Source organism: Spea bombifrons, chromosome 1 (assembly GCF_027358695.1).
Source record: "Spea bombifrons isolate aSpeBom1 chromosome 1, aSpeBom1.2.pri, whole genome shotgun sequence".
Taxonomy (NCBI): domain Eukaryota; kingdom Metazoa; phylum Chordata; class Amphibia; order Anura; family Pelobatidae; genus Spea; species Spea bombifrons.
In genome coordinates, this window is record NC_071087.1 from 108709145 (window position 1) to 108781233 (window position 72089).

At 40.2% G+C, this 72089-nt stretch overlaps 4 protein-coding genes and 2 long non-coding RNA genes across 6 annotated transcripts; 4 read left to right on the forward strand and 2 right to left on the reverse strand.

The window, feature by feature from the left end:
* Window positions 1-3364: 3364 nt before the first annotated feature.
* LOC128474491 (uncharacterized) lies at window positions 3365-4981 on the forward strand. Its single transcript, XR_008346352.1, has 3 exons — window positions 3365-3405; window positions 4622-4679; window positions 4749-4981. It is a non-coding gene; the product is annotated as an uncharacterized LOC128474491 (long non-coding RNA).
* Window positions 4982-6071: 1090 nt separating this feature from the next.
* LOC128475601 (uncharacterized) lies at window positions 6072-6854 on the forward strand. The gene is made up of 3 exons (XR_008346659.1): window positions 6072-6157; window positions 6249-6328; window positions 6717-6854. It is a non-coding gene; the product is annotated as an uncharacterized LOC128475601 (long non-coding RNA).
* A 2774-nt stretch (window positions 6855-9628) lies between these two features.
* On the reverse strand, window positions 9629-44418 carry ACIN1 (apoptotic chromatin condensation inducer 1). The gene is made up of 19 exons (XM_053468467.1): window positions 44137-44418; window positions 37990-38055; window positions 34632-34743; window positions 33266-33382; window positions 33024-33112; window positions 29259-32939; window positions 28154-28366; window positions 25259-25371; window positions 17347-17467; window positions 14042-14087; window positions 13748-13899; window positions 13422-13571; window positions 13159-13333; window positions 12523-12671; window positions 11563-11670; window positions 11215-11322; window positions 10788-11082; window positions 10564-10664; window positions 9629-10466 (listed from the first exon to the last, which is right to left on the reverse strand). The coding sequence occupies exons 1-19, from the start codon at window positions 44272-44274 to the stop codon at window positions 10188-10190; spliced, it is 6213 nt and encodes a 2070-aa protein (XP_053324442.1). The 5' UTR covers window positions 44275-44418; the 3' UTR covers window positions 9629-10187.
* C1H14orf119 (chromosome 1 C14orf119 homolog) lies at window positions 44284-45664 on the forward strand. Its single transcript, XM_053468468.1, has 2 exons — window positions 44284-44614; window positions 45123-45664. The coding sequence occupies exon 2, from the start codon at window positions 45123-45125 to the stop codon at window positions 45471-45473; it is 351 nt and encodes a 116-aa protein (XP_053324443.1). The 5' UTR covers window positions 44284-44614; the 3' UTR covers window positions 45474-45664.
* A 2236-nt stretch (window positions 45665-47900) lies between these two features.
* CIROP (ciliated left-right organizer metallopeptidase) lies at window positions 47901-54402 on the reverse strand. The gene is made up of 13 exons (XM_053474349.1): window positions 54114-54402; window positions 53829-53922; window positions 53697-53748; window positions 53475-53621; window positions 50383-50508; window positions 50208-50292; window positions 49920-50056; window positions 49506-49686; window positions 49095-49164; window positions 48928-49024; window positions 48642-48731; window positions 48389-48511; window positions 47901-48165 (listed from the first exon to the last, which is right to left on the reverse strand). Exons 1-13 carry the CDS (start codon window positions 54400-54402, stop codon window positions 47902-47904), a joined length of 1755 nt encoding a protein of 584 aa, XP_053330324.1. The 3' UTR covers window position 47901.
* A 10057-nt stretch (window positions 54403-64459) lies between these two features.
* Window positions 64460-70184, forward strand: LOC128474497 (transcription factor Maf-like). Its single transcript, XM_053456850.1, has 3 exons — window positions 64460-64588; window positions 67330-67764; window positions 69557-70184. Exons 2-3 carry the CDS (start codon window positions 67330-67332, stop codon window positions 69932-69934), a joined length of 813 nt encoding a protein of 270 aa, XP_053312825.1. The 5' UTR covers window positions 64460-64588; the 3' UTR covers window positions 69935-70184.
* Window positions 70185-72089: the final 1905 nt, after the last annotated feature.

A 72089-nucleotide genomic window follows, 5' to 3' on the forward strand; every position in this document is an offset into this window, starting at 1 on the left:
CAGTCAGATATACAGTGCGGTCCTGACTGGCATACATGCAGTGGGAGTAATACGTGTGGCTGTTTTGCTCCTGCAGTTTCATTGGTGATAGCGGCAACACGTATAATTAGACCAGGGAAGGCGGAAATTTCCCATTATACCGGTAGACCGGTATACTAATAGCTGAATGAGCCAGGTTGTGAATATAGGAGTTGTTTTGCGAGTGGGGGTGTGAAAGGATGTGGCAAACTTCAGTTGAGTCTGAAAATTTAACTCAGAGACAAATTTACCATTGGGCACTGCCCTAGGCCTGACTGTGTGGCTGCTGTCCTTGCTGCACACCGCAAAGATGGCTCTAACTCTTAAAACTATGGAGCTGCATACTATGTGAGGCTGTGTCTCCTTGTCACAGTCCTCCATAGGGGGCTTGATTGCCCAATAGCCCTGTTGTCTTAAGTGGAGGTGGTCTGAGCTAGAATATGCAGCAGACTTACTTACTACTACACTTCTTTGCGATTAGACCCAAATAAAAAAATAAGCAAGGAAACAACCAACTGAGCACGTCCCAACTAAACAGACACAGGCAGGTCTTAATGTATGTATAAGTCACTTATAGGTAATGGACGGTTGAAAAGAAAACAGTGGCTAGTCTTGTCTCCCTCTGCCTTCTCTAATCAATTGGAAGGAGAGCAGGGTGAGCAGGTTGTCTATGTATCTCTATTGGTAACTCCTCTTGCACAAAGCAGGTCTTGGTCTCAGAGTTTTACTGGCCCAGGCGACAAAAGGGCTATTGTCCCCTGGACTGCTCCAAAATTATTAATGTGGCAAAAATACTGTTGCTTGCACAGTGCACTGAAGAACTCTCCTTGAGGGTCAGGGGTTAAGGGGAGGGATGCAGGCAGGTAGGCAAGAAATGAAAGAGAGAGATGATAAGGGAGTTAGGGAGGGGGTTAGTGTGTATGTATGTATGTTAGAGTGTATGTGTGTGTTAGCATGAGTTTGTATAGGGCCACTTGGCTTTACATGCCCTCCAGGCCAGCAGGTAGCAGTCCTCCTCTGTTTGGTCTGCTCCAAGTAAATAATACATTGCCATGAAAAAAAGGAAGCTTCCAGAAGGTTCCTGAGCAACAGCAAAGTGAATATCCCTGCAGTTAAAAAAAAAGTAACCTTCTTTTAGACTCCAGCATCACTCACAGTGTCAAACCTAACAACTTCTGGCAGTTTCCCATCAATTTGCATAGACATACAGAGGGCAATCCAGATGGGCGCAGCTGTAGTAGTTGGAGCAGCAGCAGTGGAAGTAATATTAAGACAACCAGATTTAACTGTACGAGAGAATCAGAATGTGTCGGACTAGTATGAGATATAGGCCTCCTGTAGGTTATGTAAGCAGTTCTTTTCTTTAGCATCTGAATTTTTCTGTATATCATCCTTTTCTCTGGAAAGTGATGGGAGTTTCTGTAATAACCAGATTATATGGATCATTTTTTCTATACTGGATCCCTGGATGGCAAGATTTCCTAGACCTCAGTAAAAAGAACAACTATGTAGACATTAGTCTTTATAACGGAGCAAGGTCCCTGGTGGCCTGTGGGCTCCTCAATGTTTTTTATTCCCTAATGGTCAAGACAGCTGACTAATGGGACACAGGGCCCACCGCTAGGACTATTCTGAACATCTCTGGACAAGTGGGAACTATGCTTTTTCCTTTACAAAAGCCAAGAACCAATGCTGAAGAATATAGTGTTATCATATCATGTGTAAAACAGAAAGAATGCCACAGAAAGTAACTATAGCTCTGTGACATGCACTTGTTTTTATTAATTCATTTTTAGTGTTGGGTAGACTTTTATTTTGGTTGCTTTTGTTTGAGGAATAACCAGCAAAGAAATATGATGCACCAATATGGAGCCGGAATGAGCTCTGCCTACATGTTCGCCACCTGATATCAAGTACCTAAGGCTAATTTATGGAACAAGGTTAATGCTGGAGACAAAGCAATGCTTAAGTCACAGTATAAGTAATTACATGATGGCTCTCACATGTTTTGTGAACTGTTGTTTCTGGATTTAATGAACATGAGTTTCATATGACTTCACGCAGAGAGAGAAGACTGCATTCTTAATAAGTGGTTGATTATTTTGCAACGTCATTGGCAAAACAGGCCTCATCTAGCCTTCAAGCCTTAAGTTGCCAATCCCCAGAGGCAGAACTGTGATCTAAACGGCTGCCTAGGGACCCTAAGGGTCCCTTCTTCAGAGAAGAGGGGAGCACGGATTCCTCATAAAGTTATTTTATTGCAATGTATGTTTCTTTACAATTCAGTGATGATAATAAGTTTACTGTCGTACCTAAATCTTAAATACATTTTAGTTGTAAGCAATGCCCCTTTCATTCCCTGATTAAGGATAGGTCATATGACATTAATTGTTAAATGCTGTTTGCTCAGGTTTTGTTCTCATTTGTGCAGTTACGAGAGCAAAAGATGTCAGATGTACCTTTTTGTGGTGTTCTAATTGTATTTTCATAAGAGTGGGAACCCTAACGGCAGTTACTTACTCCAGGTAGGGAGTAGCCCCCAAAGCAGAGTATGAACTACTGGGTGGTCTGTGGATGGGGCTTCTCCCCATCTCTTTTTTCAGATAGTGAAGACAGCGATGATGATGATGATGATGATGATGATGATTCCCCAGCTCCAGAAGATGCAAGAGAAGCAAAGGAGTGCAAGGGGACCTCCCTTGAGAGATTTCATATTTCACAGGTATGAGCTAGAAATTCCAGTACTCGTATTGCATAATTTACTGCTTGATGTCTCTACAGGAGCTAACCATCTGCTTTCTCAGATTTGTAAATTGGGATTTAATTAATCATTACTAAGATTATAGAAACACATACCAGACAGTATTAAATCTGACTTTTTTTCAGACATCCAATATGTAGTATATTTCTAAATTTCATTATTTATTATTCATTGTATTTCTTTTTTATAGATAAATTCTAAATCTATTACTGACATTGACGTTTGGAAAGTTGGCTGTGTTAGGATTTAAATTAGCATTACTTAACATACACAGTACATTATTTTGTTTATACATTTAGGGGCACTTATGTTCACCGACTTACATAGCATTATTTTATAGCAGTGTATACTGGCTATATGTTGAGGGAAGGTTCTACATTCTTAGAATAATATAGCCTAACATGAGCATGGAATTATTATTGAAAATATTACCAAAGCAGTGAACTATATCAATTGATCGGGAAAATTACATAAAAAGTGACCAATCATTTTGATATTGATATACCATTTGATTCCCTTCCTAATGGCATTCATTTCAAACTGCAATTTCTTCTACATTACTTGCAAGGAGGTCTTCGGTCTTGTAGGCAATTTGAGGAGACCAGGTGTATCCAGCCTGCATAGAGGTATTGACTGGTTGTGTTTTTAATATGGCGTGCACGGCACTGATGTTTTTATGGAAGGTGCTGTCCTAGGTCACCCCTCTCCCCCCCAAAAAATGTGTACCACCTGACTTTAGTCTGCAGTAGTCTAGCATGATCAGAGTGGATTTGTGCCTCTTCTGGTACATCTCAAGAGCTAAGTGTAGCTGTACCATCAGGCTGTAACTAGAAACTGTGTAAAAATTGCCCTGGGGCCCCCAAACTTCACCAAGCAACATGTCTCACAGTCTTACCTTTGCCCCAAATGGCTTGTGAGTGTCAAATTTGTCCCAAGCAGCTTATCAGTGTCCCCAAACAGCCTGTCTGTGCCATCTTTGCTCCAGGTTGTCAGTGCCCCCAATTTATCTGTGCCATCTTTGCCCCAAACAGCTTGTATGTGCCATCATTGTCCCTTGCCCCCCTCCAGCATACATTATGGCACACATATACCAACACACTTACACAAAGTTACACATGCTCACGCACACTTACTCATTCCCACACACAAACACCCGCATTCCCTCTCACACTACCCATGCTAACATACTCCATCTCACACCACTTACACACACATGCTCACACACACCTACACATTCACATCCACTTTCACACATACTTATACATCCACATGTGTTTCCAAAGTTTTCCAACCTAGTCTTCCAACTGAACCAAGAAAATCAACATAAGCATGTTTGTTTACATGTTTAAATATGACTACATTTAATTAAAGGCTTTTGCTATTATTGAAATGGTCTTTGACCCCATTCCTACAGCAGGTAAATTAGGCAAGAGCACTTGTGGGCATACAAAAACCCCAAGGTAGAGATTATATTTAAGTATTCACTACTACATGACCCTTCTAGAGAAGCTCATGTTGGGTCCTTACTAGCTCAAGCACCATTTGAAACTCATGAAACTCTTGAAATAAAACTCTCTTTTGGATTCTTCATTTTTCTCCAACTTGCATTGTTTGTCATTAAAATCGATGGTGACTGTAATTGCATTGACTTGTGGAAGCCTGGCGTTATTGCCAAATGGTAAATTCCCCAGGCGCTATCATTCGCAAGATCCTGAACATGTATCTAGAGACTTTGCACAGGTAAATTCTGGCATTCTGAATTGGTCCTAGAGAAGTGTCATTGACCCTCATGAAAACTTATACACATTTTTGATGTATATAAAGAATATTTTTTTTTTCTAGCAGCCAAATGAAACTTTAGCATCCACCCAGGATGTGGATAATCAAATGCTTCACAATGGTAAGGAATACGTTCTTTAGAGAAATTACAGAAGTTTTGTTCTTAAACTAAACTACGTTTCCGGGACAGATGAAAGATTCTATTCGCCTGAACAGAAGTTAGATGAGGAGCCAGAATATACCTATACCTCTCCCCACCCACTTTTGGAGATCAGTAGCTCCTCATCCAGCTGTAAGTAGCTTAAGAATATTCTACTTTCCAATCTTCCAACCACTACGTTCTTCTCCCTTCACACACTTTATCAGTTATAACCTCCCACATTATTCTTTGCAGACTGTAGTACTTTGCGGCCAACATTATATAGGAAGGAGATGTGAGATTGTCATGTTCCTTACTAAATAGCCATCCTTTACTGTGGAGGATTAGAAAGTCTGTGTGGGAGTCCAAAGTCACTGTCCTCTTTTGTAAGTGCTGGGATGACATCATATCCAGCACTCTGCCTCACAAGAACATGCAACAATAGGCCTAGTCTGCCCCAGCCATTATACCCCACTGGCAACAGTTATAAGGATGTCTTTAATTCAAATAATTTCTGAGGTAATGTTACCTGCTTTGTATTCCCAGGCAGTATATTCCCATTCAAATGATTAGTTCTTTTGAAGTTACTTTTGTCTTGAACTCCCCTCCTTTCTCCTTACTCTCCTTAACATGGCTGATCGTTCCACAGAGCAAAAGGGAGAAATGTATGGCTTTAGTGACCACAGCTTCTTTTTTTCACTTGTGGACACGCTCTGAGCTGAATGTAGATTTGTCAGATAAAATTATGAAAACTCAAAACAGCTTTCACCAATTGGTAGAAAGTACCTGTGGAGATTCAGTAAGTAGTTAAATGGCTACTCGTATTGCTTTCTGATTTACACACCGGATATTTTGCTTTGTGAGCACAATTTAACGGATTGTAAACTATTGTTGGAACACAGATTTTGGGAAACGTTAGTCACATGGGCTCAGCCAGTGGAACTTAAACATGACACATGTTAAGTGTTAGCGTTGCTTTGCACTGTAAGGTTTACATATCTGTTTTGGACCAGTATCTGTACTGAAAAAATATACACTGTTTATTTAAACATGCCACTGAACTGTATGTTTAATACCTTATTGGTGATATGAAATATTTCATGTTAAATACATTTCACCCTTTTGTACATGAAGACCTATCATGGAAACTTGCCCTTGTATGATACATATAATCATTAGCAAACATGGTACATTTTAGTTAAATGGCGCCTGCTGTGCTTTCTGCTGGAGTGTTTCCATATGCTTTGTTGCAGTTTACCCCCTTAGAGTACCCTTATTTTGCCTTAGCTGGCAGCACCCTTGAATGTGCTCAGAAAGTATACTTGGATATGCTGTCCAGCGAGGAAAGCTCCTCTTATCCAACGGCAGAAAAGATGCAAAGTAGTAGAAGGGAACCTTTAACAACAGAAGATCAAGCCCGGAACGTTACTTCCTCCATCGATATTCTCTCCAAACCACATGTAAGCAAAAGTCTTAAGTTGTTAAGATAAATGTGTTTAAAAACGGTTTCATGTCTGCAAGTCACCTTTGTTTGTGTTCTTCCTTTCTCAGGTGCACATAGATGGCTCAAGGTTCAGGTATATATACCCAAGTCCAAGCAGGCAGATGGTAAAAGATGTGCATAATGTCAGGTAAATACCTTTCATAGAAACACAGAATTTGACAGATTACGTGGCTCCTGTGTGCCCGTTTGTTTTTGTGTTTTGTCCTGTTTTAACCCTTTAACGACAAAGCCCGTACATGTACGGGCTCAAAATGCAGTTTTCAACGGCTTTAGGGACGGCCCATTGTCCTTAAGTGGTTAAGGACTCAAACCGTAACTCAGTCCTTAGTCTCAACATATATTAAAGGAAAGACACATGCCTAGCTCATGTCTAGTGCCACTTACATTATTAACCTCTGCTACCTTCAGTTAATCTCTTCTCCACAGAGGATCAATAATCCACTGCATTTCTAGGAAGCCTATGTATATCCTTACCAGGCCATTATGTTAGTTGTTTATCATTTCTTACCCCACAGATTCACAGCTGATACAACCAAATGGGCAATGGAGTATCTCGGCTTGTAAAATTAACATTTTTCTGTCATAAAGACCATGCACGGCTTCTTTGCTGTATTCAAGAAGAAAGTCTACAAAAGTATGTGAAGTTCTTACAGAAATCTTGACAAACACCTTCTGTACAGAAGAATGGGGGTATCGTCACTCAAAGGCATAAGGACCGACCTTCCGTACAGCTGCAGCTATTAGTCGATGATACATTTTATTGAAGGAAAAAAAAACCTGCAATATTTTCTATTATTTCACTTCTTTCTCAGCTTAAGCCCAATACAAGTTATGCATTTCCACTAAAAACTTCTCTGCATTTGTTTTCATACAAATGCTTTTTTTGTGCCAAATATTGATGTTTCACCAAATGCAACACTGGACGAAAGAAACAGAAAATTAATGTCGCCACCATTTTAGCTACACTAAAACGAGGAGAATATCGCCATTTTAATTCAACTGCTACACGTTTATTTCTTGTTTTCATGGCAACCCGGACAGACCAATGGGATTTCCGAAAACGGTGGATGAATTGTCGAATATGAAGAATTTCAAACAAAATTTTTGCTGGACTCCAATTTTTATATTTCGTATATTGGGCTAAATTATTTTTTTCTCACAAGGGCAGAGCACAGATTCATATAGAGTGTTGCTGTATGTTGTAATGTTCAGATGCCAATGGAACTAAAGGATCTGGCCTTGACCATTATTCCACCTACACCAAGCTCAACAAAATTGTAATTGTAATTTAGACTAAAATGATCAGTAAAGTTCAGCTCTTGTTGATCCAGAAAGCAAAAAAAAAACAAACACATTAGCGATTTCCAGTTGCAGCCCGAAGAGTCTTGACCTCACAAGTGGCTGAGCTCTTGCTCCTTGACCTCTTCTTCACAATAACAGTACTTACAATTGAGTGGAAAGGCTAGCAGGACAGACATTTCTTGAATGCATTTGTTGGAAAAGAGGGTATGCCAAATGGATAAACAATTGAAAGTCAATGTGCTGTAATGTATGAACCACTGTACTGCCATGTTTGTCCATGGGTGATTTGCATGTCATTTATATGTCAAACATGTAACTGAAACTGCCAAATACACCAACTAGAGATCACAGGGAATAAATCCAATATTAAGAATAGTTTAGACATTTAAGACGTGTGCAGCTTCGGGATCAACTCTAATTTGTGGCAGTTTCTATCTAAGCAGATCAGCAGTTAACACTTTAAGACGACCAACCATAATGTACTCAGAACGAACCTATTTTGTCTTCTAACATTTTACCAGCCAGTAAAAATAGCCCCACTGTACAAATATTTTACTCCTTTCAGTAGAAAACACCAGAAATAAATCAATAATCAATAAAAAGGTCACTTTTACAAATTAAATATTTGCCAATAGGGATTAAGAAGTCACATTATGTTTTGGGTCATCATTACAAAAATAGTTTTACATACTACGACTCCATCCTTCACTTTGACTGCTGCTAATGCATAATGAGTTCTAATTAAGAAACAACTCACTTCTGGTGTCACATGCCCATAGACAGACTCGTCTTCAAAAGGCCCATGTTCGAGTAATTGTCACAAAGTATTTTAATAGCCATTTTAGGCAGTAGCGAAGATATGGACAGACAGCTCAAAACCTTGACTCGCTAACTGAAGCACGTAGGAAATTTTTAACCATTTAAAGAATAGCTATACACATGGCCTAAGCTGATATTTTGTGTTTAAATCTATCCCATCTCAAAACTTGTTAACCCCTTAAGGACAATGGGCGGTCCCTAAACCCATTGAAAACAATGCATTTTGAGCCCATACATGTACGGGCTGTCATTAAGGGGTTAAAGATAGACATAGCTCCAAGTACAAAAGACAGCATTTGTAAGCACAAGAGTATCTTTGATTTAAATTCTTGTTCACTAGAACACACAGAATTACATTTTTCCTGTTTAATCATTGGTGTTTTTTTTGGCTCAAAAGTTTGGGTGTCAGTTTTCATGGAAAACAGGGAAACCTGTAGCAATTGTAAAAAGCTTTTCTTATAATCATTTAGCCTTTTTGAATTTAAACTTGGATTAGACAACACGTCATTGGAACACAGGAGTGACGGTTACTGATAAATCACCTCTGTACACCTAGGAAGATACTTCATTAAAACTCTGTTGTTTCCAGCTACAATAGTCATTTACAATATTAATTTGATATATTTCATATTTTTTTTAATGGACAAAGTTTGCTTTTCCTTTCAAAAATGAGGGCATTTCTAAGTGAACCCAAACTTTTGATTGGTAGTGTAGCGTATAGACACAATCATTTATCTGTATATGCATTCGCTGTAAGGACTGCCACTCATTTTAAAAACCCAAATGTATCTTCTCTCAGAGAAATAGTGTAATGCGTGTCTGTATAAGCCTTACAACAGTTATGAAATGTTTTCTGCCACGGGTATCTGCATGAGTGTTGTGGAAGCATTTTGTACTAACGTCATTTAAAACCCGAGAAGGGCCATACACAATAATGTGTGTATGGTTCTTTCTAGTTTCCAGGCAGCACTTAAGTGGGGGGAAAACTACATTGCAACTACACAAAATACTGACATCAAGCCAGGCCTTCAGATGTGTAAACAAGAATATTTGTGGTCTCTGAAATTTGAAGCAAATGGCAGACTTGAAACTTATAGGGTACTTAAGCATTGCCTGGCAGACTACACATAAGAACCTATAAGCCATTATATTCTTCTGGGAATGTTGGACATTCAAGATAACTAGGAACAGTGTTGGTAATCTTGCCTTTAGTATACATACAACTTCATTCTCAATTAGGGCAAAGCATGCCCACTTAAACACTGAATACCTGCACATTGGTCTCTAAATATCACAGACACAGCAATAAAACTAACGCAGAATTTTATTCTTTTCTGATAATCCACTTCATTTATAATAAAAAAAAAAAAATTAAAAACGGGGGGGAAAAAAAAAAATAGGATTTATTGGGAAGGTGCCACTTGTGGCAAAAAGGAGGAATAGTAACCCCATTCCTGCCAGCTTAGCAATGGTTTCCTAGCTATTTGGCAGGGGGTAAACAGAGAGGGACCCTCATTGCACAAACTGTTCAGAAGCATTATTGAGCATAGGATCACATTCTGTAAATCTACACCCATAAAGCTTGGAAATAGGAGAGATCAGGAGGGCAGGAAATAGCTTTACATAGCCAGAGATGCCAACGGGATCTGGAAGCATAATACAGGCTTCCAGATGCCTTTGGGAGGAGCTTAAAATCCCCTGCATTTAAACCTTTTCCACATGGAAGAGTCATTGTGCTCCACTAACAACTTTGCCGCTGTACATGTTTGCAGAACTTTGAGCCATTAATTCTGCCTCTCCAGGACATGCCCAAAGCATTCAGGAGGTCTGCAGGGTGATGGGCGTACGGGTAGAATACTACCCGCTCAGCGCCGTCCCCCCCTATCTCTAACTGGTGTGCTCCTGCTTCGGCTTCTGCTGTGTCTCTTGGGATCCCGTCGTTCTCTCTCACGGGGACGCTCTCTGCTGTGCTCTCGTCTCTTTTCTCTCTCAGCTTCACGTGCTCGGTCTCTGTTACGCTCAGCTTCCTTCTCCCTTTCCTTTGCTCGCTCTTTTCTTTCCTCCTCTTCCTGCTCCTCTTGCTCCTTACGGCGTTTTTCACGCTCCTTTGCGCGTTCTGCCCGATCCGCAACCTTTTTTAAAACCTATATATATATAAAAAATAAAAAAAATGGTAGTTTTACTTCATCTTACACATCTTTGCATAAGTTATAAGGACATGTATTTACAAACACTTTGTACCTGCTCTTCTGTTAGCGGCAGCCAGTATATACACGGAGCAGCTTTGGTTTTGTGGAACAAGTCATCCAGAAGTTTTGCTGGGGGTTCCTCCTGTACTTTTTCTGCAAATATGGTTAATAAAGTAGAAAACAATTGTAAAAAAAAAAGTTAATTAATGCTGAGGGGGTATGTGTGGGGGGAAATAATCAATCCAAAGGAAAAAGCACACACACACACACACACACCTTTCTTTTCATTCTTCTTCTCTTTTGATTTAGCATGTTCTTTGCGCCTTCGGTCTCTGGATCGTGATCTAGGGCCTTCTCGGACCTTGTCTCTGTCCCACTCCCTTTCTGATCGAGTGCGCTCCCTCCTCTCCATCTCTCGTTCTCGCTCTGCCCACTGCTCTCTTACACCTCGTTCATGTTCTTTATGTTCGCCCCGTGGGGTGGGAATATGCGGATGGGGATGTGAGTGAGGTGGCTCCTCAGGTTTGGGGTCCTGGGGCCTTTCAGGAAGTAGCCCCCTGTGGAAATCCAGCTTCAAAGCAGGAAATTACAACGATTACATGGGAATAGGAGGTGTGTATTTTCTCATACTGAGTAAAAAAAAAAACCTGAACAAGCTGATAATGTGAAAGTTAGGCATCATTCTCTTAGACAGGATGCTTACCTCATCTTGCTCAGCAAAGTCCACAGATAAGAATTTCGGGTTAGACTGTGGCCACTTAACTCCGTGCAGGGAGTTTCTGGTAGCAACGGCTTCTTCTACAGTGGAGTACTACAGAAGTAAATCAAAATATGTAGAGTAATTAAATACGGAAGTGATAACTGCATGCTGCTGAGAAAAGTATAGACAATGCTGGAACACGTCTCAGACAAAAATTAAACACTTAATTACATGAAGGCTGGTGCAATACAGTCATACGCAACTACAACCAAATTTAGAACACAATGGGTGGAAACAAAAAAAAACATATCAAACATGTTACTCAACAAGTAGACTGTTACATTTGCTCACCGTTGCATAACAATGAGATTTGATCTTATCAATCCAAAAGCTCTCTTCCACTAAAGTACCGGTGCGTGATAGCAACTCCTTCAGCTGCCCCAAAGTGAAAGGCCGGACCTGTTAAAGGATGTATAAAAATGGTTAAATAGTGTTATATTTAGTGCCATCATATTCCACAGCACTATACAATAGACCCAGACATTATGGAAAAGTTTGTGGACCAGTAGCATGTCAAAGCATTTTCGTTCCAAGCTTTCACGAATCAGTGCTCAATAGAAAAAAAAAATCTCATGTTACTTTACCTTAACTATAAAACGCATTAGCTATTTAAAGTGGCATAATTGTAATATTACTCCAGTCTTCTTAAAAAAATACACCCCCTCCCCCAGGAGACTGACTTCTTGTTAAAGGCATAAATGTACAGAAATTTGCAGTTGTGTTGGTAATCTGATAGCTTCGCTTTGTACACCTTAAGTTTTTTTCTAATAGTCAATGTGTTACAGAAGAAATGTGGGTCAGAATGAAACAGGGTCAAACATCTCATCTTTTCAGGACATTAGCCTTTCACAGGAAAAATAGGATTAAGTGATGCCATGCGATTCATCACTTAACCAGTGACGCAAATGGAAATTAGAGGTTCTTCCTATATATGGAAAGTGCCACCAGTAATACCTCAAGATGTAAAAACACTAGATTTCCCCAAATTTCTTTCAGACGATTACATACCCTGGTCATTTAGGTTTAAAAAAAGGTAAATTTTCTGTGGGGAAATAAACGTTACTTCCACTGCCAAATGACGCGAGACAAAGGGATTTAAAGCCTGTCTTGGTTACTGTTATCTTTTGCTCCTCCACAAACAAGTATCATCCTGACATCTAGCTGTCCTCATTTAAACCTTAACCTCTTATAAGTGCCTGATTAGAGAAGCAGATTTTTTTTTACTATCTGGGATCAGATAACTAGACTCACCAAGTTACAGATATGTACAATACAGCTTATTTTATGTCGAGGTGGAGATGGAAGTTGACACGCGGTACGGACAGGGTCATCTATAGTGATGGAGACTCCGGTCTTTTGTTGACTGATCGATCTCCTCAGAAGGGTATCGCCCAATGTGACTATCACATAGAAAATAAGAAATCAAACTCAGATAATGCAAGAATAAAAGCTAAACAAGTGTATATCAGATATCTCTGCAAAAGTACTAAAGGAAAAGCTCATGGAAAAAAACATTGTAGCATTAAATAAAGCCTAGCTTAATTTTGTTGCAATAAACTGCAGACCTTGTAGCTACCATCGTAGGCAATCGTGCCATATTTTGGGTGACCTTACAACACTACAACGAACGGGTCCTTTATGGCACTGTCAAAGAAGCCAATATTGCCCCATAAGAGCCTTTCCTCCATAGACTAACTAGCGAGTCAAGGTCTGGTAATTCGGACCGAGACATTCTATTGTTTACCACAAGGCAGTATGATAAGGTGTTTTGTCTAGTAGATTGGGCTAGAATGTCTACAACATTTACAATACACCACTTGCATTTATACAACTAATTGTTAATGCAATACTAGTAAAACTGTTTTGTTGGGTATAGTATTTCCTTACCTCTGACTTCTGCTTGACTTGGGCTCTCTGGAAGAGGCTTTTTCACTTCCTGCTCGATAATGGGAGCAACAACTTCTGTCTCCATGGGAACAGACTCTGGCTCTGTAATAGCAGCTTCTTCTGGCTCTCTATCTTCCGGTTCCTGACCATTTTCCTGGACTTCTGCTGGCACAACCTATGACAAAAAGTAGATATGTGACGATATAGTGGAACCCGAAGGATACTACTGGTCTTTGTTAACAGTGTGATGGAAGACGGCATACCTGTGTGACTGTCCGGCATATTTTAAGGCCTTTATCATGGGAGCCATCATCTCCATTCCTCTCAACCTCATCTTCTGAAATGTGTGTGTCTTCTGCATGAAGATCCACTACCGCCTCCTGTTTGATTTCTTTAATCTCTGGCATAAGACTCTTAAAAAAACAAAATAGTTATTCAAGATTTGTCAGTAAAATGTTAGGCTTAAAGAGAAAAAAAGCTCACAGCAGGGAGCATGATGGCAGAAAGAGTAAGTAAAGGTAGAGACAAAACAGCAACAAGGTATCACTTGTTGACAAATGGATTCCCTACAGCAGAATGAGCTTCATACCTTCAAAGACTCCGTTGAAATACTTATAGAAGGCTTTTTCTGAGTGGTGGCGGTGCTGGCACCCCAGCGCCTGCGTCTAGCAGGATGAGCTCCTTCACTATCGCTGTTTGCGGACGATGCTGCTGGAGGCTGACTGGAACTTTTAGTAGCAGCTGTCAGAAGAAACAAGGTCAAGGACCAATACGGCAATAACAGTTACATCCATTTCCACAGCCCTGTAACCTCCTGGAAATCTTAACCTGAACTAAATGGACTTTTTGAACAGCCACAGCAAAATATGGAAAGTTAACTTACATAGAACAGAGATCTTCCTCTTGAAAGTTCTTGGTGTAGTTGTACTCTAAAAGGGAAAAATAGGTAGACAAAAAGGAGGGAAGGGTGGTAGTGGTGACAGCACCCCAGGGGAAAAGGACAGTTATTATACCATTTATAAATTAGAAAAATATAATATATAAAGAGAAATAAAAAGTAGGAGGGGACAATATAAAAACCCTTTACTTTTGGTGAAAGCAGCTTATAGAACATAGGATGTTGGTTGTATGTTAGCTATAATCTTCCTACAAGACATTTGAGCACACATAAAAATCACTGTAGATTTTCATGTGAAAGCTCTTATGCTGGAACAAATATATGGACCTGACCACATAACTCGCTAAACTATATTAACAATCATGGAATAAAAATAAAAAAAACACTGAACATTCTTTAAGAATCCAGGAAAAGAAGTCCAGAAAGATCAAAGATTATAACGGGTTATAAGCTTGCAAGGACAGGGACCCTGGCTATATTGTCAATTTTAATGTTTCTATAAATAAAAAGTAATGTAATGTTCCTCCAATACATATTAAAGTGCAAACAGTTTATAAAAGCATATACACATTTAACATCCCTCACTCTGCTTACGAAGACTGACTTAACAGGCAGTGTTATATATACATATACACACACACATATACCCTAAACATAACTGGTGAAATGAAGATAGGGGTAGAATACAGCTATGTTCTATAAGCAGCTTCTCCTAAAATGACATACCTCATTTTTAAAAAACAAGAGCTTTATCCTTTGAGTCATTTAACGTAATGCCTGTCTGCTGATAGAAGCTTCCATACTCTGGAACAGCTGCCTCAGATGAGGTAGCTATTGACATTGCGTAGCTAGCTATGTCTAATGAGCAGTTTGCTTTACTGATTGATCTTTCAAGTAAGAGAAGAGGCTTCACTAAAGAAACGCTGCTTGCCTATTTTCTTTCCCTGTGGCTGCTTCCTGTCACTTTGAACATGCGGCAGAGGCAGTGGAAGCTCGGCACACATCCCCAGTGACCCATTTCAGGACAGACCCTTGCCATTGGCTCACAAATCTGATGGAAAGGCTAGTGTGCCAGACCATAAAAGGTTTAGGGCACAAGGCTCAGTGGAGATTTCAATCTGCACTAGAAACTCACGCAAAAGCAAATAATTCCAAGGTTCTTCGCTTAAAAACAATACATGTATTTTAGGTGTGACTTCAAATGTGGCAGCTGCTCTCAGGTATGGAGCTCAACAGCAAAGAGTACTTTAGGAAAAGGTTTCCTAAAGCAAGCTCTGTTAAGGCACTTTAGGTGTGTGTGTGGAATAAAATAAAAACAGGGACACTTCCTTTAAACTAAATTTTAGAACTAATGGGGGAACTTAAATGGGAACAAGGTGAAGGCAGAAGTATAAATAAAAACAAACAGACTAAGGAAAGAAATCGAAATAGATAAAAAGAAACCAACGATTAATCAGAGGAGTGAAGTGTCCTGGTACCCTGTGTCTCTCTCCTGCGTGGCTCAGGAGTGGCCAGCCGATGCCCCTCCGCCTATTTTGGAATTAGTTTTGTCGTATATTTTTTGGAAGGTGAGATGGGAAGAGGTGAGCCGTGAGTAGGGTGAGGGAGACCACCTCATTAATTCCATGAGTCAGATGAATAAAGTCTGTATAAGTGAAAGTTCAGATAGAAGCTTGAACCGCTACAATGCACCTCTAACTCAGAGGGTTTCCCAAAACAAGACCCTGTAGCCGGGGCCGTGCAAATGCAATGTTATTCAAAACACACAAACCTCAGTTTTGGAATGAGGATGAGTAATGAAGAACTGCTGTGCCACAAGAGTCTTTTAGTCATAGACCATGGGATTCTGTAACCAAAACGTCTTTTCTGTCCAGTCCCAGAGTTGAGGGCAACCTAGTACTTTTTTTTCCCCCTTCGCTGTAGTTTGTTCCACCATAATTTTTGATCGACCAAATTTAAAGTTCTTGGCAGAAAACGTGTATCAAGTTTTGGGGCTTTCATAAAATTTCCACAATTGTCCAACAGGAAACCCCTGCACCATACCAACAGTCTCAAACATGGCAGCACATTTAGTGTTTCTTGAAATTGTGGCAGTAACGGGCTGGAATATTATGTTGCCCTGTACATGAAGCGCTTGTAAAGAACTCTCACAATCAGTGTCACAGCATGAGGTATGTAAACCATTTTGAATGAACTTGAGTCCTTACTCTGGAAGATATAGCAGGATGAAAGACAAAACATTTTTCCAATTACAGAGGCAATGGGGGTGCCCAAGTGCATTCTCTTCATTCATGAATTTTAAAGCTTCAGCATGTCAAAACCCCATTCTGTCATCACTTCAAAGCAGAGTGTTCTTCAAAATGTACGTTTTTTATTTCCATAAAAAGATAGAGTTGGACAGTCACTGGTTCCAGATGCAAAGGCAGTCTGCCTATGTGACATCAGTAAAATACCAGATCAGTTGGAAGTAGATGAGAGGGATATGATGCCCACTCAACCATCTTTGCTTTCTGCTCAAGACAGCGTCTGTTCGGCACTCTCGGGGCTGCCCCAGTAATGCTGGGCTCTGACTGGCTGTTGCTGCGTCTGGTAGTCCAGTAGGGTTTTGGTAGAAGTGCTGGGGCGATGGGATAGGAGTCTTTACAGAGGAAGGAACGGCACACACACTTATACAGGCTTCGCTGGTGGACAAGGGAGGTGGGAGAGAGCAGGGAGCACCTTATAACACCATCTCCCCCCTCCCACTGAAACCCACAAACCATGGGATCTTACCCCATCTGCTCACCCCTTCATGAAGAGAGCAACATTACTTTAATAGTCCACAACATAGTGTCTGGCTGATTTTAATTTAGTGCTAGTATACGTTTGGTGTGTGGAATAATTCTCAAAGACAAACAATGTTTTACCAGACACACCTCTTCCTTTCATGGATTTGCATTTCATGTCTAGAAACCCCGCAGTGCCAGTAGTTTTAGCATATATAGTTTGGCTAAAATAACTGAACTCAAAAAGGCAACAGCACACCCTGATTGGTTCTATGGGGAACCTAGCATGAAATAACGACCAGCTAAATCAGAGAATACCATCAGGAGTGTCCAGTTACTAGATTTTGAATGGATTTTTGCAGGACATCCCCCAAAGCAAGTGAAAAAAAAATCTAAAAGCATTTGCTTGGATTTGGACAAGATGTGAGATCTGATACAAGTAATGCTACCCCTTTCATGCCTAACCTGTCTTATTCAGCTTCTGCCCCATATAAACCAACACAGCGCGGCACGTGGTCCACTTACCTCTTTTTTGTCATCCACGTCGCAAGACTCCTCTAAAGGTTGAGAAGACGCAGGTTCCTGGAGCTCCCCTTCTGTCTGATTGTCAGATGCCTCCATCACAGAGTCTTCCGTCTCTGGTGCACTACAAGTTAAAAGATGCATTGAACAGGTTTCCAAGGGTCCAATAGATTACAAATATAGAATGGGCTCACCAACACTGAAGTATTAGATCAAAGTTGTTCAGACTACACACGATATCAGAGTTAGACGAATACACACAGACAGTCTCAGCAGAAAAAAACCCCACTGCACTTGAATAAAGTCACTTGTAAATGGAAGTAACCTCACTTAATAGGAAATCCCACAAGCCAATTTACTGCATGAAATACACTTCAATCCACAATTTTTGAGTATGCCTACAAGCTCCAGGTAGATACCATCACATCCCCAAGCAGGGGGGCTCCATTTCGTTCTATTATAGCTTTGCACTTTTCTGGTAAAGACCCCCCCCCCGTGAATAGTTTATCTCGGCACACACACATTACAGGCTACACGGCGCACTTCCACAAGGCCGATATAAAATAATTAGCGGGCCGGCACGCCACCGCGCATTGTAGCCTCCGAGCGGCAGCTGCGCCCACATAGCAGGCTGGAGCTGCCCTGAGACACACACGCACACACTGCGGCAGCACCACATCCAACCCCCTCCTGCTCATCACATGGCTGCCGAACAAAAGCCACCTCTCCCCGCTTCTGTCACCAAACGAAGAGAAGGCGTACGGCACAGGCCTGCCCAACCATGACCAGAACCCAAACGGAATGTCCTTACCAGTCTTTGTTTTCTGATAACATTTCCCTGGTAGCCGGCTGAAAGGAAAAAGGGAGGGGAGAGATAGGAGGAGGGAGAGAGGGGAGCCTTTGGAGGTCGAATATTGAAGGGGGTTTGTTGGGAATGAAAGGGTACCCGGGAATGCCGAAGGGGGAGGTCGGGGGAAAAAGACGCCGAGCTGCCCGTGGACTATGAATAAGAGGAGTTGCGGTGCTCTGGCCTGGTCTCCTTCGCCGATAACGCCAGTGCTTGTTCACTCTCCGGCAGGGGAGCCACACTTAAACATGCTCAACCGCCATCTTGCTAACTACCCAGAAGGCCTCGGTGCAGGGAGGAGAGAGAGGCGGGGGAGGAAGGCTCCCTGAGGCACAGCGGTAGGGGGAAGGGATCAGGAAAGGCAAGACGGCCTGCTCACGTTACAATTACTGTACAGAGACCTAGCGTTAACCCCTAACCTGCCAAGAATGTACCCACGGCACACCGGAAACAGACGAGCAGCATCAACGCAAGTGTAGGCCCACTCGGCCCAGCGCTCGATTTACGGCCTACATTAGCATGAACCTGGGAGCGGATGCATAAACAATCCAGCAGCGATATATAGTGTGTAGTGTGTTTCTTAAGCAGCTGTTACACTTTAGACAGAATAAGGGTAAGTGGTTTAGCCCTCAACAATTTGACACACTTCAACACGGTTAGTCCCAGAAGATTAGTCCTAACGCCGTCTAGGTCAATAATTGTTTCCCTTGGTTTTACTGCCGTACGAGGGTGTGGGTAAGTGTCCCTACGCCGCCGTGTACGAATGCAACACAGACTAAATGTGCATTAAAACACCACACTTGCACATGCAAATGGTTTTGTTCTTGCATTTAACACACTCCGCTTTACATGAATTTCAATATAACGAGAAGGCTTCGTGAAACCAAGTGTCCCTGGTTACGGAGGTGAATGTTCCTGCACGCAACCCAACGAGAAACACCCCACCCCCGCATACTAAATGAACGGAGGACGTAAGAAAAGCCGGGCATGTGGAACTACTTAGCATGTTTAAGCTTCCAAGTACCATTCTCCAGTATACTGCAAGCGAAAAGCTATTGATAGTATGGTTATGTGGAAACTGCTTGCAAAACATAGCAGCTGCTATGATAACATAAGGGCCTTTTAGTTACAGAAATACCAGACGTCCATCCCATTGTTATGTAGAGTATCAGGCCTTGGGGACTTTAGCAAACAACAAACAGCTCCAAGCACCTTTGCTTCAGATACCACGTACATGGGATTGCGGCCTTTCGTTGCTAGGTCTGCGGGAGTAGTTAGTCTAAAACGTTAAATTACAGTTTAACACCCACAACGTTTGACACAACTATCTTATACAAAGCAGGCCCACATAGTAAGCCCAGAAAAAAAAGTAATTTTATAAACAGTATAAAAGCGGTTACCTCTAATAACTCCAAATAGTCATGTTTACTATATTGTTTATACTGTCAATCTGGCAACAATATCTTTCAAGTGCATAAGGGTCGGCTGGTGATAAATCCTGAATTCACGTTTTAAGATTGTAAGCATTTTCGGGTAGGAACCTCCTTGTCATAATACACTCATGCTCAATCAAAATGTCTGTATGAATATTATGTGTACAACTGGACCTAATTGGAGTGTGTTTTTCAATAAGTGCACACATATAATGCACTGATTACTTGCTGCTGGTCGAACAGTGGCTTTCAACACGGACTTGCAGGGTGCTAACAGACCACAATCCTTGGTTATGTCTGCTTCAACACAGGCACCTCAACAAAAACTTACTTCCATACCTGGACGTATATATGCTCCCATCCCTAACCTAATTTGTAACCCTTTGTATGCTACAATAGCTAATAGCTATACTATTTGATGGGACCTAAAAAAAAAAGTGTAAAGGATACAAAGTTGCACGGTGATTTTTTTAAATTATATATATATATATATATATACACGATTCATCCTTTTCTTGCACTATTGCTTGTTATTGGCTAGGGGAAAACAAATTTTCCTCAAGCTTCTTAAATCTGTAATTCCTACTAATTGCAGGTTTGACAGTGGGGTTTTTGGAATGCAAGTAGTCCTCCTACTTGTATGAGTAAAGGTTTGAGGACAATTACACACAAACATATACATACCAAAGTGAAGCTGAATCCATTTTGTCTTATTGTAATAGGAGACATGGGCCAAAACACAGTAAGAAGGTTAGGAATATGTCAGTAGTTTCCCTATATCCACTATGTGGCCAAAAGTGTGTGAACACTCAAATATTGAGTTTAGGCGTTTCAGCCACACCCAGTGATAGTGTGTGTATAAAATCAAGAACATAGGCCATAGCTCTGGAAGTCTTATAGGCAAATCTGGGTTTGGAGGATGCCAGGAGAATGCTACCTACTGGGATATGTAGTGCCTACTGGTGAAGGAAGGATAATGGCCAGGGGTTGTTTGTCAAAGTTTAAGCTAGGCCCCTTAGTGTCAGTGAAGGTTAATGTTAACTATACATTAACTTTGTGGTCCCAGCTAAGGGGTCGTGATAAAGACAGTTAGATGAGTTTGGTGTAGAGGAACTCACATGGCCTGCACAGAGCTTTGACCCTATCCACACTTAACACCTTTTATATAATGAAGGCAATCTGGTCCAACATCAGAGCCTGACCTCACACTCGCTCGTTTGGATAAATTTGGCACAAGTTCCCACAGACACACACTCCAAAATCTTGTGGAAGGCCTTCCAACATGAACGAGGCAGCAAAGTGGTTGGCAACACCTTAATAATGCCCAGGGTTTTGGAATGCGATGTCCAACAAACTCATATAGGTGTTATTGTCAGAGTGATCAAATTCACAAACCTCAAATATAAAGATCCAGCAATGCTATGGAAGAAATGTTATTGAGCAGATATGAGCTGCTAAAAAATATAAAATGCCGGATATGTAAAGTCTCATTGCTAAACTTTTTGATTTTCAATCAATTTGACCTTTATTTTAAACCCATAAAGGACAAAGTTCATATTTCCCCAATTTTTTTTTTTTAGCATGTTTGCCATCTTGTTTTTAAGAATACCCACGCAAACTATAGAAATCAGATTGCCTCTTGGAGTCAAGAAGGATTTTTTCCCCCCTGATGGCAGAATTCAAAAGTAGTTTAATTAGGGTTTTGTTTTGCCACCTTTTGGATCAAGAATAGGAAGGTTAGGTAGAAGAGTTGAATTTGATGGACTTAGGTCTTTTTTCAGCCTCATGAACTATATACCGTATTTGCTCGATTATAAGACGACCCCCCAAAATCTGAATATTAACTTAGGAAAAAAAGAAAAAGCCTGAATATAAGACGACCCTAAAGGAAAAAAGTTTTACCAGTAAATGTTAATTCATGTAAACTATTTTTTTTAATAAAAGCTATGATTGAGAAAAATATTTTTTTTTTTGTTTTTATTTCTTGTATTTTCCAACCTGTCCCCCAGTTACGCACATCTGCCCCCAGGCTTGCCACACCAATATGGCACTGTGGCCCATGATATGCCTTTTAACCCTCTATATGCCACTGTGCCCCATGGTATGCCTTTTGACCCCCTATGTGCCACTCTGCCTCCAGAAATGCCTTATACCCCTATATCCCATTCTGGCATTTAGGGGGTTAAAATGCATATTATGGGGCAGAGTGGCATATAGGGAGGTATAAGGCATTCCAGGAGGCAGAGTGGCATTAAGGGAGTTAAAAGGCATTATATAGAGCACTCTGCCTCCAGAAATGCCTTATACCCCTATATGCCACTCTGGCATTTAGGGGGTTAAAAGGCATATTATGGGGCAGAGTGGCATATAGGGAGGTATAAGGCATTTCAGGAGGCAGAGTGCACTATTAAATGCCCCCTTAACGCCACTCTGCCTCCTGAAATGCCTTATACCTCCCTATATGCCACTCTGTCCCATAATATGCCTTTTAACCCCCTAAGTGCCAGAGTGGCATATAGGGGTGTAAGGCATTCCAGAAATGCCCTACACACACACACACACATACATATACACACACACACACACACACACTTACTTACTTACCGGTGCTTCCAATTTCCTGCTGCATTGCCGGGGCAGCGGGTTGACGTCTCATTCCGCGGCAGCCGGAAGGAGGTGGAGTTGGCAGCGGGGGTTTGTATGCGTCCGTCGAAAATACCTTCCCCGGCTGTCAGGGATCAGGAACTCTGGAACTCTGATCTCTGACAGTCGGGGAAGGTATTTGCGACGGACGCATACAAACCCCCGCTGCCAACTTCACCTCCGGAAGCACCAGTAAGTGTGTGGGGGGGGGGGGGGCGACGATAGGAGGATCCAGGTCCCCTGCAGCGGTGCGGGGGATCTGGATCTTAGTCTCCTAATCAGACCTCTATTTGAGGTCTGATTAGAAGACGACCCCGATTATAAGACGAGGGGTATTTTTCAGAGCATTTGCTCTGAAAAAAACCTCGTCTTATAATCGAGCAAATACGGTATATATATTCACGGTTCCATGACTCTCTGCCTCAATCAGATCATGAGGAATATAATAACAGTGTTATGTGAGCTCAAAAAGCATTTTTTTTTAATTGAGGTAACTGATCATTGTCAAGGCCAATGTTCACGTGCATGGAAATTCCTCGGCAGGGTCTCTAGACAGCCAGCAGCAGCAGCCAGTCTGACAGACATGGTGGCCGTGATGGGAGAGTATGGGAAGACGTATGAGGTCCTTAGCTTTCAATGCAATTTTGCAACCTCCATTGTTAAGGGGTTAAGCACCTGTTACTGACATATTTCTGACCATGGTTTGCCATTAGGGCATTAAAAGGGAGATACCGTGAAAAAAATACACCAATAAATAAGGTACAATATAAAGTCATGTAGTTTAGCACTAATATAAAGTCATTTTTTTTTTTTAGCTCCTATAAGCCTTACGTACAATGGCCACCTACAGCTCTGCAGCCGTGTGGTACTCATGGGACTTTACTGCTCAATCACCACACTGAGTGGATTCATTATGGTGATGGTAATGGTAATGAAGCCCTGTTTGTGATGGAAGGTACAGTTCATGATGCTATTTATACAGCAGTCAGTAAAGCTGTAGTATGGGAAGCTGAACTTTGGTGTTTAATATTTTATCTATTGTGAGCAATTGGGCATTATTAATTTCACATAATGAGCTATGACTTAAATGCCCACCCCACAGTATAATTGTTTAGAGCTATTTTACCTTAGCAAGGCTGTATTATTACCTGTTACTACCATGTACATGCCAAGTAAACTCACTCACAATTTATATGTATACACACACACTGAACTGTTACTAAACCATGTGCTTCTAGTACACGATACCCATTTTATTGTTTGACTTTTTTTTTGCATCTAGGAAAGTTACATTTTCAACTGCCATGGAGCTATGTAAAGAATGTTTGACCACCACAGGGTGGCAGGCTCTTCCAGATAGCACTACCTCCAGAATGCATCTACATCTGGAGCTTAATGTCTGCTTTACTATTCTCTTTGGCACAGCATGTAGCATTTCTGTGAAAAATGTGTCTGCTTCAGCAGACTATCCACATATTATATTAGCACAACGACTATATCAAAATCCCATAGTATGCTGGCTTTCTCCTGGTGTTCTTAGAAGGTCTGTATTAAACTACTATAAATACCATTTGTTGCAATGAAGTAAATCTTGGACATGGTACTAAAATAATTTTTTTTAGTGGGGCTCTAAATATCAGCAGCTAGGGGGTTGTTTGGGATTATGAAACATACAAACTATTCCCTTTAATAAGGTTTTTTTTTTTTTTTTACTAGTCTTACCTTGTAAAATGCCATATATAAATATACTATATCCTTGTATCCATCCCACACTGGAGATTTTTTTGGTAATCTGGGTACAATTTCCATTTGTTCCACTTGCTAGATAGCTAGACTCGGAATATTTAGATTATTGCCGTGAGATGTTTGACATGGTCACTATTTACAGACAAGTTATAGAGTTAGTTATTGGGGGAAAAAAACCCCACTTATTTGGCACAGTCCCGCTTACCATACATTTATCAAATCATATTTTGTTGTCAAGGGCATTTAAAATTAACTAAAGTAATTAAAATGGGTAACAATATAGAAAACTTCTTAGAATGATTCAACAGGAAATTATTAGGAGGGGGAACCCCCTAAAAAATAGATTACATTGCCTGTAAATTTTTTTTTTTTTTTTTTTTTTTACAGATTGGGCCAATAGGAAATGTTTGGTACGTTGAGAACCCCAAGGCATAGTGATGAACCGACTGATCTGTAAATCCGTGTTAATTTATTTTTATATTATGTATATTTGCTTTTACACAATTGTACGTTAAAAGAGATAATATACGCCCATAGAATGCACCACTCTTTGGAATATGAAATAAAACGAACAACTGCTATATTATGCAAACACAATTGTTCCCTACAAATGTACCCATTTCAGCTAAAGAAAGTATATCAGAGTGATTAGTAATTATGGATAAATTGCAACATCCCATGAACGGTTACTGTGCCGGCTGCAAAGTGTTAACATGACAACTTATTAAGTATGATATAGATGAGTGTCCATTGAGCGTATATGTAGCAATACTGCAAGCGTAATTTGTCACAGATAAGGATGTAGGTGTATCACCTGCTGAGTGTAATCTACTAGATTTGGCTGTGCCATGAAGTGTGGCTGCAGGGTATAGATTAGGGTGCAGTTGTAAAGTGTTGTGTGTTGGTGCTAACCATTTTGTGAAACGGTGCCATCAATGTATAACATGTTAAAGGATTTGTCGCTCAGTAGGAACTCTCGGAATTAGGGTTATTTTGTGAAACCTGTCCTGTGTTTCAGAATGTAATTGAGCTACACAATGGTATGTAGGATGGAATATTGCTGCTTATACCATATGCACCGTGTATGAGACGAATATAAACATCAATGAATATGAAGATCTGTGGTGTGCACGCAGACTGTCGATACGATGTGTGATGATGCGGATGTGTGGAAATCGTGTGCATTGTTTAACCTTGTGTGACCGCATGTGTGCAACTCTGCTCACCACCACCTTTTGTTACTTACACAATGTGTTCTCCGGGGCTCTGCACCTCTTCCACCTCCTGTTCCCCTCCTGACACCGGACATTTTTGGTCCTGTTCTTCAGGCTCCTCTAATCTCATTTTTTTAGTTTGCACCTGAGCAGGGACAGGAAATGGGGATAGGAAGTAGAAACAGTTATACAGAAGGTTGTGAAGGAGGTGTATGGGTTGGTAGTAAGAATAATGGCCAAACACATCAAAGGACAAAGGGAGTGAGTGGGAATAAGACTGCACAGTATTATTTGCTATTAATACACACACACACACACGATATATATATATTATACATAAATATACATACACACACATACAGTGCAAACAAAAGTAAATTCACCCTTTGGAATTACCTGGTTTTCTGCATCAACTGTTAATAAAGTGTGTGATCTGATCTACATCTAAGTCACAAGTATAGACAAACACAATGTGCCTAAGCCAATAACACACAAAATGATAATCTGTCATGCCTTTATTAAACACACCCATTAGACATTCACAGTGCTGGTGGTAAAAGTAAGCGAACCATTGGATTTAATAACTGGCTGAACCACCTTTGGCATCAATAACCTCAAACTAGGGCTTCCGCTCCTAATAGAATGCTTAAGCTCAGCCATATTTTTAGGATGTCTGGTGAACGACTCTCTTGAAGTCATTCCACAACATTTCTAATGGGTTAAGGTCGGGGCTCTGACTGGGCCACTCCAAAAGACAGATTTTCTTTTTAAAACCATTCTGTAAGGGATTTACTTTGATGTTTAGAGTCGTTGTCCTGCTGCATCGCCCAACTTGGGAATTAGTGATAGTATGATGTTCAGGTCCCAAGACAGCAAAGCAACCCCAACTAAAGATGCTCCATCCACCGTACTTCACTGGTGGGATGATTTCTTCATGTTGAACAATTCAACCTTAGTCTCACCAGGCAACAAAACAATTTCTCCTAGTAGCATTGTGAAATGGGATGCAGCTTCCTCCATGGTGTCCTGCCATGGACTCAATGCCTGCTCAATGTTTTGTGCATAGTAGATTCATGAACATAGGTTAACCAGTTCCAATGAACCCTTCAGATCTTTAGATGTTACTGTAGGGTTTTATTTTTTTTACCTCATTGACCATTCTGGCTGTCATCTGGATATCCACTTCTAGGGAGAAGTAGCCACAGTATTAATTAGTCTCCATTTAGAAACAATTTGTCTGTGGACTGATGATATGTAAACTCTTTGTAACCCTTTCCCGCTTTATGGAAATCAAAGTTCTTGATTGTAGGTCTTCAGAGGTTTTGTTTGTAAGGCATGGTTCACATCAGCAGATGCCTCTTGAGGAAGTAGCTCTAAAACACATCTCCTATACGGTTTCAACGACTGGACTCAGTTTGCTAAGTCCTGACTCCAATTAGCTTTTGTTGAAGTAATTAGCCTAGGGGTTCACATACTTTTTCCAACCCACACTGAATGTTTGAATGAACAATACAGTAATTTGTGTGTTTAGTTAGAACAATTTGTTCATTATTGTAACTTAGATGAAGATATAATATTTAAACATTTATACATAAATGCTGGTGATTCCAAAAGGTTACTTTTACTTGATTACATAGCTATACCTATATACACATATATATATGTGCATTAGCAAGTCATTGATGGCTCAATATGATTACTACATTTCCTTTCTACAAATGATATATATATTTTTAAAATGTATTCCTGAAGACAGAGCACAATATACCCTAGGATTGGAAAGCTTCATACAGTATCAGGCCCAGGAATCACATTTTAGGGGTCAGGAACTACAAACAAAGTGAGGGGCCAGTCATGTGAAGCAAGTTTTGTTCCCACAGAACTGCATGGAAGTTACTAAATTAACACTGTCCACACGTAACCAATTACCCATCAGATAAGGCGTTATCAAAAAAAATCTTTACAATATGTCTTTGTAATGCAGATAAAAGACTCATATGCTTTATAGGCACAACTTTCCTAGATAATCCTCCAAAAATACACTCATACCTGCATATAATCCCAGATCCAAGCACAAGCACTTTTTCTTCAGAAGCAGCCAGCCATGCAGCTTCTACTTACTGAATGTACCATGTGACTTCAAAAGGAGCTTCTTACTGGCTGATTCAGAAAGTAGGAAGCCTATTCTGCTATCACTAATGCCCTTAATTGAGCCTGTCTGTGTCTCTGCACATATAACTGCAGCAAAAGAGAGGGCCCCAGTCTGGGCAGGCATCTCATCCAGCACAGTAAGTACTGTTTTCATTCTGTGCATTGCAAGCGCAGTGAAATTACACTACAGCAAGTAAGCAGATAGCAGGGGGGCCCTTGCCACAGATTGTGAATCTACCCATGATTCAGGTATCTTATTAACATATACTGACATGATCCAATGGATTCAGCATTACATCACAAATATAAAACGCCAACAGCCTGTCTGATGGGTTTAGTTGCAATTTTCTAATATAAAGCAGACGCGGTAAAACTTGTTATAGCAGGCTGCGGCTGAGCTACATTACACACTACATCTCAAGGATGAGTATAGCACGAGAATCCTGTTTTTTTAAATTAACCACAGAATTTATAAACAATGGTTAATAAGCATGATCTTGTATAGATATTTCATTCGCTGTGAAGCTGCGATGTAAAGGATGTAAGCATAGTCTACTTCATTTCCCTTTATTGCCAATTATTATGTATGTATTTTGATTTGGATAATAAACTATATCTATGATTTAAACCATTGACATCAGTTTCATCTCTGTATCCTTGGACCTGTTCACCCCTGCCTGTACATGTAAGCGTGCGCAAATCTTTAGCTAAAAATTGTTTTTGTTAAAGAGTGCCTAAATACCCCTTTTAGGCAAAATAAGGGGGGTTTAACTCACTTGCTCAGAAGGGTCATGCAACTGCCTGCGTTCCCCATAGACTGGCAGCAAGGGCGAGTCCCATCGGGATAATGCTTCACGCTGCACTTGTGTTGAGGGATGAGGTGGAGAGGGACTAGGTAGAACTTGAGATGCCTCTGGGAGTGAGGAGGCCATAGACATTGGAGACTGGAAATCATCAGGTTGCATTTGTGTGGGACAGCCAGAAATTGCCTTAAGCAGGAAAAGAAAACATTTAGTAAAATAAATCTAAATACTAAACTAGGACACAGAGAGAGAAAACCAGACTACCAACTGTCTATAAAAAAGCATACAGCCAGATATAACATCGCTCAGAATTTAAAAGCATTAAAAACAAAAAACTCTCGGGGGCAAGAAAAAAATAGTGAAAAGTAAAACAAAAATACACATGCTGAATGGGAATCTGCGCCCAATAAGCTTAAATGGTGTAAAAAAAAATAGGCGTAAAGGCAACAGAGCTATCAGGTATTAAAGGGAATAAAGGAAACATTAAAGAAAAAGTAGGAGGTAGTAAGTAAAGGGGTAAGGAAATAAAGGCAATCAACAAACAAGCAAAATAAAGGGAGCAGCAAACTATAGAAGGTTAAATCAAGAACAAATGTGTGACAATAAAGAGCTATATTATATATATATATATATATATATATATATATATATATATATATATATATATATATATAAGGGGGAATATCACTTCTCTTTTTGGTCATCTTTAAGTCATAAAATACAGAACTGCAGAGCTAGTTTTTTGGACTTTTTTTGTAGTTAAACTGCATCTACACCAATACTCTTTGTATCTTGGAAATATAGATTAGATTTGCATAACCCACTGATGCTCAGCTCAGACTTGCCTTTTGTGCCTATAAACCCTGGGCCCATATAGTCATTGATACGTTACAAAGCTGCATATGGCTTAATTCCCATTAATCAAGATGCTGATTTTTGCTGAAGGCCAACATGTTTTTCATGTACATACCTTTATTAATCTTTCCTGCTTCTTATTTATTTTTATTAAACACAGCTTTGAAAACCCTAGTACAAAATAAACAGCATTAAAATAAAAAGATTTACTATGATACCTCACCTTATCACTGTGTGATGACGATGAAGACTTTGATGAAGATGATGATGAAGAGCGTGATCTCAGTTTTGTCTTCTCAGGAGAAGAGGATTTAGAGCGGGAACGCTGCCTGGAGCGGGATGACGTGTCTGTAGAAGAGTGTGATGACCGTGAAGAAGAGGAGGTGGAGGTAGAGGAGGAAGATGAGGAGGATCTTCTCCTTCGCGATGATTCTCTAAATGTAAGCTCTGGCTCTCCCTCCTCCACAGGTTCTGCCACTTCCACCACACTAAAATCCTGCTGCTCTTCCCCAGAGCGTGTTATTTTTGTGGTTGGGTGTGTTGGAGAAAAACTGCCCTCGCTCCTACGATGGTCTAAAACAACTTCACTCTGTGCATAATCAGGGGCTACAGTAGTCTTCCCTTCTAGTTCTCCAGGAACACACTCTAGGGTAGTAGATGTATCACTAAGGCACTCTGTCACAGGAGTTTGTTCTGATGTAATATCCATACTAGGAGTCTGCTCTTCCATGATTGTTGTAGAATCGGCAATATTGGAATTTTCCTCATCATAAGCATGTACTGGAAGCATGACAGACTCATCATGGCGTACTTCCTGTGGAAGAAATAAACTAACATTTTTGGGGGTTTCTTGAAGGATTGGTCCTGGAGATGCAACTGCTCTGCAACCTTCTGGTTCAATAGTTTCATTATGGTCTCCAGAAACAACTACTTTGTCTGTTTCCAGGACTGCTGAGGAAGATATCTGCTCTGCTATTACCTGCTCAGATGTTTCTCTCTTATTTAAATTACTGGTTTCCTGGACAGATAAAGGGGTCTTTTCTGCTTCATGCTCACTTGGTTCCTGGATGCCTGTAGTAAGTTTAGAGTGTGTATTTTCATCTGCAGAACCACCTTCTGCTTCCTCCAATTCTGAAGATGCATGGGCAGTAACAGGGGTGACTGTTTGGTGATCAACTGAAGACAAATCATTGGCAGTTGAACTTGTGTCATCTGGCACTTCAGAGATTACCGGCACGTCTGTGGTAATCTTGGATGCCAACATTTCAAAATCTTCTTGGCCATCAGAGGATCCATGCTCCATTTTTTCCAATTCTGAAGCGAATATGGTCCCCTCCTCTGATTCTGCACGTTCAGCAAGTTCCTTGGCACCTGTTGAGTGTTCCCAATCTCGAACTCCAGAATGCTCTAGTGCATCCGAAACACGGTCGTCTTTGCCTTTGTCTAATTGAAGAGCATCCTGCGTGGCAGAAGGGATAAGTTCAGCAGGTTCATGTATATCTGGAACGACCTCTGAAACCAGCATTTGAGAATGTTTTTCTTCATCTCTATTGTCTGTATCAGCAGATTTTTCTTCCGATTTCTCAGTATGGACTGCATTTTTGGTAATATCTGTACATACATCTTCTGATATATCCATATCAGTAGTTTTATCGACATCCATGGGGCCTTCAATTACTCCATGCAACTGTACAGGGACATCCTCAACAACATCTTCCGTAATAGCATTTGATGCAATAAGAACAGCTGTTTCAATTATAGCAGGCGCACTGTTAATTACAGCACTATCAGGTGTTTCACTAAGGGAGGAATTCCTGTCTTTCTGCGTTTCCAGTTCAGGAGCTATCTGCTTAATTATGGAAGTCTCCTGAGGTACATGAACAATATCGCACATCCTGTCCTTTTCTGGCATTGGTTGATCAGTTCCCTGATCAAACATCTCTGTTTTGTGAGACACTTCTGGGAAGATAGGAGTAATGCACTGTTCATTTATTAAAACTACTGGTACTACATTTCTTGCAACACTTGATGCTTCTGTTGGCTCATCTTGGAAATTTAGAGGAATGCCCAAACTTTCACTCGCTGTTATGGACTCTCCATCTTGTGATGCATCTTGGCGTAAATCTGGAACATCCACTTTTTCATCAAGCATTAGAGGAACCTGAGCCACAGGTGTGGATTCGCTGGTAAGTGTTTTAACTATTGTCATGTCTACCGGCAACGCAACAGCTTCGGGGATTCTATCAGTTACTGCCTGAGCTGGTTTGAATACATGAGCATTATCCTCTACAGTGCTGACATTTTCACATATCACCAAGGCTGGTATCTCAGGGATATTTGACTTGGCTTCCGGTTCGAATGTCGTTTCCATAGAAGTGTCTTCAGTGTTACCAACTGTAATCACCGATGGCTGTTCTTCTTTTGACTGATGCAACGTATGGGTATCTTCCTTGATTTTATAATCAGGGGAGATTTGAATACTGCTTTCAGTCCTTCCCTCTGGTGTTTCCTTGACGGCTAAATTGGAAACACCAAAGTCTGTTTTTTCAGTTCGCTTTTTTGAATCAGGAGCAGTGCAGTCTGTGCTTATATGTTTGAAACTGGACAAATCTGGTGCCATCATTGGAGAGGTGACTTCAGCCTCTCTATGCGGAGGTGCTTGCGTTTCCTCATATGGTGTTATTTTTGGCTTGTGCAACTTAGATAACCTGTGAATGCTACTCTGAACCAAAATTTCAGGCGACTTATTGGTGTTATCTAGTGTTGGCTTTTCCTGCTGGCTGTGGAGAGATGCTGATTGTGTTGCTGTGCTGGATTCAGGTTGATCATTAGTTCCAATTGATGTCCTAATCTTTAGTTTTCTCATTCTTGTTAAGCCAGTTGAAGAAACTGGAGATATTACTTGAGGAACCTCTGTTTCAGATAAATCCTGAATGGCTACTGGTGAGCTTACATCTACCTTATCCATGTCTGGCTTCTGTAATAGAGACAAATGCAACTGTTTTGAATGCTCCACTGCAGGACTGACTGCTTGCAAAGGAAGGGTATCTTTTTCATTAGTGGTTTGGGATTCTGGATCTTGCTTCTCTGATATTGACATGGCAAGAACGCCTCTCCCAGATGACTTTTCCACTATATGTAGGCTTTGCTCACCTGCTGAAGTAATTACTTCTGGTTGTGTACGAACTGGAGGCCTCATTAGAACCAGTGGAGACCTTGCTTTTATATCCTTGGAGGTGGCACCTTCAATGATGTTCATGGTAATCCCATCTGTTTCATTAGTTGAACCCTGTAACATAGCTTTAGTGTTCTCAGGTTCTTTGTGCCAGCTAGGTGTCTGCCGGATAATTGATGATTCTGGGTGTCGTCGTGCAACTTGCTCCGATGCCCCTTCTGTTTTCTCTCGGGCCTGGCGGCCCATTTTCTGTGGGGACCTATGGCAGTGAGAACCCTCTGTCTGTAAAAGCTTAACTGATCCTGCCTTTTCAGACACGGGGGATATCTGTGTTTCTGCAGATATTTGGTGTTTAACACCCTCTAGGGAAAGCATTGGGGGAACACGGTCTTCTGTTACTTCTACACCAAGGGCAATGGATTTTGCTTCAGTCTCTGTTAACTCCGGTGGTGAGGGTGAACGTCTAACAACAGGTGACTTCTTGTGCTGCTGAGGTGTGGTCGCTCTTGTAGATCTTCTCCTTTTGGGAACCTCCTCCTCTCCTCTAGCAACCTTTATTTCCTTGTCTTCTTCAATCTCTTCTTCTTCCTCCTCCTCTGCACCCACTCCCTCTAATTCTTCTTTTGCTGCTGGTGTATCTCCTTTAGACCTGCGCGCCCTTGTGGATGTTCTCCGCTGCTCTTGTTCCTGTGCTGGCTCAACAAACACAGGTGGCTTCAAGGTTTTAGCCTGCAATGGTACGTTAGGGTGAACAGTGTTAAGTTCAATTAAGGTATGTCATGTTCTTACAAGCCACAAATGCAAGTCACTTACCTGCTTTACTCGGGATGATCTCCTCTCCCGCTTTCGAGGAACCTCTTCTTCCGAATCTTCGGGATCTTCTAAAACTGGTCGACATTTTTCTGAAGAAAAACTTGTTTTTAATTCAAATGTGCTATTTTTGGGGCTAACATATGGTTTGATTCTAAATGATGTTAGATGTTAGTATAGTGAAGGATGAGATGTAATATAAAGAAGTGGAAAAACAAAATTCAATACAGCGGCTGCATACATACTTGGTGTGCGCTTTTCCACAGGAACTTCCGGCATTTTCAGAACAGAGCGAAAAAGATCGGGAGGCTCTGGGACAATCTCAGTGTGCATAGCCTCATCTTCCGACTCAGCCGTGTGTTCTACAAAGTTAAGAGGGTGAGGAAGCTAAAATAACACAGTGACACACTGGCAATTACTAGGCCAGCGGATGAAAAGGTATCTGGACTGGTCAATTCTTCTAGAGTGAAAGTGGCTAAAAAAATGTATTTCCTCTCGAAGGGCATTTAATACGCACTGGTAGTAACATATTGCACAACAACTTTAATACCTTTGAAAGATTTACTTCTAAAAGAGTAAAACTAAGTTCCTGCAAATTGTTGGAAAATATTTATGTAACACTGTATGCAAATCTTTGTTAGCAACATTATTGTCAAGGGCTTGTTCCAGCTTACTCATTATCAACCGTTTTGAATTTTGATACTCAGTTTAGCAGAATACTTAAGGCTACTTAACAAATGCGTTGATTTACACAGCATCACTATCTCTTTTAAAAGCTGTGTAAAAATGGATAATTGTCCTATTTCCATTGGACTTGAGCAGTGTAAATGTGCTTTCTTGCACAATGAATTGCGCTCTGGAAGTCTGAGGAATCTGGGTTTGGAGCATGCCAGGAAAACACTCCCTATCAAAATGCACAATGCACAGTGAGCTAAAGGTAAAACTCTCTAGTGAGATAAAGAGGGGTATTCTCTTAAACCCCTAAAGAGAATACCCCTCTTTATCTCATTAGAGATTTTTACCTTTAGCTCACAGCAGCGAGGTGAATTGTATAGTGTAGGACTCGCCTAAGAGGTTTGCCGTGACGTGGCAGGCGAGCTTCTATTTTAACGGCCATTGGAGTGAAACTAAAAACCTCCATTTGTCTATATAAGCACAGGTGTTTGGGATAGTGCGCAGGTAATTTTTTTTTTCGGTGAGAAGGATAATAGTCTGGGGCTGTTTTGAAGGGTTTAAGCTGGGGGGGGGTTGTCAGTGAAGCTGCCGATTTGCTGAATAGCAGTCTTCTCAGTTGTGGAGAAACCCCACACTCCAGTTTTGGAGTAAACACAAGGCTTCCCTCTTTAACGGAAGTCTTGCATATAGAGTTGAATTTGCGAGACGTTGGCACCTGAGCTGGCAGCCCTGTTCCTTGCCTACAGCAGATAGACTGTCCCACTACACGCAGGAGTGCAAGGTTGGTACCCCCGGTCTATCATTTATCTCGTGTAGGCACTTACGTTAATTCACACAAGATATGCAGTTTACAAAGTGTGCAGACATCCCAGGAATTCTGGAATTTCATAGCCGGTTTCACCTTTCCCAAAATCCTTAAACATCACTAGCGCGTACCTTCAGTTTCTGCTGCTTCTCTGGCTTCTCTTTGTAGACGCTGTCGTAGGAGCTCTTGCTGTTTTTCTAGATACTGTTTAATAAAGCTGTTCTGTCCCATCTCCTCCCCCATCTAAAGAAAACAGAGCACACAAATAATATGATTTAAGATTCCAAATCCAATGCTTTCTTCAGTAAAGGTGTAGGTGTGTGTGTGTGTGTGTGTGTGTGTGTGTGTGTGTGTGTGTGTGTGTGTGTGTGTGTATAAAAACTAGCCTTTTAGACTTTGTATGTTGAAAACAGGCATTATTAACCAGCTTTGAGGCAAAAACTATTCAATGGATAAAACAAACAAAAGGTACTTGGTTTCAGGGCAAACACTCTCTGGTTCAATAACTCATAAAGCACCATAGCTAAACCTGTTCACCCGCACAAATATTTTACACAAACAGCTTCTTTTGTTCTGTTTTCTGCCCATCTTTATTGTATTTGACTGAAAACGAATCATGATTGGAGATATATATATATATATATATGAATCTATTGTCTTGAATCCAATCTGCTGCTCATTGCAACCCTGTTTATTCCTCAAGGTATCGGGCAATAGCTTAATATATTAACTACCTCTAAAAATAAATGTGCTAATTTATTATAGGCTTCTCTGCTGAATACTTAACAAATCCTCTAATTTTGTCTAACGCTAGGGTATCTCCTTTCAGGTACTCGACATGCCGTTTGCAAACTTTTTTTTGGATTTGCTAAAGAGGAGAGTGCATAATACATGTCATACAACACCAATTGTCTGTTAAGACTGTCTTTCAAATGTGTTGAAATCTGCCCCACTACAAAACTGGGCTACTTGTAGGGGCTTGCACCACGGGCAAAAAGCTACCTTCCCCTGTAAGCACATCAATAAGATCATGAGTGTATGTGACATTGTCGCATTGGGCTAATACAACAGGATTCAGTTACTAACGACAGTCAAAGCACGGTTGGAACAATACCATTTTTATGTAGGCCTTTTGTTATAGCTGTATACTTTAAAGATATCAGAGTATCGCATATAGATGTATTGTATCTAGAGAATCTAGAGAATGCTTTCGCAGTTCTTCTCTGGTAGCCTTAGGTTAAAAATTCAATATCTGAAACTATTTCACCTCAGTTACTTCATTTTCCACATGCTTATGGTTTTCATAAGCAATATGAACTACCATTCCTTCTGCTCTTGGGAGGTTTAACAGCCAGTGGTGTGTCGGCTGAATTATGGTTGCCAATGCCTGTGAAATGCCAGGGTAAACTTGACGGCTGCATATAAAGGAAGAAGTACCCAGAAAGACCAAAGTATAATAAGCTGCATTCTTCCAAGCTGATATATTTGCCTGTGCTTTGTAGTCTATTAGATTAAATTCAGGTGTTCCATAAAGCTTGTGGTATTCACTTTCACACTTTACTGTTCTTTATGAAGCACCAACACTGGTAGCTTTCGCCAACAAACAGGCTTGTACTGTACATTATCATCATCTTTTATTTATATAGCGCATGATCATGAACCTTTTCCCTTATTGAAAAAAAGCGATCAACAATTCAAACCTGTGTATCTAGTTCACTGCCAATAAAATGATTAGTCTTATGTTATTTGAATTTCCTGATTACTGATTCGTATAATTAAAAAAGGTAAGGTCAGGTCAGGTCTCCTCTATTATTGATTGTTGTCTACTGCTCAGATAGATAGCAGGTATCCAGAACACGGGTGAATGTAGGGGAAGCTTTTCCATTAAGGGCTTTTTAGCTGAAATTGACCACATGTTTAAGAGGTCCTTTGAACTTAGCGAACAAGAGAGGTCTCAAACAGAACTCACACAAGAAATAGAGACTTTACCCTATGTGAACGAATGGGCCAAAAGCAAAGCCACTTAACTTGCCCTTGGTTGGGGAGACCTAAGGTTATTCTGCACATGTTCTGCCATCTTGGCATAAAACAGCTCAAGTTAACATATAAATGGCTTTACTTGGCAGGGTTAAAATTCAAATGAAGAGTCAATTGCAAAGAAAAAAACTTTCAAAAGGTTAATTATGATATTTGTCAAGTTTAAAATGAAACAAGAAGGTTTTTAATTATACAAATTTTGATATGTAGCTTTATTTGGTTCTCAGAATGTAAAAGTGGGAACCAATATCACATTTCTTATAAGCCATGACATTTTTGAAACACGAGAAAAAAAAACTCCTGCTCAAAAATAGTTTGTGCAGAGAGTTAACAAAAAGAGGTAAACATGGAAATGTGTAGGATTCAGCAAATACTGGAAGCCATTACCACTAAGGTACAGGCGGGACCTAAATTAGTTGTTAGTTATGTGGATGCAGCACCTTGCTACCTAGGTGTGGAGGGAAAGTAAAAGAAAAGAAAGCACAACACATATTAATGAAAAGGTACACTATAGTGCTTGGCTGATAAATACCTCTGCTCTTGCACATTCAGAAAGGCATACTTAACTCCATCACATCCTAAGTATTTTCCTAAGATCCGTTATTTAGTATGAAATATAGAATTTAAAATAAACCAAAACTTTAACCCAATACTAAAATCGCATGCTGCAACTTGTGTAGAGGCATCAAACTCAAGGGCCACTAAAGTAATTTCTGTAATTACTTCCTTTGAACAAAAGTGATTTAAACGGTTACAACAATTTTTATGAGATACCAGTGCTTAAGATAGGATACTCTAAAACTAAGGCTGGGTTAGTTCTGCAATACATGGAAATCTCATACACCAATACAGGAACCTGTGCATCAGGGTCTCTAAAACACACGTTTTCAAATGTGACAAGTTAATGAAATACCGTGATTTTTTTTGCGATGTATCCACAATTCCAGATACAGTTCTATATCTGTAATCATAGACACATCACAAAAACACCAGGGTATTTCATTAGATGCATTGTTAGACACCTTTTGTCCACTATTTTGTTTGCCAAAGTCAGTTAACTTTTTGTATACTTTTATTTTGTATTTTTTCTCTATCACAACTAAGCTCACACTAACACATTCCAATTCTCAAAGCCCACGGCTAACGTTGACAATAAATAAAAGATACAAATGATTCTGCATTTCTTACAGATTGTAAAATACTTTGTATTGTTCAGTAAGCAACCGTGTTTTGATCAGCTGCTTTGAATTCACCTTGGCAGAACTTCCGGCTTGCCAAAATGACTACAATAGTTCTACAATTTAACCAAAACATTTCTTATTAATTGTAAACCCAGCGATCTGGTCTATAGTGCAATGACAGATAGGTAGTCAGATTAATCGGTGCACATAAGAATATCCAGACATTTTCACACCTGCAGATGCACTCATCATAATAGGAGGAAGTACAGACCTGGGAGTTTGGCTGGAATCCAGTGTGAGGAGTAGAATGCTTCTGGAGGTTCTCCAGCATCAGAGCCTGAAAGGATCAAGAACAAAACGTGACTTTTAGTTCTGCTGCATGAAAATACCAAAAGCAGACAATATTCTTCTGCCCAGCCAGTACTATGATTTTATGGGTTATTAGGTTAAAAACAGATAACTACTCGGTCTTTTGAAGTTACTTTAAAAGTGACATTCCAGCCAGGCTGACCACATCTCCTGGCACATCTCCTGGCACTGGCTTGGGTTTGATCAGACCCCTGCGCTCATAGCGATCCCGCTGATCTCAACGAGGGCGCTTTCTGCCATTGACTGGCTGCTTCAGTGGCAAGAATGGTCAGACCACCGAGGAGGACAGCGACTGCAGCTGCAGTTTCTATGTCAGGCAAGTGTCTTATTTTAGTTTCTGATGCATATTAAAGTATCTCAGTTTTGTTCAATACAAATTCTTTTTTACACAGTAACAGTCTCTGTTGATTGCACACAATGTATTTTTTTTAATATACTTTACAAAATTAAAGCATCTGAAGGATAATTGGCCCACTTTTGAAAGAAGGGGATTTTGTGCATTCCACAGCATGCCTGGGAATATCCACTAGGATTTCGTATAACATGTAATCATGTCCCGACTCAAATTTTAATAGACCAACAAGAGGTCTGGTTCCACCACCACCGTGGACCTCACTCCTAATGCTGTGCGGGGCTGGATGATGGTCACTCTCTGTGTATGCCATAATGCTAATTGTCACCCTCCCCTAATGTAACAGCGGTATGCAGTCGTCTAGTGCTCTATAAAATGTACAGTCTGCATACATTATATATGCGAGTGAGAGGTTCCTCTTTTCACAAGATCTTTAAGATTTATTCTAGTCACCAATTCCTAGCCTTTTCCACCAGCACTATAGGAGAGTTACAAAAGGAAAAAAAGCCAAGGACAAGGAGGTAATTACATAGGTTTCCTCCATGGACTAAAACAAAAAGCACATGTAAGTAGATTAATAAAGCTCATAAAACTAACATCGCATGCTAGCTTTCAGAGCATATCGCAATATAACTACACCATCTGGATTGCCTCACTGCAGCCTCCATCGACTCCCTTGCAGGTGTCAAGAAGTAATGCTCTGCATAAACTAACAGTGAATCCTAAAGCCGAATCCCCCAAAGCATCCGTCACTAGAGTCCCAAGCTAACTGGAAGCATCAGCACAAGCCCTGCGCATCAGGAGCTTCATGAAATGGGTTTCTATGGCTGAGCAGCTGCACTTAAGCTGAAGATCACTATGTGCAATACCAAGCACCTGCTGGAGCGGTGTAAAGCTCATCGCCACTGGACTCCGGAGCAGAGGAAACGTGTTCTCTGGAGTGGTCCATCAGCATTTTTTCAGGGTTTGGGAAATATACTCTTTCAGTGAAGGGTAATATAAATGCGACAGCTAACTTTGTGGTCCCAGTTTGCAGAAGGCTCTTTCCTGTTTCAGCATGACTGTCCCAGTCCATAAAGACATGGTTTGATTAGGGTGAAGGAACTCACGTGACCTGCACAGAGCCCTCACCTTAACTCCCCTGAACATGTTTGGGGTGAACTGTAAAATATCGCACCACTGACAACAGCGACAGCCCTCAGGTCCATGTATTGGAGCAAACTGAGCTGCGAGCCACATTGCTGTCAATACTAACCTACATTACTGCATATGCCACAGTATTTTATGCTCAAAGGAAAAAAATATTCTATGGGTCTTCCCCTTTAAGTAACTCTCTGGTAGAAATAATACTCTGCGGTGCTCGTGCGACATTCCAGAATGTATTTACCCTGGGGGCGCAAAAATGGGAGTATCCCAAAAAGATCAAGAACCGGTGTATTTACTCACATACTGCCCTGCTTCATGAATGTGGGGGAGGCCTGGCTTCAAAGCACCAATTTGTGAGACTCTAGAATAACGTTAAACTTGCTTTTGTGTATTGATAAACCATAGTTTTCTTCCCTTTCTTCTGTTTTAAAAGAACATTTTAAAGGATGAACACATCCAGAATACTTCTACCGATGATAGTGACCTAGGCAGATCAAATGCCCCGAACATAAATAACCAAAATACAGCAGTTCAAGAAAATCAAAGCAATGTTTTCTCAGGTCAAGGTAATTACAGTATTTCTAACGTGCAGTAACAGTGCTTAAACCGGAACTCCCATCACAACGTACAATATATTTTTTTCCCTTACTTTTAAATTTAACAAGAATTCTCCTCATCTACCCCTAATCCTCTGGCCCTCTCCAACTTCTACCCTTACATCCTGGAAGCCTCCAAGAGCTTGGAACACTACAGCAAATACATCACACACACAATGTAGTATCAGACGCAATCTTGTATATACACATGCCACGAATGAAGTCCAATATGGCCTTATTCAAAGCAATACGCACATGGGGCATCAGACGTCAGTGGAGGATAGCGCCTGGTTCGGTCCAAAACATGGCTGGGAAAGGCGATGTTAAAGCACTGAAGAAGGTACATTAACCAGGCTTTGCACACAGAGGAAACCAAGAAGCAGGGACATCCATTTAAAGTTTCAGGTAAGATTTCCAGCTTAAAGCCTCACCTACAACATTCCTGCTAGGGGCACATTACCAAGTTCTACACAACTACAACACCAAATTGCACTTCAATTCATACAATAGCCAAGTGGCCCTCCCCTACATGCATTTGCCTCCTTCCCTGATCCCCGGCCACTAAGTTGGTATATTCACCTCAGTCAGCTCCAGCACCTCCTATAAGAGGGGTGCCAATTTATGTGTATGTTCCTATGGGTTAAAGAATACATATTAAAGTATTTTAATATGCATTATTTGTTGATGAGGCTGCCTGGGACGCTATACTTTCCCTTTAATTGTGTCAAATTATCACTCACTCATATTTTTTGCCTGGAACACTAAGCTATCATGTGACACAAAAGCAAACACTGTTTTTGTTTGATTAAGCCTTATGACAAAAATAAAATGCCTATATGCCACTAGGGTTTGTGTGCAATTAATGTGGAATGACACCTTTAAGATATAAGCCTCCTGGTGGAAGGGACAGCCTCACAATGGATGCATTTGGAATGTGTGACATAAAATGCACTATATAAAACTCAAATTCAGCTTTAGAAAATAAGTTCTGGTAGTATTCCATGTCAATATTCCACTGTATGACGTCATGTGCCTGCACTGGCAAGTGACCATAACCAACTCAAAAGACATTTAGTATCGTTGCCTTTAGTGAGACAAGAAGCTGGGACTGTAACATTTTATGGGCATTGTTTTCGGATACCAGCACCACCCAAAACAAAGACAAAAATGTTACTGGGAGAGGCATCCGTTATCTTTTTCCAGGTATCTGTGACACAAGCTTTACTGATTTTAAGTTCAATGAGGAGGGTTGCTTGTCAGAGATGGGGCTGGCTGGCGAGCGACCAGTATCTGCGCAGCGTTACCGCACAAGACCAAACATCTCCTGCAACCCAGTCAGCTGTGGTAGGGAAACGGCGCAGATGCAGAGAGGGAATTCTAATGAATCGCTCCAAACATTTGCATGGGAACAGAAATGTTAACTGGCCTGGGTGTCCCTTTAAATTCTACATACATAGGTGCATCGGGTATTTATATAAATCTGCTTCCCATCAGGTTCAGTGCCGGAGCTCCAAGTAAGCCTTCTGTTGTGTTATTTCCCACATTGGTTTACAACTTTAAAACCTGCGCACACACCTATCCAGCAGGGAATTTGGGAATGCACACTCCCTTAAATTTAATCTATACCCGATAAGGGTTTGTTTATTGATTATCCCATAATAATCACGTTGACCTGGTTTGTCTATTCTTTGCAAAAACTTTCTGAGCCATGTTTACATTTTAACGTTTTTGAGGATTATCTCCCTTAAAGACTGGAAACAATGATTTTAAGAAAGATCATGTAGTATGTTTTATACTAATTGCTGCTTAGTGTTATGAAGCATTCCTGGGGTCCTCATACCCAATATATCGGTTTGTCACACCCCTTGAATATATGTAGCGGATGAAGCACTGGAAATTGTTGGCATGTTGTGAATTATAACAGCATGCAATCAATAGCAGACAAGCAGGGTACATCGGTACAAGTTGTCTTACAACATATTGTGTATTTCTAACAAGCTAGAGCCACAGTTACTTCACAGATGAGGGAAACATGTTTATCTACCAAAATTATGTGTGGATTGGAAGTAAGTAAACACCTCACATCCAATATTAGTATTTAGATAGCTATGGAACACAGCCATTCTGGTCCATCAAAAGAGCCTTGACCATCATACTGACCGAAAAAGGTCTACCATTTAAAGTCAGATCTAAAGGAAGATTCTTGAGGTCTTGAAAGCTTTCGTGATTCTATTTTTTTTTTCTACAGGGGTTTTCAAAAACAACAATAACTGAATAATGTGAAGGAGAATACAACACTCAAGCTTCACAGAAAAACAGCATTCATAAGCCCTACCACCAGCCATGCATTTCATCCTGTAAATACAGTCCAGACTTGGCTACTGCTGCTCAAGGGTCACATAATACAGATTGCCGTCAATCATACAATGAACTTTTAAACAAAACTTTGAAAACAGAAAGGCTGGCAGAGCCTTTTGGATTGCCCTCATCGTGTGTGTGTGTGTGGGGGGGGTTCAACACCGTGTAGCTCACTGTCAAGTTCATACTACAGAGTGCAGTAAACATAGCATGGCACAAGTCACGTGACACGAGCGGTACCTAAACTGGGCAAAGAATCGGGAACTACAGTTAAACAGCGGGGTGTACATGCTTTCTAGACTAATCTCATTGAAGAATATTAACTTGTGTCAGATCGGGATCAACTCATTACAAGAAAGATGATCCCGAAAAGAACTTAAATAGGAAAATTACAGCGCTGCAGAATCTGATGGTGCTATATAATTTAAACTAATAATAATCATAAAAAAGGGGATCTTAAGGTCATCTTATCAGCTTTACCTTTGTCAAGCGGTACGGAAAGCTACCAAGCCATGCCAACTGTAGCGATTACTGGAATAAAAACTAACAATGAGTTTGAAAATACAAATTCAAAGCCATGTCATTCTGCATTTGCCAAGTTATTATGAAATGAGCAACGGAAAGGCTCATTAGATCACCCGGACAACACTCCATCGGTAACCGTGTGCACACCAAATGCAAAACAACTGAAATGAAAATATATAGGTTCTCAAAAAGCAATTTCTATAAGAAGCTCGCTGGTGAATGTGCTTTTGCACAGTGTACAAACAATGTAACCCAATCGACAACATGGGAGCAAGTATGAGTCACACACATGGTTTCACCTGTTTATTGTGAGGCTTCTCCCTCATCCCCATAAAACACTAAACATGACACCCTTCTGCTTGTAGCACCGAGGGAGGGTGACCAGGGATAAGTGGAAGCAGCTTAACGCTTATAATTGCTCGTACTCGTAGGAGAGGGGGAAGGGGGCACGGGAACACAGGAATCGTATCTATATTGCAACATATCGTCTACACTGAAGCTTCGTAAACCGATCGTACCGAATGAAACGAGTTAAGTGTACATCTGCAAGCAGCACAGTGCAAAAAAACTTCCAAGTTTCCAGAGAAAACCAGAAGGCCTCAAACTGCAGGCAGTCACCGGCAGCGCACCGTACTATTAAAACGCAGTTAGTCTTATAAACCGATAACTCTTGAAAAATACACAACACACAGGGATAAGTTATTTTCGCTGTACGTGTTTATTTATACACAAAATAGATTAGCTCCCACGGTGGCCCATAAACCCTCGAAGCGCGTACACTAACATGGGGGCGGAGCGTGCTGCTCGGAGACGCGCGCGTGCCCGTGTCACGAACGCAAAGTGGGAAAGGGCGCGAAGCCTACCCTCCCCTAAGTAACTGCGCATGCTCTACGCCGAGCGTTAGCTAACCGCACACGCGCACTAATCTCCAGCGCATGCGTGGTGCCGCTCAACCGATAGGAAGAGGAGGGGGCGGCGGGAGCGCGCGGGGAGGTTGTTGTGGGGAGTGCGCGTTTCCGCGGCCTGTGCCGTTATACTGCGGCGTGGAGGTACAGGCAGTTTGCTAACTTACCCCCTTAAGTCGCTTCATGAGTGCGCTCTTTTGGCCGCTTTTCGCTAGCCCTCGCTCCTCCAGTGCCGCCCTCAAGTCTGTAACCCGAAGGCTGTCAAGCGGTCTCCCGTCCAGCGTTACGTCCTCCAGCTCCGCCATGATCCGTGTCTCGAATCCCCACTAATTGGGGCAAAAGAAGGAGACACCGGCCGCGGGGCGCTAGACGACCGAACTCGGCCGATTCCGCTGCGTGACGTCAGCCTCGGGCACTTCCGCCTCTATGTTCGGATAGTGTCGGAAAACCTCTTCTTCTTCCGCCTCTTTCCTGTAACGTCACATTCGTAAACTCTAGTGAAGCCCCGCCTACCTTGAGCTTTCCGCTGTCGTCTGGTCGTGTTTTTCCGGATCACTAGAACTGTGTGCGTTTGGAGGCACCTAGTGGAGCTCTTTGGAACTGCAGTCATTTATCGAATAACCCCAAAACCCAGGATTTTTTAAGGTAATTCAGTCACTTGCATTCATTAGCTGAGTGAGTTACAGTGAAACGCAAGGCTGCATGTTTTGCAATGTTTTTATTTGTGGAATACATCATGCAAGCAGACCTGTCTCCCACACATCTTTTGTCTCTAATTCGCTTTTTTCTTAAATGTCTGGTTTGCTGCAGTTGTGTTAAGTTTCATAGGTAACTTTATTACTGTAACTGAATTCCCCTTTTAATCAACCACCATTTGGAGGGGGGGGTACTTTCCACAAAGTGGCATTTCTGAGGGAAAACACATACCTTTTGACAGTTTTTGACTTTGCTTTGATTGCTATCTTCTGTAGCTTAAATAATACAAATATTTGACACTGCATGAAGTTATTTTTTGCTACTGGTCTGGTTCTTTATGTTCTAGAACAGTCCATTGGCTCAGTTGAGCCAGGTATAACAGAATAGATAGAAGTATCCACCGCTGTCTACATGGCTTTTGTTTTCACATATTAAAAGAGCCTTCTGTTTGTTGCAGATGACATCGGAGGAGAATAACCCAATCTCGTATATACCTGCTCAAGAAATGCGCTGTGTTCTGCATTGGTTTTCTGGCTGGTCAGAGGGACAACGCAATCGTTTTATGGAGGATCTGCTTTGCAAGGCTGTGCCGGGGAAGCTGTGTCTTCTCCTGGAAGGGCTGGGCTCCCTGCAGCTCAATGCGCCCCCACCCAGCCTCTTCCAGTGTCAGATGAAGCTCTGGGATCAATGGTTCCAGAGTTGGGATGAGGATGAGAGGAATGAATTTTTGCACCGCCTAGAGCAACACGATCCAGCTTTTGTTGCAAAGTTCTACCATGAAGTGGCTGGAACTGCAGGCAAGGACTAAGGAAATAGTAGCCCAGGAAGGAACATGTCAACTAGTAGTTGGGTGAAAAAGGTGGTTGTCATGAAAGATACACCAGTAAGCATCTCACCACATACTGCTGGGTGGAGTTGTTGGCTGGTTTGATATCAGATATATAATTTTGTTATGGAACAACCCTTTAAAATTTAATAAAAATTTTAAAGCTTTAATAAGGTTGTCATCACAAAATCAAATTCCAAATGATACTAAAATGCCTGTACAATGCTTTTGACATCTTTAAACAGTGAGTGAATCCGGCCTGTAGTATCCAGGGATATATTACATTTATGGAAAATGTTTACCTTGCTATTTTGTCCTTAGGCCTCAGATACAGTACAGAAAATGTCTTATTGCCAATTATAAGAATATACGGTAGTTGAAAAGGTTACTTTCCTCTGTCACACTGCATGTGCAGCAAATCCTCCATCGTGCTGTCTATGGTAAGGGAGTGCTCCTTCTATATTCTCTTGGGATTGATTCCTCACTCTCATTGACTGTGTTCTGTGTCTTCTCCATGCAATGATGAGAATCAGGCATATAGAAATCAGAGCACTTAAGGAGCCCCAGATGAGGGGAGTATTTGTAACATCTGTTGGTTGGGGTGTGGGACAACCATACTCCAAAAACCTGCAGATACCAAAGGAACAAGGATCCATTATAGTGATTACACAGAACAAGAATCGATTTCTACAAGGTGGCAAAGGTGGGCCGTATTTCGTTTTAAATCGAATTGATTGCAAAGAAATGTAAGACGAGTTGGGTGGATGAGATTGCACATATCTAACCTGATGAGTACTGTTGAAAATTGGGGTGAGTTATAGGTAATCTGCGTAGTGCCAGGATGGGCCAGTTTGAGGAAAGCCAAATGAAAGTCTGTCTCAGCGTCTTGTCCAGGGCAGTCACTGGACTGCCGTGCTGTTATGGTGAAAGAAAAGTCTGTATTGTTCTGTGGAATGATATGCAAGGAACATCTACAAAATAAAAAACAAAACAGAAATAAGGCTATCTTTCCCAATTTAACAAAGTCAGTGCCTGCAGACAAAGGGGTTATTTATGGGGTGGGGGAAGAAAGCTGTTCTTGTTCAGTGTTTCAAAAGACGTATGACTATATCAACTAATGGAATTTTCCTACTAAATTAATTTAGTTGCCATGGTGATAAGATCACTTGTAATAACTTAAACCAGGACTGCATTTTATACTTAACACCTTAAGTGAGCTATTGGACCTCATTTTAACTAGATATCGTATAGTGTTTCATCCTACCCAGGGATTTTTATGTTCTAGACATTTAAACTATACTCAAGTGCTCTTTTTAACATTACTGAAAAAAGTATTCTGAATTCTAATACACAAAATACACCATCAATCTAATTTGGCTTTGAATAATAAGCCGTAAATAATAATAATAATAAAAAATGTGTTTAGTGTTTAACAAGGTGGGAACTATCAGTCAATATATATATATATATATATACTCCTTCCATTCATATAAATGTGTTTGCCATCTCTATATATATTATGATTACAAATACTAAAAAGATTAAGGTTTAGTCAACATGAACGTTATGCCTTTAAGCGAGATACGTGCATCAGTGCTTGCTGTTACTGGGTGCTTCCTGGCAACAGAGGCAGTCCCGTGGAAACCAGTAGCAACGTCCCAGGTCACATGATCAGCGTTAAGTGTCATTACTCTGAATGCAAGGCGGGGAGCGAATGAGAGTTCTTTGCTTTGATATTTGGTTTTAAGGTGGGGTAGGTTGTGGGATTATTGAGAGGGATTAGTTTTGGGTATACAAAAATACCCACCCTCTTCTTTTGCCTAAACAATTTTAGAAGATAGAACAAAGGTTTTTTTAACAAAAAAAGTTCTCCTGCTGTTTCTCTATTTTTCATACTAAATGATGGACCAAATATATAAATATGGTGTCTGATAAAAGCCCTTTTATTTTTTTTGGGGGAAAAAGTTGTTTGGGGTGAAATATGACCTCTGTCGATGGATTCAAGAGGGTTATATAGATTGCATTTTTATCTTTAGACCACCATGAGCTGTACTGTATATGGTAAGTAATTTTTATAGCGAGGAGAATTACTGCCCTCCTTAACGTTGGTATATAAGCAGTTTTCTTATACGCTTCTGCTAGGTCTACCTTCATTGTTATAGGTGCAGGTATATAGGTACAAATAAATCTATTTTATTTTCCTTACTGAAGTTGTATGTTAAGATTAGTGTGTGCTTTTCTTTTTAATGCAGTCACGCAGCCTTTCTCTATAAAACTATACAGCTTTGTTATAATCTTTTGATTAAATCTTTTCATTTTCTATGAGCCTCCCTTTTTTTCCTCTTACTGTTTGATATATACTTTGTAAGGGCCCTGAGAATACTATTTTCATGTATTGTGTGCTGAAGACTCACCTCTGCATGCCTGCATTTTGAGCAATGACTCCCAGAACCTCTTCCTGTAGAATCATTGTCTTGTCTAGGCTCCATTGTTTTCCTTTTCCAACAGTCACCTGAACCCTAACTGCAACGCCTTCTTCAGTGGGAAAGATGGTGCCCTCTTTGGAGACCATAGTGGAGATTGGTGTGGAGCTAACTGTTGACGTTGTTAAATGATCAAATCCCATGCAGAGTCGTTCAGATGGGCACAGTATTAAGCCCTCAAAGCCTGCCACCTGTGGATGGAATAATAAACTATGTAATATGATTCCTCAGTTTAGTGTTTTTCAGTTCCAATAATACCATAGGTACTTCTGTGAAAATGAGACCCTGTTCAGTGAAGAAAAAGGTGCATTGATAAACAGGCATGCCATCTGTACCACTAATATAATCTAGATTCCAAAGCAGGTTAAAATAGTGAATAGTAATTCGTGCTTTGAGCTATCCTACGTAATTTACCTGTATCCGTGCTCCGGGTGGGCAGTCTGTCCACTCTGATCCCTGAACTTTGACCTGGAAACTATTTGGAGCCAGACAACGATGCAGATAACAGTGACCTTTCACCTTGGTCTGGAGTTGGACCTGAAACCATAAGCCAAATGCCTGCTAAGCATTTATTGGTGCCATTGTGTTGCTCTAAGTAACTGTTGCAATGCTTTGTCATATTATTCTAACAGGATAATACAACAAACAATAGTTTTAGTCAACTCACCTCTTTCGTTAGGTTTGAGAAGAAGCAACGGCTCTGGTGGCCATATATCTCCCCTGGTTCCTCATTTTCTTGTTTAATCCAGCACTCGCCCTATAATAGTTGTTAATATCAAAACAGTATATTTGGATTATTACATTGTGGTGTAAAAATTTCTAATTACTTACTAAATCTTAAAATAACTTTTAGGATTTAAATGCATAATTTAAGGACTGCAGTGAAAAATAGTTAATGTATATACCGTAATAATGCAAAGTAAAGAATGTCTGATTTCCACACAAATGCTTACCCCACTTGGGAGTGGTTTGTAGATCCGGCATCCGTCTAGAAATGAGTCAGTGGAGCAGATGCCTTTGTCCAAATGTAGGTGATGGCAGCCAATATCACTGAGATGTTACAAAAAATGTTAAAATTGCCTTGCAGGATTACAATATTGGCCAGTATGTCAGCACATACCTTCCTGTGCAGAAGAATCCAGTGGACGTGTCATTGCATGTAGAGGGGAGACCAAAGTATAGCCCAGCCCCTGCAAATGAGAAAATCATTTCAATTTCATTTAAATTAGGGGGAAGTTGCGGTTCCGTTGTATTCTCTTAGCCAGAACATTCAGTAAAGGAAAAAGATATTTGATCCCCTGGTGATTTTGTACGTTTGCCCACTGACAAAGACATGACCGGTCTATAATTTTAATGGTAGGTTTATTTGAACAGTGAGAGACAGAATAACAACAAAAAATACAAAATAATGCATTTCAAATAAACTATAAATTGATTTGCATTTTACAAAAAATGTACATGGGGAGGTCTATAACTCTGTAAGATTCTGTTGGAGATTAACAGTACTTTAAGCTCATAAGGATCCTCTTACCTTTGCCCCACAAAAGTTGATCATTGGTGTTTGTACTGACTTCATACCATCCCATGTCTTTGAAGGCAGCCAGAGTAATGATGTCTAGGTGTGTGAGGTGAGGGGGGCTTAGAGAAGCTGTGAGGATGGACCCTTGCAGGAGCCGTGATTCCCAGTGTGAGGAGGCAGATAAAGGAAAGTCCTGCAATATTAAATTGATGTTAGCAATCATACCCTAGTAGCATATTTTAATATTATACCAAAGAGCACAGAGCAACATAGTAAATTCATGTAACAGCCCTTACCTTGTATTCCCAAAGCCTGTTTTTATGCTTATATTTGGTGCTCAATACATTTATGTATACCTTCAACAATTCCCCAAGTAAGATTTACACACCACCCCTTATTGACTGATACAAATACATCATTAATAACCTTATTCTCAAGTGGGGCACCCACAGGTCCAGCTCCTAGGTGTTCTCCCATTTTCTGCATAACTGTTGGAGTGTAGATGCGATGGTGACCATACTCGTCTGTATTTGCAACTCTAGACCGAAAAGAGCAGGTGTCTCCTGTGTTGGGGAGGGGGTAGAGAGAAGACAGGCAATGGGTCAAACTTTTGGATTATGAGTGCAATAATAAGATGCCAATGATCAGGCAGGAGAGGTCTCAGGGAGGGTCTACCAGAGGTAGGGAAGGTGGATTTTGCAACAGCAGTCTTACCTGTTTCATAAAGGCTGCAGTCAATCCAATGAGCAAAAAGACTTCTGGAGAATCCAAGAGCATGGAGTAGCTCATGTAGGGACACCTATTATTAAAAAAAAGATACTGACATACTAGATGATGGTGCACTTAACCACTAGGCTGTAATAGAGGAAAGATGACTAAGGGATCTCACCTGCACAACGAGACTGTGCTGATACTCTCCCTCCTTTAGATGCTCCGGACAAAAGACAATAACTCCAGCAAGTGGCCGCCCAGAATGGTCCAGCTGACAGTAGGAGGCATAAGCGACTACTGATGTCTTGGAGACAATGACATTGGCATGGTAAGTTTCCTGTGTCACACACATATACAACTGCACTTGGATATTTGCACCAAAATGGTCTATTCACTAAAGGAAGAGTTGTGGCTTCAAAGGGACACTACAGCCATCATATGCTCTTTAATGGCATTCACATTTTAGTGCTCCTTTCAGATTTCCATGTTGTCCCTCTTGCAAAGACATGGAGAGATTCTGCTGAATTTTCCTGGAGTGAAACAGACTATGTTTTACTTTTTAGTAAATGTTTTCTAAATAATTTATTATGCCTTATTTTCTGAGACTCATGTTGCTTCACTCCCTCACATCACTATTAATGTTGAAGGGCCATAAATTGAAGGCCTGGCCCTGTATAATAGATAATTTTATGCGTGGGGAGACTTTGTAAAAAAGCTCTTCCTGCGGCAAAGACTTATTGGGATGGGCTTTTATAATGTGTACTAAAGGTTATACAAGTACATATACAATAACAGCTCTGAGATGAATTATACACCAAATATTGTGTACTAAAGGATATTTTTGCTGCTATTTATTAAAATTTTGCATCTGGAGAGTTTTTATGTTTGTTTATTTATTTTGTTGTAAATGTATGCATTCACAAAAATGTACATCAATCAGTGTAGACAAGATAGTGAGTGTATTGCATTAGCTTTCACATGCATTCACCACTAGATGGCTGGTTGCATTAAGTCCAGAAGACAAGCCCTTGTGCACAATGGATTCCTGTCTGAATGTATTTACATAAAGGAACTAAAAGAATCAAAGGAAAGGATCCAGTTATCACATAAATGTCCTTTACATTTTTACTTTAGATACCCCAGTGGATAAATGTGGAATTGCAAAAAGCTCAGAAGTGAAAGCTTCAGATGACCCAGTATCTTTAAATTAAAATCGTTGTTAGGGGTTGCTGCCCACTTGCCTCCTTTCCAGTTCTCTGCGTCTCTTTACATCACTAAGAACACTGTAAATTCACCATAATTAAGATAAAGCATTGCCGCTGCTATAGATTTATGTCCATGCTTGAAGTAAATTAAGATTTGGTGTTTTGATGGTTTCCTGATTTGAAGCAATACATCAACAAGGCAATGAAAGAAGACGCAAAGTGAAATGTAATTTTCTCTATGGTAGATTGAGAAATGCGCTGCACAGCTAATTAAGTTGATGTAATCAAATTTAAATATGTGATTACTGGAATTCTAGCACCAACAATGACTGCAATCATCATGCAATTACTTCTGTAACCATGATATATATAAGCCTAGTACTGTAAGCTCGTTTGAGCAGGACCCTCCTCACCTGTTGTTTCTGTAGGTCATCTTGCTTATTTTAAATACTAATTGTTATGTCCTTTGTACAGCGCTGCGGAATTATATGGTGTTATATAAAACAATAAATAATAATATTGGAAGATACAACAGAATTAAATAAAATATATACATTCACATGCTAATTGAAAGGGGAGAATTTTTATCTAAAATTGATTCTTTAAGGACAGAGGAGTCTAACTTTTGAGTGCAAGGCTTGGATTATTGGACTACAAAACATACGTTACTTTGAAAAAAATGGAGGGACAATATTATTGTGGAGAAATCAAATTTTGGAGTATATTTAGATCGATGTGCTTGATAAAGCAGGAATGTGCGTATATGCACATATCCAAGATGAGAAGATAGAACAGAAAGTTGGTTAAAACATGTTCATTCTTGGTCATTACAATTACCATATAATCATGTTTATGATCCTCTAAATAAGTAATGTTGGCAAGAGATCATGTGTAGAAAATCGTATCTGCATCCCCTACGTGCTAGGGGACCGTGTATATAAAGTCTACTTTGCCCTCCACTCCACTCCTTTTCTCTATGTCGTACTATTACTCTGACCTCATTTTAAAATGTGTTTATGATTCCCAAATCACTCATTCCTGTACAGGCATATAGTCTGTGTTTTGAACGATATTGAGAGGCAAAGTTGTCTCGCATATTTTATTGTAGGCATATGCCTGTGAGAAGGTAGCGAAGAATAAAATGAAATATACATTAATCTCTTAAACCATCCATGTTTAATTAATATCGTAAAATGTAATGGTTTAGATTAGCAGCAGACATAGGGTAGCTCCTCCGCAGCTGTTAAACTACCGTATACCCCCCCATAATACAATCTGCCATTCTTTGGCAGTTTAAAGGGCTGCTAAAAAATCAAGGAAGGTTGTACTGTAGCAACAGCTGTAAAGTGACCTGTTACCTAGTATTGGTGAAGTGATGATAATTATACATCAGGTACAATTCCCATGTCTTACTAGAGGCTAGCAAGAAATGCTCTTTCTATGTTTAAGTGTGTTGTATTCCAGTATTATTAGATTCTCAGAATATGTACAAATGCGGCTTTTATGGTCACATAAATAACACATTTTCTTTAAAGTTATGCGCAGAAGCAGCAACTATTGAACATACTGTCTGTGTCTCAGAGGTACCTAGCTGTACAAAGTGTTATATATATCTCTTGAATGCATCAAGAGCTCAGCTAATGTATTTGGGTCCCTAAAGGCTGTTCAGCATTTTCTACATCTGCCGTTTCTACATATACAAACCGTATTATAATAATGTAAATGTTTTCCCCATTGCAGACGATGATATTGCAGATGTTATTGGTTGCGTTTTTAATTTGTCAATGTTAGTGCATTCTCATGAGGTTAACGGTTCCGGCTGTCCAATCAGATTAGTCCCAAAACTTTTCACTTAGTTCACATTTTTCTGTGTACCGATTGCTTTGACTCTGTTTTTTCCACACTGACAAATTTCCATCTCATTGATTTTACATACCTGAGCATCTTCTATTCTCTATAGCGTTTGTTTTTATTCTTATTCTGTGGACCACTTTACAAATACGTATTGCGCACTGGACCCTATCCGAACACACGCTCAATAATATATTTGCCAATTGTTTCTTACCTGTGCTGCACACCTTTCTGTTTGCGCCACCCTCACATACAGCAAGAAGTCTGAATCTGGAACGCCTTCTCCATCTGATGTCACATGACTTGGCTCTTGTCCCAACTCTGGCCACACTTCAAATCCACGCAGGTGGGAGTCCGGTATCTAGAAAATAACATAGTTAAATTCATGACCGGGGTAACCAGGGAACGGGACACATTCTGTTTACATTCAACTTACTGTGACATCAAGGCAGGTTTCTCCACGGTAAGACTTATCCAAAGACCCACACCTTGTAAAGGATTACAGAGTTTAGAGCAAAACATAACTTCATATTAACAAGTTATAAAAAGTTCTTGGATAATATCTTACTTGTTGTAGTTTGGAAGTGTGCTGTTCCGCCAAATAGAATGACAAAATCTCTCAGTATCTCGGTTCAGAAGGAGCGGACCACCCACCCTCCGCACTAAAAAGGCAGACAAATCAACTATTTAAAACTGGACGCTTCTGAAATCTACATCCTGTCAGAGAATCTTTGTCAAGCACAGTATGGCAGTATTTACTAATCATGCACCAACATATTTAAAGTGATTTACTGAATGCTTTTGATGTACCCCTGGGCATCTTTAATCAATGGATTATCAACCAATCTCTTACCTGACAGTATGCTGGAGACAATCTTAGTCACTTCTTTCATCGCCGCCTGAAGTTTTCTGCTCTGTGTTGGGGTGATGAGCGCACTTTCACCTGGAAGATACCAGGGGGTGACCCTAAGAGGAAGACGAGAAACCAGTGGGGCATCACGGGCATGCAGTCTGGAGACATGATGAAAGGAGGCCGGAGGAGACACCACTGTGGTCTCTCTCTGTACAGAATCATGGATGCAGATACAGGAGCAAAAACGTGCGACCACAGATAAGCACAAACTGAAGAGGTAGTGGTGCATGGGAAAGGCAGCCTGAAAACAGGGTGAAAGTAGTCCAGGTGACTAAACAGTGTAAAGTCAGTTTAGGTGCCCGAGAGACAACTATACACTAGAAGTTCTGCTGTTCAAAACTGCAGAGATTAGTAGTTTGTTCAAGAGATGTCACTCATCAGATGATTCCTCATGTCAGACATTCACTCAAACTCAATTATCAATGCACTACCTATCCAAGTACAAAAACACTTCCAGAAACAGCTGGCTGCCACTATCTCCGATACAGAATGAGGAGACCAAGGAGACCGTTGTTAAGTTTGGTTCTGTATCCTAGGAATTTAACGACAAGATGCAGAAAGAGGGGCAGAGAGCGTGAACATGGGGTGGGGGTGCGGGCACAGAGAAGGTGAGCAGCACATGAAAGGGCAGAGAGCGTGAAACAAAGGAGGGACAGAGAACAGAGAAGAAAGCAACAGAAAAGACTGTGAAAGTGTTAATTCAACACATAATACAGACAAAAACATATAGTATGTGCATCAGTCACAATACACGAAATTCCAAGTAGAGCTAAATTATATAAAGTTTAGTTTATATACACTAAATGTGCTGCTTCAAATGTTCGACAACATCATAAGAGTTAAGGCATCTTTTCCACTAATCTGATCTTTATGGCCTTTGTTAGAAATTTGAAGCGTATGTAATATAGTGTGAGGCTGCAAAGTAAAAAAAAAATATTCAGTGATAATATGCACAGCACAGTTATTTAAATAATAAAAATTAAAACCTGTAGAAACAAGGAAGATGTACTGTATATTAAATATGTAGCACACATTCTCTAATCATGAACGGATTGGGCTTACCCAAATTGAATTAGGGAGATGACACTAAATGAGCATTTAAGGTTGAACACTCAGCATGTTATTATTACTTGTATCAGATTAAAAATAAGTACCGGTATATTGGTGTCTTCTTATAGTTATCCGTGTTCCATATAACTCCACAATACGGGAACTGATGCTTTGTCATTTAAAGCTTTACCTTCTGAAGAAGATGACATAGTGGTAAGCTAACTTATTTAGTATCTGCAGCCTGTAAGGCAAAAACCTATGCTAAGTCTGAGGATCCTTTTCATGGGTATTCCAGGAAGATCTTCCCAGTTCACAACTCCCTCTCTTCAATCATCAAGAGAGCCAGGAATAATTTTCCTCTTGATGCAGCATACTTGATGTTTATGTGGCAGAGGCTAAAGTCACTAAGAGAACCATCATTTGGTGGAAGTATCCTCTTATTTTGATGACCCTATGGATCATACTCAGAAGAAACTCTACGGAAATAATTTGCAGCTTAAACGGTTAGTTTAAAGTCTTGTATCGCCTTTGCCTGTGTGGCATGTTCTACAAAATATGGCTATAACAAACAGAGGATGACTGTATGAAGGCTTCAAGTGAGGTGTCCTGAAGAACTTGTCTCCAATTTTATCTTCTGAAGATTTTTTAGTGCGATTCCTCTACTGGACTGTTTATTTCAATGACCGTATGAAAGACAAAAAGGCCATCCATTTTCAGTTGAAGAAAGCAACAAAATTAACTATGACAAATTGGAAATTATTTACTATTTTACCATGTATGCAACTATCTATTTCTTATTGCCCATTATTACACATGGGATAAAGAAGAAGGGGAAGGCTTATTTAGGTTTTATTAAGTTAAGTTAACAACAAAATAACTGGTATGCCAAGACTCCCTTTCTCTTCAATTAGACATGTATGGGTTGTTGAGGTGTTGCAGATAATCTAAATGAGCCATCAACAATAAAGAAAAAATATCCTGAGCAGGGAGCATTGTTACCAGCCATGCCCCGGGCTCTTACCCTATTTGGTGTAAGATTTGTTCTCCAATTTTACATACATTGCACTCTGTTATTATTAACCTCACCTAGTGTATTCTTTCACTTAAAGCACTTTTCCACAAATGGTCAAGAATATACCAAGGTGAAAGAGTTGTAAACAAGCGTGTAAATCTGTTAATAACTATTCATTAACAAGCGAACGAATAACCATTAACAAAATACTTCATTATGTTAAACACACGTTATATATTGATGTGGCCAATAAATCGTAATATTTTAACTTATTTGGATTAATACCTTATTTTTGTTGCCTGTGTTTGAACTTCTGAACATAAATCTCACTTTTTAAGGTCATTGGCTTTCTTGCCAGAAGTATTAACTGATATTATGAAACCTCTTGAATTTGTGAGTGAGTGAATGCGCCTGTCAGATGATATGTAAATTTAGTTTGCATCACTGTTCCCTGAAAACATATTAGGCGTGAATGTCCCCTCAAAAAACACAGGAAAATATTGTTTCGTCAGTTACAGTTACATCTTGTGTGTGATAGGTAATTGTTTCACATTTGCACCTGGGTTTGCGATATGTCCACTAGGTAGCACTGGCTATCCATTTGAATGCAGACTGCTACTGAATGAATTGAAATAATGTGCATAGCCATAACCTCCAAATAATCCAGAACAGAGTTGGAGAACTTTCTTTGCAGAGGGTTACCTTGCATCACTCCTAAAGGTGCTCAATGTGCGCTATAGGTCTTCAGAGTATAATGAGCACCAGTACTCTCAATCTTCATAATCTACACTAGACAAGGGGGTAAGGTTAAATATTTCTGTACAGATGGAGCCATGGATCTACTGATCTGTTTTGTAGACTACCATTAATTAAGAACACTCTTTCCCAGAGAGGATAGGGGAGGGGTGTCTCTTTTTTGAATGGGGGTCAAATATATTTTGTTATGGTCCCTACCAATGCCAAATGCTGCCATGTTTTTCCATGGCTTAAAAGTTTCTGAAACACCTCTCATCAATTCTCATGGACCACAGGCATATATAATAAAATCCTAACTCTCACTGGAGCAATATGTGGCCTACACCGATCAGCCATAACATTATGACCACTGACAGATGAAGTGAATAACACTGATAATCTTGTTATTATGGCACCTGTCAGTGGAATATATTAGGCAGCAAGTGAACATTTCATCCTCAAAGTTGATGTTTTAAAAGCCGAAAAAATGGGCAAGCATAAGGATCTGAGCTACTTTGACAAGGGCCAAATTATGATGGCTAGATGACTGGGTCAGACCATCTCCAGAACTGCAGCTCTTGTGCGGTGTTCCCAGTATGTAGTGGTCAGTACACATCAAAAGTGGTCCAAGGAAGGAAAAGTATGGAACCGGCGACAGGGTCATGGGTGGCCAAGGCTCATTGATGCACATAGGGGGCAAGGTAATGCAGCTCAACTTGCTGAAAAAGTTAATGCTGGTTCTGATAGAAAGTTGTCAGAACACAAAGTGCATTGCAGTTTGTTGCGTATGGGGCTGCGTAACAGACCAGTCAGGGTGCCCATGCTGACCCCTGTCCACCGCCGAAAGTGCCTACAATGGGCACGTGAGCTTAAGAACTGGAGCAAGGAGTAATGGAAGAAGGTGGCCTGGTCTGATGAATCACATTTTCTTTTACATCATGTGAATAGCTGGGTACGTGTGCGTCACTTACCTGGAGAAGCAGATACCACAGCACACCTTCAGAGGTCATGCATCAATGGGTCAGGGCTGTTTAGGCGACAAAAGGGGACCTACGCCATATGCAGGTGGTCATGATGTTATGGCTGATCGGTATATATTTTACTGGCTCAGACTGACCAGCCTAAATATCCACTAACTTTAACCTCCCTGCTAAACTCAGCTAAGCCAGGTTTTTAAACATTTACATTAGATAGCACACACACAAATGCAAGCAGCTAATACCTTAGTTATCTCAGTTATCTTTTTTGGCACCCCTCCTTGCCATATAGCTCAGAAGAATGTCCTCTTCCCCAAAAAGCCTCCATGATTCTGTGGCCTGAAAGACTTTAAATGTCAATCTCCTGGACCTGTTACAGGCTTCATCAGGATCTTGGATTTGATCTTCAAACCCAGCGTAGATTTCCAGTCTGTTCTCCAATTACCCCACGAAAGGGAATATATAAAATATATCCTTTTTCAAAATACACTGATTACATAAATAGCTATCAGTAGGTCACAAAGTTATATAAAAACTGTTTTTGAAACCTTCCCCCTAGGCACACCTCCAGCCAGCCAAATCATTCGTTTCACAGACCACACAGGTACTTAAGTATCCTCCGGCTCACTCTTAAGTCCCAGGTGGAGTACACATTTCTCATATTGAGAATCCTGGTTATAGCAGTGCTGGCGGATGGCAATGTATAGTAGGCATCAAATAAGTAATAACAGCCTCTGTCCTTGTAATATATGCTTTTTAATAAATAAATGACGACATTTTCATCAACAGGTCTCCAGGCAAAAAAATACTGATAGGGATTTGTGGGCTATGAGTTAGATTTGTGGTGTGCAATATCACCCTCTTGACTTAACCAACCTTTCTTGACTCCAATAAATATGGTGTGGATGACCTCTTTGCCAAAAGACTTTATGTTCTCTCGTAGTGTGCAAGCAGAATTAAAAAAAAGTAGGATTTGGAGTCACAATATATGCAAAGTGATACTCTTTAGTACAACCGTAGTTCTTTCAATCAGGCTGTTGTCATTCTCAGCTTCCATGGGTGAATTTGTAAACTAAGTTGACAAACAAAGAATGTAGGCAGTTTTAGTTTAGGTCGTTTATTTACTTATGGCTTCAGTGCCATGGGGGAAATCTTTTCCTTGAGCATGAAATTCATTGTTAAGAACCCAAATTTATCTTGTTTTGTTCCAACAAACTTTCTCTATGTGTAGACCTTGAGGAAATTCTAATGAAGTCCATACCTCCATTGACTTTCATTAGTCCGACTAGGTGATTAAGACCATGCCACTTTATTGTTTACCACTATTTTCGAAAACTTACTTTTAATGTTATACTAGTAATAACAAAATTGTGTGGTAGGAGGTCTTCTCTAAAGCTGTGGTGGTGATGTTCCCCTTTAAACCTGGACATTGTGCCTTTCATCACCTCAGTCCGGCAGTCATACTATAATACTAGGTGCGTGTCTCTTTGAATATCCAGCACATTGTGCGCTATACACCCCTTTATTTCATTTTTTTGAGTCCGTATGAGTGTTACGGCATGAGGATCATTGTGAGGGTCATGCCTTTTATTCTTTACAGAAGTTTCTCCCTCGCATGTGGTGTGTATGAGGGGGTGGGATCACCCTCGAATGAATCGTTTTCCAGAACAAACCAGCCAGACTAACCCGAGAGTCACAGAGTGCGAAAGGCTATTGCATAACTTGTGTTACTGTCTTTAGTTCATAATAATAAATATCCCAGAAGAGCACAGAATTGTTGAATTGGGTTTATCCAATTAAAGGTTGCAATGCTTTTGCTCCTTTACTGCTTCAGTTTCCATTTGTATCCTACTATTCCCAAAATCCTCTGCAAAATCCAAATCGGATATAATTAATTTTTAATAATTATTTTTTTTTAATAGCAGTATTAAACATACTACCATACATTCGGTTTATACCATAACACAAACACACATAATGACACAATTTAAATGAATGGCTTTAAATACTCCTTTGTGTATTTATATTAACCCTACATATACCTATTTCTGACCAATTCTGTCACTTTTGCATTTGTTTTGGCATCTTTGGCATTTTGAAGCCACTCTGTTTTTTAGGGCATTTTCAATAAATATTTGTTTGTATTCTTGTTGCCTTTGAAATAGTGTGTTCTTGTTTGTTTTTGTGTAATATTTGAATAAAACCCCGTATGCCGTAATATATGTTATTAGGATATGTGATTGTATGTTTTATACATGTAAACTCTTTCCACTATGGAAAAGATGATATCATCAGGCCTGAACTTGCCATCTGGCACACTGCCCAAAATTGTTGGTGTGGCCACCTACGTAAGCATAAAAATGTAATCTACGGGTTGTCATATGAAGTCGCTGGCCACACTTACATCAATAGGTGGCTGCTGGCCTTAAAGTGCCAGTGCCTCATTATCCCAAGTCTGGCCCTGAATACCATTATTAGCTAACTGAAGTATAATAGACTATCTTGGTCTCTTTTTCAGGTATATTATACTATTATTATATTTGATATATTATCAGCTTTTAAATATAATTATATTATTACCAGATTTGGTCTTTTTCTTTTTACGGCTAACGCGGGACTCTACACTTTTTTCAGAATGAGTGTAGCGTCAGACAACACACACCTTTCTTATCATACAGATGCAGGCTGTTGAGATCATGTGACAATGCCTGCAGGTTGGCAACATTTTGATTTCTGCATTAAGCAGATATTGCACTGGTACTATCCGTAATGTTGATCTCCTTCCAAATATTAACATGTTCACATTCCATCAACTTTATATGCCGAATTCTTCTGCTGATAAATTTTACATTGTCCTGCTGTCTTTCACCTGACATCCATCGCTACTCAGGCACGATATTACCCTACAATGTGTATTTTTATTTCTGTCTGCCTCTCCTCCCTCTTTCATTCTCTGCCTCTTCTTCTTTTCTCCCCCTCTTGTATCCTCCTCCCCCCCTTCAGTATATACACAGTCTGTGTGTCACTGCGTGTGTTTAATCCTATCTCTCTTTAAAGGATTGTTTTGTGTAATCCCTTTAACACTTCATTCTGCTAATTATCCGGAGAACGAGGTACAGGGTGGGGGGAGTGAGCAGGCACCATTACATCATGGCGAAGGGGGGGCTTAGCCAGTGTGACCCCAGAGTAACCGTACTAACTCAACAATAGAAGCAACGTCTGTTACTAACACACTGTGACAGGGGGATTAGAGGTGGATTCGCGCACACACACACATAGACACACAATGACAACTATTAAACACTATGACAAACCCACACATATAACACACCGTGACAAGGCAAACACCTAGAGCACCGGCTTCAAATATTTTGTCTCTGTGTATACGTGTGTGTATCGTAAATAAATTAGTGTACCACGTCACATGTACACTGCCAACACATACTCCCTCTTTCCATGTTGGACATATAGATGTACATGTTTTGAGTCTTGTTCACTGTGCTGATTTTCTTTGGTTGTGAACTGCTTTATCTATAAAAAGTTAACTTCACTCCTCTGGTACTCTGATGCTTGATGCGCAACAAATATGGCAGATTCAAGAAAATCACTTTTTTAATACCAGCTGTAGGATCAAATGGCAAACAACCAGTCTATCTTTCCAGCAGAATTGCTAGAGGGGATTAAGTTTACAACATCAGCAGGAGATTTTCCTAGCACTTGAGAAACATAGTGAACACTTAGGCTAATTTCATCATTAACGTTTTTCTTGTTAAGTACACTGTTTATTTATTGGAGGGTAAACTACATATTAGTGGCAGATTAATGCTCATTGGAGCTCCTAGTCAGACCAGGGCAACCATATTGCCATTTTCTGGGATAACCATAAACATTTTACATGTTGATGACCAGGACATGTAATGTGCTACCCTGCAGTACGCGGGATGTGTAATTTAGTAACTAATTCACTTTTGTGAGTTACTTCCCCAATAAGGTAGCGCTTTACATGTGAAATGTATATAAGTCTTGGAACAATCTGGGACCATGACCAGAATACCAAGATTAGCTAAGAAAATAAATACAAAGACGAAGATCCATGAATATGAAAATGAATGGGGCATCCGCAAACATTAGTTTCCTAATTAGTATAAATGCTACTTAATTGCATGCAGCCCTCCACGAAAGTGATATTGTGCCCTTATAGGGAGCAAGACATCAATAGCATGTACGTCTAGTCTAAGAATACAGAAGAGTACATATAGGGTATAAAAAACTAAACACCTGTACAGCAAGGATAAAGAATAGTATAGTATCTTATATACATGCAATGCTATGCACGGCTAGCAGTGTTGCAATATGTTTGTACAAAGCGTATACACAGGATGTCAGGGAGAGCAACTAGAACTGCAGTTAGGAAGGTCACCAGATTTGCCTGTTTGTCTTTCTGTCTGTCTATCCATCCATCCATCCTGACTGATAACTGCATAGTAAAAAATCTACTAATGTATTAGTATTTTTAGTTAATTTTAATAAGATGCTCCTAGAAACAAACACGCATCTAAGAACTCTGCTCCCGTTATGGGCCATTATGAGCGTGGAAGACGTACTCAACCAAACTGTGAAAGTATCTGAAAATAAGATGATCTAAACAATCCTTACAGACACAATTTCTACTAACCACTTTTTTTTTTAACCTTCTTACTACATTTATTAAGTCAAAATAGACATAAAGAACTAAAGTGTTTGATATCAGCTAATCAAATCCATGGCACCAATGTTTAATACTTTGACCTTAATAAACATAGCAATGGGTCATTAAGCTCAGTCATGTGATATTCAGATAGACAGTAATTATTTTATATGCTTATTGCCCTGCATGGATTTATGCAGAACACTGACTAATAATAATAATAATAATGATAAATAAAAAAGAAACCAGATATATTAACCAGATGTGAACCTGTCACATATTAGAGTTAATATACAGAATGAGGGTTCCTGGGTTCCTCCACCCGCTCACTCTTTTCTCATCCTTTTTACTGTGGATAGAAAATCACAGTCCACATTTTATTACACAGAGGTACAGCCTGTAAAGCATCCATACACTGTATGTTGATCTTGTGAAACCACACCTGTGAATCCTCATTTTTAGCTTAAGGAAAGGAGCCATCTAAAAAAAGGAACACCAAATAAATAATGAGAAAACTCAACAAACATATAATATATCTATGGCTGTACCAAACATAAATTGATGGCAGTCTGATATCTGATTATAAATGAGCTGTGATTTATACTCAAATGCAAGATGTGTTTAAACTTCAAGATTCTTGACTGATTCTTGACTGTTTGAAAATTTAAGATCGGGATTTTTTTTTACAGTTCCCTGCTTGACAACCAAATGATGCTATTTCACAGGATGAATGAGCTTGGTCCTCGTTATCTGTTCTTGTTAGAGGTAGCGTTAGTAAGTATGGTCATTAATTTTACTTTTATTTTAACATTCAGATGGTGTGCCTTTGTGTGATAGATTAGGCCCCTGGCTTGGTCCATTTTATTTCTACTAGTTCAGGGGACTTGGTGCACTGCCAGGCCTATATATTCAGAAGAGGCATTAAGCTGGCAATATATGTATTGCATTACTGCCATCTGTCCCCTCATATTTAGGGCAATGCACTCGCTACTTGGTGGATACTGCACATAAAACATGTATGGTTGGGGGCCGCTCTCCTGTACCTGGTTGGTTACCCCACACCACTATATATGGGGGTATGGACAAGATGCCATCAACCTCTAGAAAATATAGGGTCCTGGGACCCCCTTTGCCTTTATTACAAATACTGGTGGGAGTGGGCCCTTCTGCATTTAATTTTTTTACCTAAACACCTCTTTTCAGTGCAGCTGCCATTTGGTGGTTAATATTTTTCTCCTAACTCATCTGGACTTGGCTGTCATGTTGGGCAGAGAAGTCAAGTTGTAGGGAACAATAAATGAGTTAACTACACCTTTTTGTGTGGCTTGCGCACGTTTTCATGAAAGAAGCAACTCAACTAAATTTTTGTTTATATGCCTGTCATTCACTGTGTCTCTATCTATGTCTGTTTGTAATTTTTTTTGTACTTATCGTTAATCACTCTGTCTCAATTTATCTATCCATCTACATCTGTATTGTTATGTCTGTATGTGTATCTATCTATCTATACTTTGTTACTGGGCAGAACACTAATGTATAATGGGCAGAGGCTGTGCCAAGCTCCCCACCCCCTAACTCGTACATTCTGCCCCCTCGCCCCCCTCTTCAGCAACCTTATTGGAGAGATTTAGCCCTGGCTCTGACAGATCCAACACTCTGTGAATAATTTTCTAAACCCTCCCCCCCCACCTGCCCTCTGCCCTCACCCTCCCCATCTATCCCCTGGCTGCGGCCATTGGAGAGCCCATAATGAGATAAGTGTGAGCTCACAGGCCCGCTATTTAACCCCTGCACCCAGGACACAAGCAGCACTCAGTGGCAGAGAGGAAGACACAAGGCCAGGTAGATCGGTATTTGTCAAACGAGGGCAGAGCAGGCTTTGCCCAGAACTCGTATGGGGATCTGTGATAGGGGAGAGCAGAGAAGGAGCTGACCTCAGTTAAACACTCTCAGAGTAAGTTATCATCCAGTTTGTGCCTTTTATACGCCTCCTGCTGTGAACTTTGTTACTTTATATAATGTGCTCGCTATACCCTTACCTACTGCATAGGTGGAATCTGTACTTGAATCCCCTACATAGCAATCAATTGGAGAAAACAGCCTTAGCTATGTTAACATAGAAATGCCATTCACGAAAAAGCTTTGTGAATCAACAAGTCAAATGCCTACCTTTTGCATCTAATATGTATGAATTAGAGCTACACATATACTGGTTGGTTTATGAACTTATTTAAACGCATCGGAGTTAATTCTAATGTGCCGGTCTTTTTCAGTTTCTTAATATGATAGATGATTATTGCCAATCGATTCATTTTTTTAATTTGTGAATGAAAATAAATTGGTTTGATCTTAGGGCAAAAAATAGGAGATTGCAAAAGGGGTCGTATATATATATATATATATATATATATATATATATACATACACAAATTATCAATTAGCCTTTTTTAAATTTATACATAGATTAGCGAACACAGGAGTGATGGTTGCTGATAAAGGGCCTTTGTACGCCTATGAAGTTATTCCATTAAAACAATTGCTGTTTCCAGCAACAATATTCAAATATTCATTTACAATATTAACAATGTCTACACTGTATTTCTGATATATTTCATGTACGTTTAATAGACAAAATTTGCTTTTCTTAAATAAAAAAATAAGGTAATTTCTAAGTGACCCTAAACTTCTAAATGAGATATATATATATACTATATATATATATATATAGATATTGTGTGCTACGCCTATTCCTTGAAATATAAGAGTTTTAGTCACACCCACTGGGGGGTCCAGGGCAAGATGTCCTCTTTAACCTACCACTTGTCATATTGAAGGAGCGCATTAGCTGTTTGTCCCTGCACCTTGATAATACTATTCTCCTTCTGATTCTCTAGCCTTACCTGCATTTGCCTCTTATCTCTGTCCGCTCAAGAAGTATAAGTTGTGGGATCTGGCAAGGTAGGGGTAGCTGGAGTTGTCAGACAGTATCACTCAAAGCTGAGCGCTAAATCCAGGATAAGACAGAGCTCAGAGACAGAATTATCTCCACTTTATGGGACAAGAGAGGTCTTTGGAAATGTATCGCAGTATGAGCATCGAACTTACACGATCCACTCAAAGTACGAACACATTTGTGTATTAAGGAGGTGTTCAAAAAGAAAAGAATTGTCTCTGGAACATTAATATATTTATGAATACACACACATATATTAGTTGACCTACGCCACCCCATATAACCTGGTGTTAGAATGACTTGGTCTAATGTCACATGAGATATTTTTCATCTAATTATATTTACACATTTATCTGAGATTCCTGTAACCAGCATTAGATTCTGAAAATAATGTTTCTCCTATACATATTGGAACATTTTGTAACATATTGTAACATGATCATAATGCCTTTTATGCTTTTTTAGGTTGGGTGCTCCCTTTTTTGGCTGTGCGTTTTTGCAGTTTCTGACATTAATGGTGTCCAGAGAAGTCTTAAAGTTGCTTGAGTGTCTCATTTGGGTTAAAATGCAGTGCAATCCCACTGATTCAGCTCCTTGGTAAACATAGTCATGAATTTGAAATGGCGGGCTAAGCTATATATGGCTATATAGTGTGACGGAATCCCCAATATTTATGCCTTAAATGGGTGCTTTTTTAATAGTATTCACTAGGTATGCTTTGTTTTATATTGTAACAGTGTCTATCCCTGCAAAGGAACTTGTCACAGTTTAGTTCTCTTCAGTCACAGAGTAAAAGGGGCAATGAGCTAATCAATATTTAGATTCTGTGAGATGTGGTGACATCAGAGAAACTTCTTGATTGCCACAGCTACTCTGTGGAATAAGATCAGAAAAATGGCAGCGTGCACCAAACAATAATTTTAGAGTAAAGCAAAGAGGGTCTGATGCTAAAAAAACAAGGCCACAGCTCTTCTACATTGTCTACCTTGATAGTTTTTGTGCCTCCCTGGAATGGAACAGTTGATGGTTCAAACTCAACAGGTCTTTATCTAGATGCTAAAAGTGTTGGAGTCTAAAGTTTAGTTTTACATACGAAGAGGCTTTGCGGTCTTTATTAAGTTGAATAATTTGTGTCTCTCTTACCTCAAAACATAGACAATATATATAGACCTTTGTGATAACACCGGATTATCTTGCATATCTAGCACACCTTATTAGTTGATGTTTGTTACAGTTATTGCTTTCACTTTACAATTGTATTTGTTGATTTCTTTCTGTCTAACGCTCAAGTTGTGTCCCATGACCTGCTATTGCCTTGGTTACTTTTGTTTTATTCATTGAATTTTCACTATCCTTTATCCCTCTTTCTTTTATCTTTCCGAGATAAAAATGGTGGAAAAAGATATCTTCACGCTCCTACTCTTGCTCTTTATCTCGTTCATAGATCACTGTAATAATCATTTGCTCTGCACAATTCACTTCCCCTTCTTAGATTGCCTTTGTGTTACCTATGAAACAGTTTGTACCCCCATGGGTTATTTTGAAACAACTGTTAATGTAGTAAATTCCCACTTATTTCTATACTTCTCCTTGTACGTTCTCAATTGACATGAATTGGAATTTCCCTTGACTATGAACAGTTCCATGCTACTTTGATAACATCCCTTGTTCTTAGGTGCTCTCTTATACTGAATGTTACCAGGAAGAATATACTGATTTACTCTTATGTTTTGTTTCCACAGATGGCACTCTCTGATCTCCCCAGCACACCCTTGGCCCTTGAATACCTCAATGATTTTGACCTAATGAAGTTTGAGGTGAAGCGGGAGCCCCCTGAACCCAGGGCCACCAGAATGGTCCCTCCTCCCTCCCTTGGCTCTACACCCTGCAGTTCAGTGCCTCCTTCACCCACCTTCAGTGACCCTCCAGAGTCTGCGGGACCCCCTCGTCCCAGCTTGGAGGAGCTGTACTGGATGGCAGCTTTGCAGCAGCAGATGGGTGGGGAGGGACTGCCACTTACTCCTGAAGATGCTGTGGAGGTTCTAATGGGAGGTGGAGGAGCACCTACTCTTCCAGGGATGGATGGTGGGTACAGGACAGCAGGGCCGCACCCACATAATTCTCACCCTTCTGCTTACCTTTTAAGTCCAGAGGAAATGAATGCACAGCAGCACCAGGTGAGTAAGGAGAGTGAAGGGTAGGAATTAAGTTTTTGAAATAATTATTATTTAATTATGGGTAGACTAGATGGGCCACTAGCTGTTACCTGGTATCCAATTCTATGATTATTTGGGAGATGTTGGAAAACTGTGGCAAGAGCTGAAAAGTGAGACTGAACATTGGTGCAAATGGACAGCAATATATCATGGAAATGAAGAAAAGAAAAGTTATTTGCTTAAAACTGTAGGTACCATGTTGTTGCCAGATTCACCGCTTCATGCTAAGCAAAACGGTACTTGATTAAACATAGTGTATTAAACCAGATATGTAGTGTCCTGTATAGTGCTCTAGGTGCTCTAATGGTACAGTCTGTATGACTCACAGATGTGGCAGAAGAGTCATAACAACATGGGTCCTCACAAATTTTTGACACACAGACCACCATGGGATATTCCATAGTTGGTTTACTGGTCTATCTTTCAGTGAAGAACCCTTGGCTGATCTTTATTGGTGCTACTTTTCATTGTTTACGTATAAGGTGTGTGTGTGTTGTCTGTGTTTCATTATTGTTAGTTTGTATATCACTCAACATCAAGTATGGAACAAACAACCATAGAAATTAAACTATTTAAGAATAAGTGTGTAGATTTGTGGCACAAACCACTATGGTTCCTACACTGTGGGTTTTCTTATAAGCGTATAACCTACCACAGAGTAGGAAGAAACTAACTGGTTTTCTACACAACTGGCACACTAAATTTGGACTTTGCACATATATTGTGTAGGGTAATTAGCATGCGTGGCCACAAGGGTGTAAAGAGTTGTGATCTGGAACCATGTGAGTATGTGTTTATCTACAGGGCATGTGTCACACTTTATGTGACAGGATTTGTCAGTACAGTTATAGCCGCAAAGCCGGACATGTCACTGATCACTTAATCTGCTAATATCAAGAGATTGAAAAGAGGGAGAGGGAAGGGGCATTGGAAGGAGATAAATAATGAAGGGAAAATGGGTGGTAGGGATGAAGCACAATTAGCAGAAAAATGAAGAGGTTGAGAGTTAAGATATCTGAGAGTTTTGCTTTCATCCTCACGCTTCATAGATATTTTTAGCAACATTAACAAGTGTTTGGCATTACATAATCTGCACATCTATATGAAAAGTGTCCCTAAATACAGGCATACCCTGCTTTAAGGACATTCACTTTAAGGACACTCACAAGTAAGGATATAGCACACATAACAGCATGACGCCAGCATGTAATTTTGTCTTTCTAGCGTCTTTTGAGCATTTCATGTTTTGTGTTGGAAATGATACATTTGAATCAGTACATGGATTCACTTTAAGTATATTTTTATTTTACATACATGCTCTAGATCCCATTGTGTATGTTAATTTAGGATATGCATGTAGTTGTGTACCTTAAACCTTACAAAAAAACCCCCAAAAACCTAAAAAACAAAACCAGAGTACAAAACTCAAAACAGAGTATTGTTGTTATTACCCTCAATCAAGGAATATCATTTTCACATTGGAAATGTTTGTTAAGCCTAGTGATATTTTTGTTGCAAGTATGATGTTGAGTGAGAAATCCTACAGATGACAATGAAAGCTCCATGGTTATTTGGTTACAATAGGTTACAATAGGTTGGCTTTGGCTTGAACTCTTTCTTTGTTCATAAACATGGCTCGACTAGCTAGGGTCATTGGCCCGTAGCACTTGGCTATCATAGATCTTTTAGAGAACTGTATCATAGAGTGTGATTTTACTGTTATCAGCTGTAACATTATATTTTCATTCCCCAGCTCTCTCCGTTGTCGGAACGATTCTCTGATGAGCAGTTAGTAGGAATGTCTGTGAGGGAATTGAATCGCCAGCTCCGCGGATTCAGCAAGGAAGAAGCTTTGCGACTGAAGCAACGTCGCCGCACATTAAAGAACAGAGGATATGCCCAATCCTGCAGATACAAGCGGGTGCAGCAGCGCCATGTCCTGGAGACAGAGAAGTGTCAGCTCTCTCGTCAGCTTCAGCAACTCCAGCAGGAAGTGGCTCGGGTTACCCGTGAGAGGGATGGATGGCGGGCTCGTTATGAGAAACTACTGAGTGCTACTGGAGGCGGGGCAGGGGCAGATGTGCTGGGAGCAGGTGGGGAGACAGGGCCTGGAGCCGAGCTCTTCCTGTGATCCCAAAAATCAGGAGACTTTATCCCAAATCAGAGGAGCCGCTGCCATCCAGATTTACCAAGCTCTGGGAAGAAAAGACCCTAACCTTAACAATAACTAAGATCCTGGAGCGTTAAATTGTGACACAATGAAAAACTCAACCCCATAATTTCATATAAAGGAGAAAGACGTTACTGATGATTGTCCCTTATTTACATTCCCCCAGCTGGATTCTGAAACCTCAAACATGTTTTACCTTAAACCTCAACAACAGTTTCTTATTGCTTCACTATACCGTGCTCCAAAGTAACATACCCTCACTATGATAGAGCAGGGGGTTTATACAGGGCCATCCCGAGGTATAATATATATATATAAATATATATATATACACACATACATCTTGGTATTATGAAAAAATACATACAAATATATGTAAATTTAGTAGTGAAAGAAAACCTTCCACTGTATTAAGGGTCGATATCCTATACCTAACAGCCTCACCAGCGATGAATGCATATTAAAGTATGCTTTCGTAAATTTGCTACGTATTGAAGACACCTCCTCCAGTCTCCACAATATACACCATTTTTGGCTGCCTATTACTGGCATTTGCCATTGTCCATGCATGTTGGGGGATGTTGTTAGAACCCCTGTAAATCTCATATAAGCCAGTGCTGGCTGGTAGTGAGTATCCGTGCATGTTCACTGGCAAGCAGGATTTGCATTTGGCCAAATGCATCTCCTGTAAATCAATGAGATTGGCTGCAGGTAAACAATGCACTTGTATAATCCCTAAACACATGGAATGTACCTTTAATCACATTAACTAATGCAGACAATGGCATCACATAACTGTACCCCTTTATTGCTGGCTACCTCCATTTGGATATAATTGCTACTAATTCAAATTTGAACATTTTAGAGATGCATTTCATTACTATATTAGTTGTTCAAGTTGTTGGACACCCAAAAGTGTGATACCCTCTTGAGACAGAACATTGTGTGACCGAACAGGTTACTCACTGCAAAGGGTGGCCCTGTTTAGGCAGTGATCCTTGTGCCTGTATTGCTGCTTATATTTTTCCTCTAGTATATTGTAGGCTGTTTGAAAACAAAACATGCACTTTCACATTAAATTACTTTCTCATGTGAGTTAAAATCAAATGTAATCAGTTTTTCTGGGACTGGCTGAGCCTGTCCATGCTATCTGGACTCCCTTCACTTTCTACTCTATCTTCCCCTTACCATTTGTTCCCTTGCTGGGGGAGCTGTCAAATGCTAATTCTAGTTTTATTTAAGGGAAAGAAAGTAAATTATTGCATTTTTATGTGTGTGTGATTGTGAGTTTAAAAAATGCAACACTTCGCAGGCTCCTCTCCCTGCACAGAAGGGGCAAGGCTAGTGCGTTTTTAGGCAGAATTGGCTGTGTGTTGTGAAAAGTTTTAAGAATTTTGTTTTTTTTCTTATTATTTTGTATACAAAAATGACAGAAAAAATATCTATTTAAGCATAGAATAATAAAATATTCAGAGTTTTTACAGCAGAACAATGTGCGGAATATGTATTATTGTACAGCAGCTCACTTTACAAGTACTTTCTACTTTAAGACAAATCGGAAACCCCACGTTGAAACAGGATTCCACGATTCCCTCTTGTCCTGTCACTTACGTGCTTCTCGACTGAGGTTCCATTGTTCCTTTTTTACCTCTTTCGCCTTCCAAAATGATTCCTAGATTTCACTGTGAAACATCTGCTTTGACATAATTTTACATCCATCCTACCTCCTTTGTTTTCTTTCTCTTATTTTGATCTCATTCACAACCTATCCTGACACCACCATTAGGTTTAACAGCCGTCTAACTCCCTTTGTAACTTTGGCACTATCAACCTTCCTACTTCAGTATATTTTGAAATGTACTACTGTCTTTGAACAAGATCCTCCCTCCACATCATTAAAAAGAAGTATCGAGACCTGAACCGAAAACACTGATCATCGAGGAAGGTAAAGTAAGTTGGTGGCTCAGAGATAATAATAAAGAACAAAAAAAACACAGACTTTGGATCTTTATAGACAGTGGTTGTTGGTGATGGAGGCAACTGGATTTTGTTTTCGGGGTATGGAGGAAATCCCATAGCTGGATAAATAGTGCGCTCAATAGGGAAACTAAAAAAA

Coding starts and splice junctions, on each gene's coding strand:
- CIROP (XM_053474349.1), bottom strand. CDS start 54,402: ATGCACCACTACCTCTTCAGTTTGTGCTTATCTGTGGTCGCACGTTTT. Junction 53,923..54,113: donor TGTCTCCAGCATACTGTCAG/GTAAGAGATTGG, acceptor CTGCCTTTTTAG/TGCGGAGGGTGGGTGGTCCG. Junction 50,509..53,474: donor CAGAAAGGTGTGCAGCACAG/GTAAGAAACAAT, acceptor ATTGTCTCCAAG/ACATCAGTAGTCGCTTATGC.
- LOC128474497 (XM_053456850.1), top strand. CDS start 67,330: ATGGCACTCTCTGATCTCCCCAGCACACCCTTGGCCCTTGAATACCTC. Junction 67,765..69,556: donor TGAATGCACAGCAGCACCAG/GTGAGTAAGGAG, acceptor TTCATTCCCCAG/CTCTCTCCGTTGTCGGAACG.
- C1H14orf119 (XM_053468468.1), top strand. CDS start 45,123: ATGACATCGGAGGAGAATAACCCAATCTCGTATATACCTGCTCAAGAA.
- ACIN1 (XM_053468467.1), bottom strand. CDS start 44,274: ATGGCGGAGCTGGAGGACGTAACGCTGGACGGGAGACCGCTTGACAGC. Junction 25,372..28,153: donor TGCATGACCCTTCTGAGCAA/GTGAGTTAAACC, acceptor GTCCCTGCTCAG/GTGCAAACTAAAAAAATGAG. Junction 10,665..10,787: donor GAAGAAGAATGAAAAGAAAG/GTGTGTGTGTGT, acceptor CCATATTTGCAG/AAAAAGTACAGGAGGAACCC.